The sequence below is a fragment of the Staurois parvus genome, unplaced genomic scaffold (genome assembly GCF_062004578.1).
Source record: "Staurois parvus isolate SC_StPar_1 unplaced genomic scaffold, SC_StPar_1.0 ptg000058l, whole genome shotgun sequence".
Lineage (NCBI taxonomy): Eukaryota > Metazoa > Chordata > Amphibia > Anura > Ranidae > Staurois > Staurois parvus.
In genome coordinates this window covers 5,307,014-5,379,102 of record NW_028317854.1, presented here as the reverse complement: position 1 = coordinate 5,379,102, position 72,089 = coordinate 5,307,014, and the positions used below count along the sequence as shown (strand labels likewise).

The following is a 72,089-nucleotide window of genomic DNA, read 5'->3' as shown; positions in this document are numbered from 1 at the left end:
AGTTGGCGACTTCATGCGCTGACCCTGCTCTTTCATTTTACGTGGCCTACGCAAGTTGCTGTTGTTCCCAGTTGTTTACACTTTGGTATAACACCACTAACAGTTGACTGTGGAATATTTAGTAGCAAGAAAACTTCATGGATGGACTTATTGCACAGGTGGTACCACGCTTGAATTCACTGAGCTCCTGAGAATGACTCATTCGTTCACAATTGTTTGTAGAAGCAGTCTGCATACCTAGGAGCTTGATTTTATACACCTGTGGCCATGGAAGTGATTGGAACACCTGAATCCAATGATTTGAAAGGGCGTCCCAATACTTTTAGCAATATAGTGTGTATAAAATCTTGGTTTGCCTGTCACTTCAAAACATGATGACAATGGTCACCAGGACAAATAGAGAGGGTGAATCTCACTAGCAGAGACACAGGCAGCTTTATATATCAGAAATGGTCTTATTCACTCTATCCACAACTTAAATCCTTCCAGCTCAACCCTGGCATCCTGGTTCATTACACCTGGGGGGCAGGAAGGACTGCCTAATCACATGATTGTCTGTCACATAATAAAAAGCCAGTCCTGCTGGCTCCTGATCATTACTAGAGACTAGAGTCTGTGACAGCTCAGTACCTGTGCAGGGAGCGCTCAGTGAATGCCCGCTCAGCACAGAAACCCTCAACCGTCTATTGTCGCATATGTGTAGCTCGTGGGCATTAAAGCCCATTTTCTTTGCTACTGCACATATGCGTTACATGGGTGGAAATAGATTAAAGAAGTACTTCACCCTTATATTAAAAATGACAACAAAGGTACTTTTAGAAATGTTCAGTAATGGCAATCTACAAACAGATCCTTATAGATAATTGCAGGCTTTTTATTCTTTGCATACCCTATTTTTCTTATTCTTTCCATTCTTCTCATGGTGACCTTTTTTAACTAAGGGCAAATTAATCCATCTCCCTTTACTTCCTGCAACTCCAGGCCAGTTTCCTGAACATGATAAAGGAACTTCCTCAATTGCATCTCTGAAGCCAGGGTTACATGACCATTGCCTCACATAACCAGGAGGAAGAAAAATTGTAATTGTAAGTAAAATAAATAAATGTTTGTTTAACCACTTCAAGACTTTCACCCCTTCCTGTCCAGGCCATTTTTCATATTTCAGCGCTGTCACACTGAATGACAATTGTTCAGTCATGCAACACTCTACCCAAATGAAATGTTATTTTTTGAGACAGATTGAGCTTTTTATGGTGATATTTAATCACCACTTGGTTTTTTAATGTTTGCTATATAAACAAAAAAAGGCTAAAAATTTGGAAAAAAAATGTTTCTCTTGGTTTCTGTTATAAGATTGTGCAAATAAAAGTCTACAAGCTATGGTATATACTGTATATTTGAAAATAGATCAGTCCTAATGTACTGACTGCCTATCTCATTTCTTGAGGCCCTAAAATGACCCATTTTTGGAAATTAAAGAGTCCAAGGTATTTAATAAGAAGCATGGTGAGTTTTTGAATTGTAATTTTTGTCACAATGTTTTAGAAAATGAAGAAATTAGATAGAATGTGTTTTTTTTCTTCACAAAGTTGTCATTTTAACAAGTTATTTCTCACACACAGCATAGCCATGTTTATACTTACACCCCAAAACACATTCTGCTATGCCTCCTGAGTATGAAGATACCACATGTGACATGAGACTTTTTCACAGGTTAGATAAGGTTAGATTGAGGGGTCCAAAATCCAAGGAGTACCTTCGGGCTTTTCAGGGGCATAAATTACACATCTTTGTTGGTACTGGAGCACAAGGACAGTGAAAACACCCACAGAATTACAACATTTTGGAAAGTAAATGCTCCAAGGTATTTTCTGAACAGCATAGTGAGTCTTTTTTTGCCACAAGTTTTTGGAAAATGCAGGAAGGAAAATGAAAATTTATTTTTTTACACAAATTTCTCGATTGATAAGGTATTTCTGACGCACATCATAGTCATACTTAGAATTGCACCACAAAACACATTTTGCTATTCCATTCTGCTGTAGCAAGGCCATGCATGAGATGTTTTCACAGCTTAGCCACATAGAGGGGTCAAAATCTAAAGAGCATCTTTGAGATCTCTAGGAACATAAATTTCATATCTAATTTTTGAATACCTATCAAATTTTGGAGGCCCTGGAGAACCAGGACAGTGAAAACACCCACAAAATGACCCCAAAGTATTTTCTAAGAGGCATAGTGAGTCTTTTGAAGTCTTCATTTTTTGTTATAAATGCTTGGGAAATGCAGAATGAAAATTTATTTTTTAACATAAAGCTGTCAATTAATAAGATATTTCTAACACGGCATATAAATAATTAGAATTAAATCCCAAAACACATTCTGCAACTCCTTCCTTCTGGACTGATTATATACTAGAGATTGCATTTTGTGTATCGCACAAATCAATCAGTTGTCTCAAAACTTGTACTTTAATGGTTGCATCTGTATGAGTAGTCAGGGAATATAGCTTAGAGTAGCATCACCTATAGCAGTCCCAGTTCCATTAAGCCAAGCAAGTGTGTAGTCTTAGGGCGCATCCATGTGAGAGGAGCTCCTGGTATACAGTAGTAAATGGTGACCACTGTAATGAGCTGAAGATAGCACTGAAGCACTTCTAAGTGCAGTAATAACAGTGATTTTGTGAACACTGCAGTAAAAAACACTCACAAGCTTGTGGAATACAATAGGCTCATCAGTAGTTGTTCCATCCACGACATCTGTCACTGTGTCTCCTCTCTATTGCCGACCAGCAGCTGTAGCGGGAGGTGGTTTTTCCATACACAGCTTCAGTCCTGTGTCTCCTCTGTATTACCTACCAGCTGCTGCAAGGGGAGATGGAAGTACAGGCCAAGATGGCCTCCGCAGTGTCAGCACCACTGCAGAACGCACGCCGTGCTCGATGTAATGTCAGAAAAGGGCAGTGACGTGTTTTGGAGTATGCGCAAAACGGCTCCTTCATCAAGACCAATGCTCACACTGATGAACAGGCATTTAAAAAAATAGGGGGCAGCATAGGGGCGGGACAAGGGGTGGAGATATACTGTGGTTGTAACGCAGAAATGACTAGCAGCAGTGCACATTAATATACCATAATATAGATGTGACAGTTTGACTACCATAGAATCTAAAATCCATGCTCAATAAAATAATATGCCCACGCCCCTGATGATGTCATTGATAACAAAACATATAGAGAGGAGTTACGGTGTGTGATGTCATCGCGCACGCGGCAGCCATCTTGTTGGTTTGAAACAACATTGGTTGGATACCGCATTGTGGTATTATGTTGTGCCTTTGTGCTGGTTTTTAAACGTGAGTTTATTTCTTGGATTAAATTCAAGCCTACATGGCTGCCCCCAAGATTCTATTTTTACTGGCCAGAAAGTACAGGATGCTGAAGAAATGAAAATGAAATGTGGTTCTAGGAGTGCAGCTGTCAGCAAGGGATGGCTGGGATTGTATCTTACAGGAATATAGTTAGTCGCAAAATGCAGACGGGTCAGGTCAGGCAACAGGTAGGAACATGGTCAATAAATAGCGTAGGCCAGGGTTAGTACAGGCGGCAGGCAGAGGCAACACTGCACTGGTGTGGCGATGATCAGGAACACTGTTGCTGGCTACGCTGATCTGGTGACACTGGGGACACTGAGGTACATTGCTGCTGACTTACACCAGTCTGCTGACACTGGGACTGCTGTGGCAATAATCAGGGACACTGTTGTTGGCTTACACTGTTGTGGTGACGTTGCAACTAGTGTGGCGGTGATAAGGAACACTGTTATTGGCATACACTGGTCAGTGACACTGGGACTGGTGTGGCGGTGATAAGGAACACTGTTATTGGCATACACTGGTCAGTGACACTGGGACTGGTGTGGCAGTGATAAGGAACACTGTTACTGGCATACACTGGTCAGGGACACTGGGACTGGTGTGGCGGTGATAAGGAACACTGTTACTGGCATACACTGGTCAGGGACACTGGGGCTGGTGTGGCGGTGATAAGGAACACTGTTACTGGCATAAACTGGTCAGTGACACTGGGGCTGGTGTGGCGGTGATAAGGAACACTGTTGCTGCCATACACTGGTCAGTGACACTGGGGATGGTGTGGCGGTGATAAGGAACACTGTTGCTGGCATACACTGGTCAGTGACACTGGGACTGGTGTGGCGGTGATAAGGAACACTGTTGCTGGCATACACTGGTCAGTGACACTGGGACTGGTGTGGCGGTGATAAGGAACACTGTTGCTGGCATACACTGGTCAGTGACACTCGGACTGGTGTGGCGGTGATAAGGAACACTGTTGCTAGCATACACTGGTCAGTGACACTGGGGCTGGTGTGGCGGTGATAAGGAACACTGTTACTGGCATACACTGGTCAGTGACACTGGGGCTGGTGTGGCGGTGATAAGGAACACTGTTACTGGCATACACTGGTCAGTGACACTGGGGCTGGTGTGGCGGTGATAAGGAACACTGTTACTGGCATACACTGGTCAGTGACACTGGGACTGGTGTGGCGGTGATAAGGAACACTGTTACTGGCATACACTGGTCAGTGTCCCTGGGACTGATCAGGAAAACTGTTGCTTGCTGCACTGGTTTGGTGTAGTGGCAATCAGGAACACTGATTCTAGCTACAGTGGTCTGGTGACACTGTGGCTGGTGTGGTGGTCATCAGAAAACTGTGACTGGCTGCACTATTAGAACATAAGTTTGGAAGGCAGTAAAACTCCTCGGTTGAACCACAGTTTTACTGCCCCTCAACCACTACTTCCTTTAGCTGCAGATGCAGCAGCAGGGGGAGTACACGTGCTACGACTGCAAAGTTTTGCTTTGCAGCTGTGGCTGGAATTATTCACCCTGTATGCACACTGATCATGACTCATTCAAATGAATGGGGGTGCTTGTGTGGGGTCCAAGGGGTTAAAGCAGGTGGAATGGAGGTGATACAGTGCACTCCCACTGCCTGTTAAATGCTCTCTGAAGAGCGACCTGAACAGCCTTTAAAGCATAACTGGTCATAAAACAGCAGTGAGTGCACAAACCAGAGGCACTGAGTGTACAGTGCCTCCCTGCTCTAGTCATTGCTTTCATAAAGCTGTATTTGGGAAAGGACCACTCAACAGTAAGTGTCCTTTAGGCTCTATTTAATTTGAAAACACACATTGAAATGTATGTTTTACATCTTTTTCAAAATGAATGGGCTGCCTGCCTTACTGCAACTCACATAATCATGAGAAATAGCACATATAATAGTCACTAAAATCCAGTTGTGAAAGAAAGGTTCCCTGTAATGCAGTGGTGTATTTTGGTTTTGTGCTGCCCTAGGCAAGACTAAAACTGGACCCCCCACATCTAAATGTGTCCCAACCCTTCCTGTTTAAGATCCACCCATTCATCTGTAAACTTCACCCCTTCCTCTTTAGGGTCCACCTCTTCCTATTAGAGCTCCACCTCTTATTTTATTCCATTATCTGTGTCACTTGAAGGAATAGTGCCCCATCATTGGTCTCAGTGTATGAATAGTGCCCCATCACTGGTGTCAGTGGGAGGAATAGTGCCCCATCATTGGTGTCAGTGGGATTAATAGTGCCCCATCACTGGTGTCAGTGGGAGGAATAGTGTCCCATTAATGGTATCAGTGGGCGGAATAGTGCCCCATCATTGCTGTCAGTGGGAGGAATAGTGCCCCATCATTGCTGTCAGTGGGCGGAATAGTGCCCCATCATTGGTGTCAGTGGGAGGAATAGTGCCCCATCATTGGTGTCAGTGGGAGGAATAGTGCCCCATCATTAGTGTCAGTAGGAGGAATAGTGCCCCATCATGGGTGTCAGTGGGAGGAATAGTGTCCCATCATTGGTGTCAGTGGGTGGAATAGTGCCCCGTCATTGGTGTCAGTAGGAGGTATAGTGCCCCATCATTAGCGTCAGTGGGAGGAATAGTGCCCCATTATGGGTCTCAGTGGGAGGAATAGTGTCCCATCATTGGTGTCAGTGGGTGGAATAGTGCCCTGTCATTGGTGTCAGTAGGAAGAATAGTGCCCCATCATTAGCGTCAGTGGGAGTAATAGTGCCCCTTCATTGGTGTCAGTGGAAGTAATAGTGCCCCATCATTGGTCTCAGTGACACTATTACTCCCACTGACACCAGTGATTACATTGTTGATTTCTTCAGCCCAGGCTCCCTCTCTCTCCCATCCACAGCCAGCATACCTGGCTGCAGCAGCACCATCTGCTCTCCCCAGATCCCAGCCGCATGGTACAGACACTTACCAATCAGCTGTCTTCCTTGTTCGGCCACTCTCCTCCTCTTCACCAGCTCTGGCCGCTCCCTCACTTCAATCAGCTTCCTAGTGCTGCTGCTCGGCTCCTCCTCTCTGCCTGTGTGCTTTCCCTGGGCTACAGATCTGGCGGCCAATCATCGGTGAGGAGGTGGGGCTTACAGAGGGAGGGACAGGCTGCCATAGGCCACCCAGTGATCCCAGGGTGTGGCCAGATAAGAGAGGGGTGGGTTGGCACCCAGAAGGAAAATTGCCGCCCACATCGTGCTTGCATGTGATCCATGATCATCCACCCGGGACACGTCGCCCCCCTGAAAAGTGCCACCCTAGGCAAACGCCTTGTTTGCCTCGCGGCATACACGCCCCTGCTGTAATGAACATAGTAAATACATACTGGTGTGAACAGGCAGGCTTTTTATTGCAGAACAGACATACATTTGCCTGTTTGCAATCTTCCTCACAATGTAAACTCAGCTGAACATACAGTGGGGCAAAAAAGTATTTAGTCAGCCACCAATTGTGCAAGTTCTCCCACTTAAAAAGATGAGAGAGGCCTGTAATTGGCATCATAGGTAGACCTCAACTATGAGAGACAAAATGAGAAAAAAAAACAGACAATCACATTGGCTGATTTGGAAAGAATTTATTTGCAAATTATGGTTGAAAATAAGTATTTGGTCAATATCAAAAGTTCATGTCAATACTTTGTTATATATCCTTTGTTGGCAATGACAGAGGTCAAACGTTTCCTGTAAGTCTTCACAAGGTTGGCACACACTGTTGCTGGTATGTTGGCCCATTCCTCCATGCAGATCTCCTCTAGAGCAGTGATGTTTTGGGGCTGTCGCTGGGCAACACGGACTTTCAACTCCCTCCAAAGGTTTTCTATGGGGTTGAGATCTGGAGACTGGCTAGGCCACTCCAGGACCTTGAAATGCTTCTTACGAAGCCACTCCTTTGTTGCCCGGGCGGTATGTTTGGGATCATTGTCATGTTGGAAGACCCAGCCACGTTTCATCTTCAATGCCCTTGCTGATGGAAGGAGGTTTGCACTCAAAATCTCACGATACATGGCCCCATTCATTCTGTCCTGTACATGGATCAGTGGTCCTGGTCCCTTTGCGGAGAAACAGCCCCAAAGCATGATGTTGCCACCCCCATGCTTCACAGTAGGTATGGTGTTCTTTGGATGCAACTCAGCATTCTCTCTCCTCCAAACACGACGAGTTGTGTTTCTACCAAACAGTTCTATTTTGGTTTCATCTGACCATATGACATTCTCCCAATCCTCTTCTGGATCATCCAAATGCTCTCTAGCAAACTTCAGACGGGCCTGGACATGTACTGGCTTAAGCAGGGGGACATGTCTGGCACTGCAGGATCTGAGTCCCTGGCAGTGTAGAGTGTTACTGATGGTAGCCTTTGTTACGTTGGTCCCAGCTCTCTGCAGGTCATTCACTAGGTCCCCCCGTGTGGTCCTGGGATTTTTGCTCACCGTTCTTGTGATCATTTTGACCCCACGGGGTGAGATCTTGCGTGGAGCCCCAGATCGAGGGAGATTATCAGTGGTCTTGTATGTCTTCCATTTTCTAATTATTGCTCCCACAGTTGATTTGTTCACACCAAGCTGCTTGCCCTTTGCAGATTCAGTCTTCCCAGCCTGGTGCAGGTCTACAATTTTGTTTCTGGTGTCCTTCGGCAGCTGTTTGGTCTTCACCATAGTGGAGTTTGGAGTGTGACTGTTTGAGGTTGTGGACAGGTGTCTTTTATACTGATAACAAGTTCAAACAGGTGCCATTGATACAGGTAATGAGTGCAGGACAGAGGAGCCTCTTAAAGAAGAAGGTACAGGTCTGTGAGAGCCAGAAATCTTGTTTGTAGATGACCAAATACTTATTTTCCACCATAATTTGCAAATAAATTCTTTCCAAATCAGCCAATGTGATTGTCTGGATTTTTTTTTCTCATTTTGTCTCTCATAGTTGAGGTCTACCTATGATGCCAAATACAGGCCTCTCTCATCTTTTTAAGTGGGAGAACTTGCACAATTGGTGGCTGACTAAATACTTTTTTGCCCCACTGTATGCAGCTCAGTGTATGCTTTTGGCATCTGCTGTGCTGCTTTAACTAGCAATTTCTCGGTCATGGAACACTGTACCCCAATTTACGTTTTAGCATTTTTTTCACACGCATAGAGCTTTCTTTTTGTGGTATTTAACCACTAGCCTACAGGGCACTTATACCCCTTCCTGCCCAGGCCAATTTCCAGCTTTCAGCGCTGTTGCACTTTGAATGACAATTGCGCGGTCATGCAACACTGTACCCATATGAAATTTTTATCATTTTTTTGTGACAGACAGAGCTTTATTTTGGTGGTATTTAATCACCTCTTGGTTTTTTTTTCTTAAACAAACCAAAAACCACTGAAAATCTTTTTTTCTTAGTTTTTGTTATAAAATGTTGTAAATAAGTGATTTTTCTCCTTCACTAATGTGCACTAATGAGGCTGCAGTGATGGGCACTGATAGGCGGCACTGATGCACACTGATAGGCGGCACTGACTGGGACTGATTGGCAGCACTGACTGGCATTGATAGGTGGCACTGACGGGTGACACTGAAAGGCAGCACAGATGGGCACTGATATGTGGCATTGATGTGGCACTGACAGGTGGCATGGATGAGCACTGATGGACACTGACAGGTGGCACTGCTGGGGCTACATAGATCATTAGGGCACACTGATCATCAGTGCTCTGATGATCTGTGTACATGTCTCCTCCGAGGAATGCTGATTACCGGCTCTCCTCTCCTCACGAGCTGTTGGCATGACAGCTCGAGAGGAGAGAAATGCCGATAACCTGCATTTCCCTGTTTACATGTGATCAGCTGTAATTGTACACAGCTGATCACATGACCAAGCCGACAGCTTCGGCTCTTTCCATTGATCGGTGATCAGCTGTGTCCGAGGGACACAGCGCACCGCAGATCGCCACACGCTCCCGGAGCCGCGCATGTGTGGTTAGAATGGGAGGACATCATATGACGTCCTCCCAGAACGAGAACCGCCTTGTCAGTCATTTTACTATATGGCGGGCGGGAGGCGGTTAATCTGGGCAGCACAGTGGCTATGGGGCAGCACAGTGGATAAATGGTTAACACTTCCGCCTGGCAGTACTAGGGTCGTTGGTTCAAATCCCAACCATGGCACCACCTGCCTGGAGTTTGCATGTTCTCCCTGTGCCTGCGTGGGTTTCCTCCCGGTACTCCAGTTTCCTCCCACACTCCAAAGACATGCTTGTAGGTTAATTGGCTCCTGTCTAAATTGGCCCTAGAATGTGTATGTGAGTTAGGGACCTTAGATTGTACACCCCTTGAGGGTTAGGGACTGATGTGAATGTACAATATGTATGTAAAGCGCTGTGTAAATTGACAGCGCTATATAAATACCTGAAATAAAAATAAAATTTAATCACCATTGTTTTATTTTTTGCGTTAAAAACAAAAAAAAATACAGAAAATTAAAAAAAAAAAGTTTTTCTTTCTTCATAAATTTAGGCCAAAATGTATTCTGCTACATTTATTTGTTAAAATAACTAAAATCTGCATATTATTTAGTCTGTGTGAAATTGCATACACACTATAGTATATATACTGTATTTGTAGATTGATCAGTCCTGATTACTGACGGCCTATGTCATTTCTTGAGGCCCTAAAATGCCAGGACAGTAGAACTACCACCACAATAAACCCTTCTTGGAAAGTAGACAGACCAAGGTCTTTAGTAAGAGGCCTGGCAAGTCTTTTTGCCAGTAATTTTTTTGTCACAATTATTTGGAAAATGAAAACAAAAAAACTGTTTCACACTGTCACCAGTGCAGTAAAGCGTCATCATACAACTGCTGTGGCGGTGATCAGGCATATTGACTGGTGACAGCATGGAAAATAAAATAAAAAATTATTTGTATTCAATTTGTTAACTTTTTTTTTTGTACTATTTTTTTTTCTTTCATACTTTGACCATAGTGACACTGTGCTACTGTAACAGCAAACTGTAATGAATGGATTTAATTCATAAGAGCTGTGCTTCTTGTTGACATTTTGCTATGATTGGCTATAAAATAAAAAATTCATTCCTAACAGCTTTGCTGACATTGTGATCATGTAATCCCCATGTGATCGATGTGGCCGGGTACTGGGAATTGCAATTTGCTGTGTCCTGTGGACATAGCGGTTATAAGAGCGGCATGTGGCGCACCTCAGTGGGCACACCAGTGCTCAGGTGCCAGGCAATGTATATTTATATTTCTGAGCCAGGCCATGTAGCCTGTCCAAAGTAAAAGTACTGTGAGCGGGTGGTGAGTGGTTAAAAAAAGCACAGAGCCCTATCTAAAAGACCCTTTTACTTACCTACAGCTGCTGTCATGTAATCCATGTGTTATACAAGTGTTTTATTGCATGTTTTCCAGCAAAACAGCAGCTCTCCACTCTTACTCTCATCCCCCTAATGCTTTCTATTGGCTAAAATAAAAACACCTGAAGCTTGAATATGCATGTAAAATTCTTGTAATACGCTTCTAAATGCTTGCAAAACTCAAATAAAAATGCCTGAAAAGCACTCTGCTCAGGAGTGAATGGGGCCTATGCTGTGTATAGTGCACACCTCCTGGTGTGCATTGTGTAGGGGCATTGTTACAACACATTGCACTATTTACCTTTATTGAAATGTCACAAATTGAGATTCCATGCATTTATGCACCACAGTGCTTTGTGATATTATGTGTTATTAACCACTTGCCTACTGGGCCCTTTCACCCCCTTCCTGCCCAGGCCAATTTTCAGCTTTCTGTGCATGACTATTGTGCTGCCATGCAACACTATACACATATGACATTTTTATCATTTTTTAGACATGTAGAGCTTTCTTTTGGTGGTATTTAATCACCACTGGGTTGTTGTTTTTTATTGAAAAAAGACCAAAAATTTTGAAAAAAAAACTTTTTAGTTTCTGTTATAAAATTTTGCAAACAGGTAATTTTTCTCCTTCACTGATGTGCGCTGATGAGGCTGCACTGATATGTAGCACTGATGAGGCTGCACTGATGGGTACTAAGGCAGCACTGATAGGCTGCACTGATATACGGCACTGATGTTTGATTGGGTTTAGATCAGGAGACTTACTTGACCACTGATTCACTTTCACCCTGTTCTTCTTCAGAAATGCAACAGTGGCCTTAGATGTGTGTTTTGGATCATTGTCATGTTGGAAAAGCGCACAACGACCAAGGGCACGGAGTGATGGTAGCATCTTCTCTTTCAATATAGAGCAGTACATCTGTGGATTCATGATACCATCAATGAACTGTAGCTTCCTGACTCCAGCAGCACTTATGCAGTCCCACAGAAGGACACTGCCACCATCATGTTTCACTGTAGGCACTATGCATTTTTCTTTGTACTCCTCACCTTTGCGACACCATACATTTTTGAAGCTATCAGTTCCAAACACAATAATCTTGGTCTCATCACTCCAGAGTACAGAGTCCTAGTAGTCGTGTTCTTTTTCAGCATGGGCTCTGGCAAATTCTAGGTGGGCTTTTTTGTGCATGGGCTTTAGGAAAGGCTTCCTTCATGGACAACACCCATGCATGACATTCCTCTGCAGTGTACGCCATATTGTTTTACTCAATTGTAATCAATACATTGATCCATACAAACCGTATACTAGTAATGGGGGTGACCATTGAAAATCGGCTGATTTTTCGTCCCAAAACAAAATCGGCCGATTTTCGCACTGTTAGTGAGTTAATTGGTCAGCCGTTTTTCAGGTTTTTTGCAGTTTTTCATCGGTCATGTTGGAAAATTCACGATCGATTTGGACGATCGGCCGATTTTCCCGGCAATGATGGGCAAATCGGCTGTTTTACTGATAAAAAATCTGCAAATGAGCCGTGACCTGCAAGAAAAGAATAAAAAGAAAAAGAATGTACAAGTGTCACTGAACGGTGGCTCAGTTCTTCCGCTATTATATTTTATATGAAAAGGTCTTGCGGTTGCAACAAATGTATCCATTTGTATCCAAATAAAAACATAATGTATTTGTATTGCTGTCACATTTTATGGTGTGCTCCCGTCTTTGTCAAACTGGTTTCTTTTCCCATTCTGTCATGAGCATTGGTGGCAGCATCGGCACTGACCGATTTTTCGTTTATCGGCCGACAAACGGCCTGTCTATGGCCTGCATTACTTGTGCCTCAGCAATGTTAGCATATTGTATGGGTACAAAATGGGATTACCACCCAACTCGAGGTTCCCAGATACATGCTAGGTCTTCTACAATCCTAGCAACACAATGAAACCCATGCCCACTCTATGCCATACTGCACGGAGAATGCAGCAAGCAATGGGGTCCAGATGATGATCTTGCACACAGGCCCAGTGATTTCATAAAATGCCCCTGTAACATTCATGTTAGGGTGGAGGTGGATAGTCTGCGTAGGTGTAGCGCACCATGACATGCTGTGCTTCAGGGGTCCAGATGATGATCTTGCACACAGGCCCAGTGATTTCATAAAACGCCCCCGTAACATTCATGTTAGGGTGGAGGTGGATAGTCTGCGTAGGTGTAGCGCACTGCGACATGCTGTGCTGCATAAAAACATGCTGTTCCACTCTTTCAGTGTAATAGGACATATGGTAAGCCCATGCTATCAAAACCCCCTGATGAAGCCACGTGACCAGTGGCGTAACGCGTAGGGGTGGGGCTGCAACGTCACTCGGAGAAAGCCGGATTGTTTGACAGACGGCGGGTGCATGACTCAACGGTCGGCGGAGGACTCGTTACATACAAATTGCCTTATATTGAAAACAGCAAATGTGAGTGAACCATTTGGAAGCAATAAAGCAGAAATTTTTAAAAAGGATAAAACACTATGTTTGGTAATTTGTCCCCACATATGGAGAAACGCATGGAGAGGAGAGCATAAGGGGATTGGAATTTTCGTAAGGAGTGATTAATCCCGGAAGGGTTAATCAATGGTAAAGGATATCTACATTCCATAATCTATAAAGGAGAAATCTCATCTAAGCAGGTTCCATAGGAGGTGAACCACAAGCGCATATAGCCTAATTGCAGGCAGATAAGGAGGTGAGCGTACATCTGCACTAATTAGAGGATTCACAAAGAGTCACGGATTCAAGATTAAATCAAGCACAGAGTCACTGTATTATAAGGACATTATTATATATATTTTTTACACATTTATTAATTTGTAGTACACATATATATATATTTTTGATATTATATATATATATTTTTTATAATTTTTTCTTCTTTTTTTCACTAATCATGGTGTATTATTGATTTGTTATCACGTTTATGCTATAACATCATGTACTTTTGAAGAGTGTATTAGTATTCACATTTAGTTATTTTCCATATAAGTGATTATTATATTAAGATTTTTTAAGTAATTGTATACACATGTGCTTTTTCATATTTTTTATATATATTTTTTTTGAATTAGACTATTTGATCATACATTATTAATTTTGGGTGTTATTAAGGGATAAGTGGTACAGAAGAGATATTTATTAATAGGAGCGCAACACAATATGGAAAATTAATGGTAAGCCCCTTGGTTTGAGTTGGCCAATACTGACCAATGCAGCCCCTATGGTATGACTAGGCCCTCTCACTTTACCCATTCTAGTTACATTCTGTGGAGCTCTCCTTTCATTACCTCAGATAAACAGTGAGCTCTGTGCATTTTGTGAACCATCCACAAAGGCCAGAGCTGTACCCCAGTAATAAGCAGTCACCCCTCCATTGCCTACCATCAGGTAGCTGACAGAAGCAGCTCTGGTGACCATGGCAGATGAACAGAAAGCTGGGCCACGTGATCCCAGGGAACACATCCCACCCGGTGATGTCACAGACTTTGGAACAGTGAGGAGAACCTCTGGGGTGATGTGACTGATATAAACAGATGCTCTCCACACACACACACACACGTATGGGCTCTGTAGCAGGCGGCCAGTCGTCCTCTTCCTGGAGCCCAGCATGAGTCTGTGACCTGGCAGTGTCCGGATCACTACTCTGCCCACCCCCGTTAGGCCCTCGCCAGAGGACACGCTCAGAGGGATGGTGGTAGTCTCGGGGCAGTTGGAAGACAGAGGGACCCCGGATGATGCCATGTCGAGCTCAGATGCTGACGATGAGCTGATCGAGCCGTCCACGCCCACCCCCAGCAGCGCCACCTTCTCCTTGAACAGCAAACTGCACCCGCTGCAGGTAGGTACACTGGCCGCCCTACGACGGACTTCACCAACCTCTGCCACCCTGGCCCCACACTACACCAGCTGGCCGAGGGGACAGCGCTATTCTCCATTAGCTGCCTCTGAAACCACGCCCCGTGCGTGTAGCCATTGGCTGGGTTAGAGGTATGTGTGCAGGGATTGGTGGGGATGGTTGTCCGTCAACGCGGCTGGTAGCGCTGAGTGCTGGAGGGCGATGTGTACAACAGCATGGAGAACCTGTAGCTGCACTGTGTAACGGGAGGGAGGCAAAAGTCACTTGTCAGCCATTAACACGATCGGAGGACATAGCTGAGTGCTGCAACTCAGGGTTTCATTGCTTTTACTGGAAGGGTAACTCTTTGTTATTGTATATACATTTTTTTATTTTATTTGTTCTTGTTTATTGCTTTTTATTGATGAATTACAGTTTGTAAAAAAAATATATGTACATAAGTTGGTGATATATAAATCTTGTATAGTAATAATTATATATTTATATATAATTATTATAGTATAGAATCTTGTATATATACATATTATACAAGATTGATATAGCACCAACAGTATATATATCTATATATATACACAAACTGTTGGTGCTATATCAATCTCGTATAGATAAATATATTTATATAAATAGATAGATAGATATATGCGTGTGTAAAATTATTATTTTTTTATATACAATTTGATATAGCACCAACAGTTTATATATATATATATATATATATATATATACGAGATTGATATAGTACCAACAACAGTTTGTGTGTGTGTATATATATATATATATTGTTAGTGCTATATCAATCTTGTATAATAATTATATATATATATATATATATAATTTTTGTTTGCATCTAAGATATACTACTGATCAGATCTATAATAATATATATTGTAATGTCTTTTTAACTCTTAAGGGCTCGTTCACACTGGGTATCACACATGAACACTCTATGCATTCTTGTATGATTCATATGTAGTTCTGTGTGTTGCGATTTCAGCCCATTCATTTTGAATGTAGTGTATGCACTACTTTTGGAAACGCACTGCATCCAGATCACTTGGTACTTTTGTACTGTGCAGTCTGGTGTGGGCAAATGCACTGCATTTGTGATCTGCGTTTGGGGTGTCATTAACATTGCACTGACACCCACTGCAGATCGCACGGGCAATGTTATCGGCATGCAGTGCGGGAAACCGGCACGGAATGCAGGTCTCCAGCACCTCTTTTTAGTGTGAACGGGCCCTTAAAGCTGATTTCTAGGTATGGATTTTATAGCATAACTTCATTGATCCAGCTTGGGCCAATATAAATATGCATAAGCCATACCTGTGGTCCACTGTGGAAGCAGAGAATCACTGTAGTCAGTGATTGTTGCTGGCGGCTGGGTCCCATGCTGTGTGGCTGCCATTAAGCTACTCACAGAACACCTTGCATTTCCCTTAAGGAATACAAGGTTTTCTCTGATTGGACAGGGTGGACTTTATAACGTCACTACCCCTTCTCTCCAGCTCATCCAATCAGAGAATGCCTTGTATTAATTGAGACAAATGCAAGGCATTCTGTGAATAGCACCCATACTGAGTAAGCAACACTCTGTGTTCACTATGCAGCAGAACAGCTGCTTGGCAGTGGACCCTGATGCCATGGTGCAAAGTAAGTGTTAGGGCTCATACTCACCAGTCTGCATGCTAAAATGTGTGTTTTGTGTAGAGGTGATTAGGGGTTGTACATTCATAGTTTTTTCACTTTTTTTAAACCTTACTGAAGTGTCACAAAATGACACTTCATTCAGCTTTATGCATCCTAACTTGTTGAGGAGTGTTGGGTGTGTAAAAGTGCAGCATGTCTGCGTTTTACACAACACACCCCAACCCTCCTCAATGCAGCATTGTGGTGTAACGGGGCGTGTAAAAAACAATTTTTTTCTACATGTCCTTCTGTTGATCCTGCATTGATCTGCTCAGATCAATGTCCACTCAACAGACGTGTAAAGAAGCCTATTTGCTGGCCATACATTTGATAGCTGTTTGCAGGTAACTCAAACCCATTTTAGGTCACAAGAAAACATGTCAAAATGTAAGCATGTAGTATGGCATGTGTTTTTCATTTCAATGGTGTGAACTGAACACAGAGCAGAGGGCAATTTGCTTTGTCTATGCATTGGTCTGTACTGCCCAGTGGTGTCAAGGGATCTAAATACAGTAATGCAACATATCACCTACACTTTCTATTAAATTCTTGAAATAGTTGGTGGTAGGTTGTCTTGATCTGTTCACTTGTTTGTGATTGAAAGTGCCTTAAAATTGATATGCATGGCCAACATTCCAGTTTTCAGTATAGCTTTTAGTGTAAAAAAATGGTTAACATAATAAATGGCACTATTCATTAAAGTGTAAATAAATGGTTAACATCATGAATGGCATTATTAATTCACATTATATATATTTTACAATATTGCACATCAACATGAATGTATGCAGCTTTTAGTGTAAAAAAATGGTTAACATAATAAATGACACTATTCATTAAAGTGTAAATAAATGGTTAACATGAATAGCATTATACATTCACATTATATATATTTTACAATATTACACATCAACATGAATGTATGCTATAAGTGTATAGTGTTATCTACCAATCTAAATTTTTAAACATAAATAATATGACTAGGTCAGAACACCCCATTTAAAAGTGCTTGGATGATTTAGGATGCCATCAACGTACGTTGACGGTGCCCTCCCAAGAAGCAGTTTTAATTACCCTTGCAGTTACCCTTGCAGTGTGATCTTTCGATATTTCAAGCATATGGCATATTAAATATTTAAAATGATGAAATCTACTCCAAAACAGTCCAATGTGAAATTCTCCATCTCATAGATTTGGTAATATCTTACTTTATTTTTTTTTTGATAATATGAATGCTCATACTTTTTTCTCTGGAAATCATTAGAGCAAGACAGCAACACTGCCTTTTGCATTTTACTGAGAGCTTTGCCTTTTCTTTATTTTGCAATCTGTATATACAGCATCAGGTGATAGAGGTGCCCTTGCAAGACAGCAGAGGCTTGAAGGTGAAAACTGTAATATTTCTGATATTGATATAGTCAGGGATGTGGTTAAAAGGAGATAGGTTTCCAATACTCTCCAACAGCACTTCTATCGATACAGCAATTTTATATTCCAAATAATTATTTTTTTTTCTTTTGCTCGATACATTTTTAGTGCACTTTTCAAGATCAAGACATGTAGCCATGGTATAGCCAAAAACTATGGACAGATAGCAAAATAAGCACTATATGAGTTAGGCTAGCTATAGCTTTGTATATTTCTCTTATTTAGCCTTTTTGGGTAAACAACAGAAATCAGTTATTTCAGCATCACTGGCCATTGTATTCATACTGCCGCAGTGCCCACGGATGTCTGAATACCCACTTACATGGGCATACACCTATGCGAAGGGCTGTCTTCACCCTAATTGGATGCACAGGTGTTCAGTGAAGCCACATGCAGGCAGTCTGTTTAAATCAACGACAAATGGGCAGCTGCATAGTCCTGCATGGATCTCGAATAGCTTCATATGTACAGTCTGTCTTGGCCACTTACAGCTGAAAGTGGTTCCTTGCATTAGGGTTAAAAAAAGTCCCAATAATTGTATCGCCCCTTGCCTTCCTAAATACTCACCGGTCCTGTAAGTCCTGTATCAGTCCTGCGCTGACGGTCTTTTCTTCCCCTGTCTCTGCTGTCTGTACACTGTCATGAGAGCAGCAGGACCCATTAGCTGTTGCTACTGTCAGTGAAATCCTGTGAGGGGGGCGGGGCAGAGCTGTCTTGTGTGTCTATGGATGCACATAGTCTGGCTCAGGAGCAAGCCTGCACATCTGCCCCCACAACAAGCAGCTTGCTATGGAGACAAACAGAGAAGACAAGGAGCCAAGTTTGCTGGCAGAGGATTCCAGAACAAGAGATTTTGGGTGCTCTATGCTTTACCATTACACAGAACAGGTAGGTATAACATGCTTGTTGTTGTTAAAAAAAGAAATAGCTTTAAAGCTGCTTTGAATGTCCAGCGGACATTAGCTGAAATCTGAGCCATTTATAGGCTAGCTTTACTGTTCTTGCATCATAACTTTTTTTTACTTTAAAGTCTAAAGTTGGTTCACTTGTAGCAGTCAATAAGTCAGTGATTGGGGTCAGAAAGTTTTGATTGGTTCATATAGGTTACTGTATTTGGCACTTTCCTTTGCAGAGGCTTATTCAGTCTGTCAATAGAAATAAACCCTGGTTAGGTCAAGCTAAAGTGAACCTGAACTCAAAAATTTGCTTTGTTAGGAAATATCTAGAAACGTTCATTGTGCCTTAGTAGTTCCCTAAAAAAACCTAATTTTTTTCTAGAATATAGTCCATAATCTTTCCCTTAAAATTAGAATGACTTTGCTCCTAAGAAGGAGTCTAACATGTCTTGATTATCAGTATTAAAGCTGATAAAGGTAACACCCCCCTACTGATTGCTAAAATAAAACAAAACTTCTAAATGCCTTTTTTACTTAACTAAAATCATGGACACATGGTGCTCCAGTTCTGGGCCTTCGCTCTTCATTTATTTACTTCCTGCAGAGTCCTCCTTTGGATGTCCACGCCACTGCCTGCATAATGTGGACATTTCCATTTTTGATGTCCAGCAGCAAGGGTCTCTCAGGATCTAGAAGAGAGTGATGTAATCTCAAAAGGATTGTCAGGGAGCGGTCAGCAAAGAACCATCTGCATGATTGGCCCCTGGTGAGAGACCCAGATGGCGGACTTAGGTGAGCATAATTTACTTCACCAGGTAAGGGGAGCTGTTGACCATCCCCTCCTTCTCAAAAACCTCCACTCTCTTGGCCTCCGAGACTCTGCTCTCTCCTGGTTCTCCTCCTACCTATCGCAGCACTCCTTCAGCGTTACCTATAACTCTGTATCCTCCTCTCCACTTCCACTTTCTGTAGGGGTCCCTAAAGGTTCTGTCCTTGGACCCGTTCTCTTCTCCATCTACACCTCCTCCCTTGGTCACTTGATAAACTCCCATGGCTTTAAGTACCATCTCTATGCTGATGACACACAAATCTATCTTTTTACTCCTCACCCTTTTAGTCTCCTTGCGCATTACTAAACTACTAAGTGACATATCAGCATGGATGTCACTCCACTTCAATAATACATTCATCAGTCCCTCCCGTCATGTCAGGGTACTAGGTGTAATCCTGTACTCCTATCTGTCCTTTCAGGCCCAAATCCAATCACTGTCCAAATCTTGTAGACTTCACCTCCGCAACATCTCCAAGATACATCCATTTTTAACCTCTGAAAGTACTAAGCAACTTATTCACTCCCTGGTTATCTTTAGCCTTGACTATTGTAACTCCCTCCTCATTGGCCTACCTAATTGCAGACTATCCCCTCTTCAGTCTATCATGAATGCTGCTGCCAGACTCATCCACCTTACTAACCGTTCCATATCTGCCATCCCTCTCTGCCAAACCCTCCACTGGCTTCCCATTGCCCAACGGATAAAATTCAAAATATTATCAATAACATATAAAGCCATTTATAACTCTGCCCAAAACTATATCACCAATCTTGTCTCCAAATATAACCCAAACCGTACTCTCCGCCCCTCCCACAACCTCCTGCTTTCAAGCTTCCTTGTCTCCTCCTCCAATGCTCATCTCCAATACTTCTCCAAAGCTTCCCCCATTCTCTGGAACTCTCTACCCCAATCTATCCGACTATCACCTACTCTGCCCACTTTTAGGTGATCTCTGAAAACCTACCTCACCAGGGAAGCCTATCCTGCCTTCAGCTAACAGCTGAATGTTATATTTCTCCTATCAGTTCATCCCCCACAGTTATTACCTTTTGTACCACCAGCCCCTCTTAGATTGTAAGCACCAATGATTAGGGCCCTCCTAACCCTCTTGTATTGATCTGTATCATTGCTGTATTGTCTCCCTTTATATTATAAAGTGTTGAGTAAACTGTTGGCGCTATATAAATCCTGTATAATAATAATAAAAAGTGGGAAAAAATACTAAAAAACAAGGAACAGAGGACACACCAGCCTTGCACATTACCTTTGTGATGACTTTATTGTATTGATAAAATAGGTGTATTCACAAACAACTTCAGCAATTAAGGCATATCAGAGTCCACATTGTACTAAAGTGACCTAGTCACCAAAGCAAGTCCAAAACATGAGAAGACCCTCCAAAAGGCTGACATGTTTCGATGGGGAAGTCCCCTTTTCCTCAGAGCCAATCTTAGATGTTGCATAGAAAGTCCTTATATAACAAATGGGTCAAATCACATTACCACAGAAGCTCCTGCCATCCATGGGTATGTGATTACACGAATGTGACCCCAAACGTACAAAAAAACAGCACTGTTATTGTATGCCACATCTTATTACATGGTCAATACGTATTTTAAATAACACTCTGAAAATTACAATGAACAAATGAATAGTAAAATAATAGACACATAGTGCATACTGAATTAAATCCAGACATATGAAGCATTGAAAGAGGGCATGCCGCATGTGTGTACTTATGGTAAAATAATGGATGCTTGAACAAGCTAAAAAAAAGTAGAAGAAATGCACAGGACAAAAATTACCCATAGGATGAGTCCAAAATGGTGTAAGATGTCCTCTTGGAATTCGCGCCAAGTGATGGAACCAGAAGTGCGGCATGGTCATGCATTCCAGCCGCCAATTCTGGTTGCAGAACACACCGCTTCCAGTTTATGAGCATAGTATGAAGACCCGGAAATGGCTGCTAGTATGGGACACAAACCCTGGATGATGACTACTGGCAAAAACCATATGTAATAATACAAACAAATAAAAAAATATATATTTTAATAAAATAATAAATGATTAATGTGGCATACAATTAAAGTGATGTTTATTGTACATATTTGGGGTCACATTGATGACATCATACCCACCCATGGCACAGTGGCTTAGTGGTTAGCACTTCTGCTTTGCAGTAATTGGGTCATGGGTTCAATTCCCAACCATGGCGCCTCCTGCATGGAGTTTGCATGTTCTCCCTGTGTTTGCGTGGGTTTCCTCTGTGTACTCCGGTTTCCATCCACACTCCAAAGACATGGTAGGTTAATTGGCTCCTGTCTAAATTGTCCTAGTTTCATCCCTGGCCATGTGGGATCTCATGCATGGTAGGGGTTGGGGAAAGACCTGGCAACCTACCCTGTAAAATAATTGCTAAGAGAATTCATGGAAATAGTCGCTTAGGAGTGACGGTCCATGCAATCGCCAAGGGTCAGATATGACTGAATGGATAGATAGATTTGTTATATAAGAAATTCTATGCAACATCCAAGATTGGCTCTGAGGAAGAGGGGATCTCCCCTCGAAACACGTTAGACTTTTGGAGGGTCTTCTTGTATTTGGGATTTGTTTCGGTGAGTAGGTTTAGTAGATTGTAGACTCTGATGTGCCTTAATTGCTGATGTTTTTTGTGAGTATACATCTATTTTATCGATACATTAAAGTCATCGCAAAGGTAATGTGCAAGGCTGGTGCGCCCTCTGTTCCTTGTTTTCCAGTATTTCCTCTCGGTCTCCCCAGCCATTAGGGGGGAGCAAAGCCTGTACCAGTATTAGAGTAGCCGAAGATCTGTGATCTACTCTTGCCAATGCACTTGTCATGGATGCAGGAAATTGTTCTTTTTTGTCTGTAAGAGGAAAAAACCCTGCAGGATGCATTAAAAGGGGGTGACAGACAGGGTTCGTGGATGGGGGGGATAGAATATTTTTCCCGGACTTGGACTTTAGTGCTTATACAGGAAGAAGGTCTTCTATGTCTAAATGCAGTCTGTAACCAGAATCCCAAGACCACTACACACCAATGCCTCATTATTTATTTATTTCAGGTACTTATGGTGTAAATATGAAACACTTCTAGCTAATAAACATCATAATTCCTCTGTTTGTGCACTGTAGGGGAGAGGGATGAGCATGCTTGGGACATCCTTTGATCTGTGGCTCTCTAGCAATTTCTACATTTTCTTGTATTTATACAATTGTATACTGTATACTTACCACTATCTCCTTCTGTGGATATTTTAGATACATGGCACATAGCATGTTGCCCACATATTTCCATATATATTTTCCCCAACACAGAATGTAGCATGTTAACCCAATATTTCCATATATTGCCTCCAAAGCAGCACATAGCATATTACTGCTGTGTCCCTTTGTTCTTTATGAAGGATATTATGCTTGACTTGCTACTGTGATTGTGGTCACTCAACGGTCACCGGTTCCCGCCAATGCTACCAGATGCATATGGTCAGGATGTCCTGGAAGCTCTGCCTGTGGAATTCATTCCAGTGAAAACATTCAGAAACAATATTTCTGACTTCACAGGAGGCAATGGTTACAGGGCTTCTAGTCTGGATGAGATTGAGTTTTACTAGGCATTTTCTTTGTACTTGATCAGGATACTGTGTCTAATATAAAAACAATTAAAGGTTTGACCTGCCTGTAATTAAAGCTACTATATATGTAATTAGCAGTGTAGTGCAGTGGATCATATGCTATGATCCAGGTTTTTAGAATCCTTTCCATACATAGCCCATAGTCATTTCTCACTTGTAACTTTTCAGTTTTTTATATTGCAGAGTGCAGTTGGTTGCAATGCATGCACAGTTATAATTCAAATAAACACTTTATTCAATTTTTCTAGCTTGCACTAAAGGTGAACTCCAGGGAAAAAGTGTAGCGGTCTGTTATTCTTCTTTTTCTTTTTTGTCATTGGATTGTCATCACTCTTCTGGTGCTATTCCGGTTCTTCTAGAAATAGAAGTTATGATAAGACACTAGTGGAGCAGAAAAGCTGGGCAAGGACTGTAAAATAAATACAGGCACTGGAGAATGCCTGCTATCTAGTGAATCAGGGCCTTTGATCTGAACAGGCAAAGGTCCCCACAATAGAAGAAGAGTTATACTCACGGCTGGTTCTAGCCTATCTGATCTGGGGGTGCAGTATAAAAGTCAGGGGGCACAAGGTCAACAGTATAACGAAATACAGGGAACCAGTATTCCCCATTCACTTAGTACTCTTCTGTACCACAAGTCACAACCCAGAAACATCTGACAGGTAGTGTAGAGGCGGTGCAGGAGTGAGTGGGGAATGCTAGTATGTATTACCCTCCGTTCACATCAAGGCCGACTTTGAAATCGAGCAACTTACAGTGAAGTTGCACGATTTCAAAGACGGTTGAACCGCCGATTTCAGGCGCGATTTGCAAGACATCTGACACAGGGCACAATTCACTAAGTGGTATCTTACCACATTTGAGCAGGATACCGCATAGCATTTAAAAAAAACAAACATTTGAATTCACTAAAAAATGCTACTAAAATACCGCATGAGTTATTTTATGAAGTCAACCGGTATTTTAGTAGAAAAAAAAATGCGTTAATGTTTCAGCTGTCAGCAGGGTTCTTCACTGACAGCTGAATGTAAAAGAAAGAATTGCCGGCAATTAAAAAAATAATAAAAAAACGTCATGGGGTTCCCCCCCCCCCATCCATACCAAGCCCTTCGGGTCTGGTTTGGATTTTGAGGAAATGGCGTGGGTCCCCCCCAAAATCCATACCAGATGTTTATCCGAGCATGCAGCCTGGCAGGCAGGAAAGGGGGGGGACGAGCGAGCACCTCCCCTTCTGAACCATACCAGGCCACATGCTTTCAACATGGGGGGTGCTTTGGGGCACAAAGAAAAAAACTAGTGTGAAAAATGACAGGAGACAGTCTTTGACAAGTCCTTTATTAAAAAAAGAAAAATAAAAGAATTTCCCCTGAAGTAGATCCAACATCAATCAGGATGCCCGCCGCCACCCAAAAAAAGAAAAAAGAAGGGCTCTGCTCCCGACCTTGGCTCCTGGCCATCTGACTGCTCTGCTAGCTTGACAGTTCTTAAATATGTAAAGGGCGGGGCCATCATGTATGTGACCCCACCCCTGTGTGACATCCTTGACCCAGCATGCCCCGGTCAATGATGTCACACGGGGGCAGGGTCACATGGGTGATGTCACCGGGTGGCCCTGCCCCTTACATATTTAAGAATTGTCAAGCCAGTGGAGCAGTCAGACAGCCGGGAGCCAGCGTTGGGAGCAGAGCCTTTTTTTAATTTCTTTTTTCGGGGCGGTGGGAATTGTGCTTGATGTTGGATCTACTTCGAGGGACATTCTTATATTTTCCTTCTTTTAATAAAGGACTTGTCAAAGACTGTCTCCTATCTTTTTTCACACTACACTTTTTTTGTGAATGGGTAGCGGTACCATGTACCCCATACTCATTCACAAAGGGGGCTTCCAGATTCCTATAAGCCCCCCACCCGCAGACCCCCACAACCACAGCACAGGATTGTGGGAAGAGGTCTTTGTCCACAAGGTGCATGGGGGGGGGGGGGAGAGCGCTCGCTCGTCTGTCCCCCCTTTCCTGACCTGCCAGGCTGCATGCTCGGATAACGGTCTGGTATGGATTTTTGGGGGACCCCCATGCCATTTTTTTTTTAAATTTTGCCGTGGGGGTTCCCCCTCAAAATCTATACCAGACCCGAAGGGCTTGGTATTTATGGAGGGGGGGACCCCACGCCATTTTTGTATTTTTTTTTAATTTCCAGCAATTCTTTCTTTTACATTCAGCTGTCAATGGGGAACATTACCGCATGGTTTCCACTGCTAAAATACCACGAGTTGATAAAATAACTCATGCGGTATTTTAGTACTGTTTTTTAGTGAGTTCAAACTTTTTTTTCTTTAAATGCTATGCGGTATCCTACTGCACACTCGGATGCTGTAAGATACCGCTTACAGATGTCTATGTAAATCGCACCAAAAGTAGTGCATGTACTACTTTTGAAATCAGTGCGGCTTCGACCAAGTCGGAACCCCACCGATATGACCACTCCAATTGCGGACAATAGGGTGCAACTTGGCATGCAATTTGCAAGTCGCAGGGCATGCAAATCGCATGCCAAGTCGCATCCAGTGTGAACCAGGGCTTAGGCTGTCAATAGATTAGGATGATTAAATGGAACATGTGCCTTCTTATATCAAATAACAAGACATACCTGTGCTCAAATCCCAATATCTTGTACATGCATTTATCTATCAGGTGCTAAGGAGGTATAACCACATATTAACACTAGACATTCTGAAGGAACCCTCTGCACACTGCTATATACCCTTTCCAGCAAACTTTGCAATAAAAGAAATAGCCATTTTTAATTCACACATATTGCAATACATGCTTAAGCTGGCCAACTGTGTCAGAGTAATCCCTCTATGGCCAGTCCTACTCTGCTCTGCCAATGCAAATGCTACTGTGGACACAATGCCAATATGGGGCAAACAGTCGCAACGTGGGGGAGTGCTACTAGGTTTAGGCCTGGCTACTGACCCACAATGCAACAAACAAGATAAACCTTTGCTCAAATCCCAATAGCTAGTACATGCATTTATCCATCAGGTGCTAAAGGGGTGTTTATACAGGTTATACTGGTTATACTTTTTCTTTCCAGTGGCCTGTTCCAGTGCTGCAACCTCCAAAAGTGGCATTTGACATTTCCAGGATTGTTGGATGCTTGTGTTCATCGTTTTATCCTCTGACCACTACATCACTGCTGTATCTTGTAATGACATAGAGGTTGCAGGGAAGAACCACAGAACGTGGGGGGACACACACATGTTGAAGAGTCTTTCAGAGACTCAATGGCTCCCGCTGCTGCTTCTGTGCCTGTGAGCAATGCTGCTCTTGGATACAGCGCTGGATCAAAAGAGGATCCATGTAAGTATTTAGGGGGCTGGGGGGAGCTGATACTGAAAGGTTTTTTACCTCAATGCAGAGAATACGTTAAGGTAAAAAAAACGTTAGCCTTTAGAATCCCTTTAAAACTGCTTTAATCAGTATTATCTTGAAACAGCAAACAATATATTCTCAGTGCATTTGTTATTTGATATTCTGTTAAGTCATACGTTTTCTTCCATGGTAGTGTTTTGTACAATGCACTATATTGTTGTGTTTGCATACTGAATACTTCCTTTGTGCTTGAATTACTACACTCAGCATGTTGCTGAAAATCCCTCTGTTTTTATTAAATTTGTGTCAAACTTTTGTGCAATAATCTGTTACAAAACTGCTTCTTGTTAGAGCCTAAAGAAAAATTCCAGTATGTCTTCCAAACATAATTTCACTTTACGGTAGGCATGGAGTTAAATTTTGACTCAACAGGCCATATTACTTTTTCCATTGTTCAAACGTTCACATTTTCTACTTCTGTCTTTTAGTGCCAACCACTGCTCCTCATTGCCAGTGCAGTTTGTCATAATTATTTTAAGAGCATTCTTCCTTGTGCATTTTTAACCATTTGAATACCGGGCAATTTTACACCTTCCTGCCCAGGCCATTTTTCACGTTTCAGCACTCTCACACTTTGAATAACAATTGCGCGGTCATACAACATTGTACCCAAACTAAAATTTTATCATTTTCTTTACACAACTAGAGCTTTCTTTTGGTGGTATTTAATCACTGCTGGGGTTTTTATTTTTTGCTAAATGAACAAAAAAAGACCAAAAAGTTTGAAAAAAAAACACGTTTTTCTTTGTTTCTGTTATAAAAGTTTACAAATAAATAATTGTTCTTCATAAATTTAGGCCGAGATGTATTCTACTACATCTCTTTGGTGAAAATAACCCAAATTAGGATGTATTATTTAGTTTGTAGGAAAGTTCTAAAGTTCACAAACTATGGTATAGATCTGAAAATTGATCAATCCTGAAGTACTGACAGCCAATCTAATTTCTTGAGGTCCAAGAATGTCAGAATAGTACAGATATCCCCCAAATGACCCCTTTTTGCAAAGTAGACAGTCCGACGTACTTCATAAGAGGAATGGGGAGTTTTTTGAAGTTGTATTTTTTTGTCATTTTTTGTAAAATGAAAAAATAAAAAAAATACTTTTCACTATTTTTATGGTTACATACTGTCACCAGTGCAGTACAGCGTCATCATATAACTGGCATGGCGGTGAACAGGGACACTGACTGGTGACAGTATGAAAAAAAAATATATATTTTTTTATTATTTTTAATTTTTTATTACTTTTTTTATTTTTTTAAGATTTCTTTCCATATTTTACTATGACCAAAGTAGTACAATATTACCATAGTAACATTGTACTCCTTTGGGGAAGTGATCAGTATTTTTTGTTTTACACAATTTGCTTATAGCAAAGAATTACTTTGCTATAAGCAAGCATTTACCTGAATGACATCGATTCATTCAGGTTTTTTTTTTTTTTGTGCTTAGCTGTGATTTGACCACAGCTAATCACATGACATGTGCATGTGACCTGCTGTGACCATTCACAGCTAGACACTAGTATACAATGGATGGCATGAATGAAGCCATCCATTCTATACAACTGTCATGTGACCTGCTGTGATTGGTCACAGCAGGTCACATGGTACCGGCAACGGGGGCCGGTACTCAGATCTGTCATCGGCCGTGTCCGAGGTACACGGCCGGTGACAGATTGCGCCGCTGCGCGGCTCTTCAACCGCGCAAACTGCGCATGGGCGGGAGGACACCAAATGGCGTACACCCCAGAAAGCTAATACATTTTTGCGGCTGCCAAACGGCTATAGGCCAGGTGGCTAATGGTTAAACTGTGAAAATGGAGCAGAATCAGCACCTAATTAACTACTTCCCGACGCGCTATAGCAGAACTACTGCTACAGGGCGGCAGAACTGCGCAAAATCATGTATATATACTTGATTTTGCATTTTCCGGGAAGGGGGGACGCCGCGCTATCATTTGCAACTACAGATGATGATCACTGGCTCCTGGCTGGAGATTCCCCGCTGGCACCCGGCGATTGCCAAGAATCACTGACAGGGGAGAGACCTGTGTGTACACAAGACAGGTCTCTCTCTTGCCAGCAATAACATGCTGCTGTGTATTTCTCTACACAGCAGAGAAATACACAGCAGTGTGTTTCCCTAGTAAAAAACACACAGTAAAACAGCGCACAGTTAACCCTTTGATTGCTCCAGATGTTAACGACTTCCTGGCCAGTGTCATTAGTACAGTGTCATTGCTTTTTGTTAGCGCTTTACACTGTATTAGTGTCATTGGGATGTCAGTGGCAGTTAGTCAATCCCCCCCAGTGTCAGAATGCTCACCGCAGTCCCGCTATAAGTTGCTGATCGCCGCCATTATTAGTATAAAAAAAAATTCCAGTGTATAAATACTGCCATTTGTAGATGCTGTAACTTTCACATAAACCAATTAAATTAAAATGTATTGGGATTTTCTTTTAGCAAAGATATGTAGCAGAGTACATTTTGGCCTAAATTTATGATGAAATGTGATTTTTTTAAAAAAACATTTTTACTGGATATGTTTTATAGCAAAAAGTTAAAAATATTTTTTTTTTTCTTCAAAATTGTCGATATTTTTTGTTTATAGGGCAAAAAATAAAAAACGCACAGGTAATCAAATACCATCAAAAGAAAGCTCTATTTGTGGGAAACAAAGAACATAAATTTCATTTATGTACAGCATTACATGACCGTGCAATTGTCAATTAAAGTAACGCAGTGCTGTATCTCAAAAAAATGTCCTGGTCAGGAAGGGGGGTAAATCCTCTGGAGGGCAAGTGGTTAATAAAGGAGCACAAATCTATTAGGAACATTGTGCTGCATTTGCTATACTGTTAGAGCCAGACACAGCATGGAGAGCTGCTTGCTATGGCTCCCTCTGTCAGTTCCCCCATCCACCCCACTGCTCAGGTGAGAAGGAGGAGGTAGGCTGTTAATCCTGCATTTTCTGTGGTTAACAGCTGGGCGTATAAGGAGGGAAAGGAGCTTTGTCTTATGTTCATTGACAGACACAGCCTCTCTTCATTCTTGACCATTGGGTTTATGGTGCCAGGAGTAGGCCTATGGGCAGTCCTAGCTGGTATTAACCCTAGTTCTCCACTGGCACCTGTGGTTCCATAGCGTTTTTCCTTTTTTATTCTTTTTCTGCAGAGATCTTCAATCAACAATTGGGCTGGGCAATGAGCTGGATTGTCTATATTTAGTGGTCACTTCAGTCTGGGAAAATAGGGCACGCAGACCCTTAGCTATGCACTGGGTCAGCTGTGACAGCCTCATCCTGGACTGGGGTGGCCAGTAAGTTAAACGTCTCGCATGGACACACATTACTGTGTACCTACATTCTGTGTCAGTGTTACCCAGCTCCCCCCCCCCACACAAACACACACTTTGGTGGCTAGGGGGATCTGTCTAGCGAGCCTTACCTGCACACTCCGCTGGATCAAAAAGTAGAAATGCCCCCAACTTCCCTCTCCGGACGTGGGTTAGGACGTGGGTACTCCCTGGGGTAATTGATCCTGTGTGGTCCCCTGCTCCCCCATAGGCCTGGATCCCTTTAACATTCCCCCCCTCTTCCCTCACTGTGTGAGGGATCACTAGGCGGATGCGACATACGTTCTGGTTACTCCATGGATCCATTGTTGTGTCATATGTGGGTCCCCTCTTCCTAAGCTTCTCCTTCATCTGTTGTGCAGGATACAGGCTGAAGAGATTCCAGTCCTTCTTATGGTCCCAGCTTGGCTTCATCAAGTCTGGTACACCAATGCAGTGTGGCTGGTAACGGAAGCTCCCTAGCCGTTGCTTCCAAGGGGAGATCTTCTGTCTCCCAGGACCGATCATCCACAACGCTTTACTGTTACTGGCTTGATTTCTTGACAATTGAAAGCCAGGTTCTGAGAGTCAGGGGTTGTTGAGGTCGGTGATTCTTACCATGATGAAGGTCTGTAAATGTACCTCCTGGAAGATTTATCATCACACTTGGCAGACTTATGTCTTGTGGTATTAGGCTACGGGTGTCCTTCCACATACCTTGTCGGTGGTTCAGATCTTGGCCTTCACCAGCACGGTGTCGAGCACAGGCTTGCCGTGAGTACCGTTAGGGGTCAGATCTCTGCCCTTGTGGTCCTATTTCAATATCCCTTGGCCACGCACTCCTTGGTTCATACTTTTCTTTGGGGGGTTCATCATGTGGTGCCCCGGTGCATTCTTGGTTGCCACTGTGGGACCTGAAATTGGTTCTTTTGGTCCTTCTGAAGCCTCATTTTAGGATTAGGGTTGGGCTCCTACCTTCCTGGTTATGGCACACTCTACCAGGTGATTACTGTCTTGAGCATTTTGACATCAAGCGTCTGTGTGTCCAGTTTGCAAGGCTGCTACCTGGTCATCTGTGCATACCTTTTTACCAATTTTTACATGTTGGTGTTTTGCATCTTCGGATGCTTATTTTGACTGCAAGGTTTTATAGATGGTTGTTTGAGGTTCCTTGTTTCCCCTGTGCGGGTATTCTTTGGGTGGTTGCCTGTTTTGCCTGTTGGCTCCTGTTTTGTTTCCCACCCCTCCACCAATGAACAGAAGAGAGAATAGTCTCAGAGAAGGATTTTACGGTGAGTAACAAAAAATCCTGCAATATGTTCACTGTACAGCAAGTGAGCTGTCCACCAGGTTACCAGTAGACAGTGCACAGTCCATACACCTGGTCCAATCTGGATTGGATCTGCTGCAGTTTTCTATAATACATAATGTTAATATAATTGTATGTAAGTGCTTCATTTGTGAACAACCAGGAGTAAGAACCAGCCGACAAAGAACTCAGAAACATCTTATATTATAGCAAGCATTCTGCATGTGCCCATCTACACAAATCCTGATTGTTATTTAGTTACTTCAAAGTTAAACTTTTTTTTAGCATGCTTCTTTGGTAATATATACAGTATACCCTGGATACTATTCACTGATACTATAGTATGCTATTGAATAGACAGTTCATCTTCATGGACATGCTTTATTATGCTTTTCAGTTCAGTTCCAATTGATGGTGGAAGACGTACGTTATTGTTTATGCTTCCGCAGCTTCCTGAAGTGATTCCTCTTAACGTAGGAGGCATGTGCTTCACCACCAGATTGTCAACACTTCACAGATATGAGGACACCATGCTGGCAGCCATGTTCAGTGGACGACATCACATTCCGACAGATTCTGAAGGTCGATACTTCATTGATAGGGATGGAACATATTTTGGGTAAGTTGACAGCTGTATCAAATAACATGTGCGTCTTCAGGTTTTGCCCATTATTATTGGAACAGCTGTCATACATAATTAAGACCCCTTTCACACTGTCCCACTACGCTTTTTCTAATGCGCAGCTAACCTGCAGTTTTTGTGCGGGTTAGCAGCGTTTTCCCCTAGACTTCTATGCGGTCTTGCGGTTTTGGTGTGGTTTCAGAAAGTGCACCAAAACTCCTGCAAGCTGCATCTTTGGTGTGCTTTATAAAACCGCACCAAAACCAAAGAACCTCATCGAAGTCAATGGGAAAGCGCTGCCAATCTGCACAAAACCCACAGATTAGCTGCACTTTGCCCAAAGCACAGCTGGGCCGCTTCGGGGGAATGTGAAGCGGCTCTAAAATAGTGTATTGCATTCAAAATGATTTAGATCAAAGGGGCATTGCAGAAATCATTACAACAGATATAATAAATACATATATGGAATTATATGATTAATATACAGGATGCAGCCAGCTGTTTTACATTATTTCCTTTATCAGAAGACACTTTGGGGGGAATTTACTAAAATGTGCACACAGAATCTGGTGCAGCAGTGCATAATAACCAATCAGCTTCTAGATTTTATTGCCAAAGCTTAATTGAAGAAGTTAGAAGCTAATTGATTACTTGCACAGCTGCACCAGATTCATTGTGCACCAGTTATAGTAAATTTCCTTCTTTGCATGTTGATTCGTTCTATTAAAACAACTCAAAACATTAATTTCACAATATTAAGTAACTTTCATAGTTGGTCATTTTGAAACTGGAGATCAATTGATTCACACATCCACACTTAACAGAGTGGACGGATGAATATGTCGATTCCCCATAAACGTGTATGGCTAGCTAGGGCTGGTAAAAGTGTAGCATCAGGCAGAACTGTTTTGCCAAGCAAAATATTTCAGGGATGGTCCTTGTCTTATCTGTTTGCCTAATATTTGGTACTCAGCAGCTTCAGTCAGATGCATTGGTAAAGACTCATAAACCCTGATAACATGTGTAGCATTGCCATCAAATAAACATTCCTTGTTTTCCAAAGGCAGAGCAGAGTAGCACCCTTGAGACCCCTGTCATTAAAGGTAAAAATAACTGGAGGGTGGGATCTCAGCAGTGCCAAACATGATTATATTATAAGTATAAGAAGAGGCCTCTATACTGAGTGCACTGTGGAAATCAATGATCTGCAGCATATGTAAACCAGAGTCATAAGAGACAGAATTATTGTATGTGCATGAATAAGACCCATTTTGGATAATAGAAAAAAAAAAGCAGCTAGCTCAGTAAACAGGTAATGGAGACACCTTGTAGTGTCATGGGTTTTCGTCCTGTTCCCATGATACCTTATATCAGTCTGTGTTGTTCTGGTGAAGCCACTGTAATTATGGTACTAAAAACCGTAGAAACTCTAAAATCAGGGCTACCAACAGGTAAAGTAGCACCATATTGGGTTTATTGTATTCTAAGCACTGATAAGGGAATAGTTAAAGTGTATGTAAACCCTAGCAATGAACTTCTCGTATTTTCTCACTTTTGGCCTGCTAAATATATCATTGTTTTGTTATATCTATTCGATAACTGCAGAAATATACAGTACAGTACATCCTTCACATTTTTGTAAATATTTTATTCTATCTTTTCATGTGACAACACTAAAGAAATTATACTTTGCTACAATGTAAAGTAGTGAGTGTACAGCTTGTATAATAGTATAATTTTGCTGTTCCCTCAAAATAACTCAACACACAGCCATTAATGTCTAAACCGCTGGCAACAAAAGTGAGTACACCCCTAAGTGAAAATGTCCAAATTGGGTCCAATTAGCCATTTTCCCTCCCCGGTGTCATGTGACTCTTTAGTGTTACAAGGTCTCAGGTGTGAATGGGGATGAGGTGTGTTAAATTTGGTGTTATCGCTCTCACTCTCCCATACGTGCCACTGGAAGCTCAACGTGAAACCTCATGGTAAAGAACTCTCTGAGGATCTGAAAAAAAGAATTGTTGCTCTACATAAAGATGGCCTAGGCTATAAGAAGATTGCCAAGACCCTGAAACTGAGCTGCAGCACGGTGGTCAAGACCATAGAGTGGTTTAACAGGACAGGTTCCACTCAGAACAGGCCTCGCCATAGGTGACCAAAGAAGTTGAGTTCACGTGATCAGCGTCATATCCAGAGGTTGTCTTTGGGAAATAGACGTATGAGTCCTGCCAGCATTGCTGCATAGGTTGAAGGGGTGGGGGTCAGCCTGTCAGTGCTCAGACCATACGCCAGACACTGCATCAAATTGGTCTGCATGGCTGTCGTTCCAGAAGGAAGCCTCTTCTAAAGATGATTCACAAGAAAGCCTGTAAACAGTTTGCTGAAGACAAGCAGACTAAGGACATGGATTATTGGAACCATGCCCTGTGGTCTGATGAGACCAAGACAAACTTATTTGGTTCAGATGGTGTCAAGCGTGTGTGGCGGCAACCAGGTGAGGAGTACAAAGACAAGTGTGTCTTGCCTACAGTCAAGCATGGTGGTGGGAGTGTCATGGTCTGGGGCTGCATGAATGCTGCTGCCACTGGGCAGCTACAGTTCATTGAGAGAACCATGAATGCCAACATGTACTGTGACATACTGAAGCAGAGCATGATCCCCCTCCCTTCGGAGACTGGGCCGCAGGGCAGTACTCCAACATGATAACAACCTCAAACACACCTCCAATATGACCACTGCCTTGCTAAAGAAGCTGAGGGTAAAGGTGATGGACTGGCCAAGCATGTCTCCAGACCTAAACCCTATTGAACATCTGTCGGGAATCCTCAAACGGAAGGCGGAGGAGCGCAAGGACTCTAACATCCACCAGCTCCATGATGTCGTCATGGAGGAGTGGAAGAGGACTCCAGTGGCAACCTGTGAAGCTCTGGAGAACTCCATGCCCAAGAGGGATAAGGCAGTGCTGGAAAGTAATGGTGGCCACACAAAATATTGACACTTTGGGCCCAATTTGGACATTTTCTCTTAAGGTTTGTTCTCACTTTTGTTGCCAGGGGTTTAGGCATTAATGGCTGTGTGTTGAGTTATTTTGAGGGGAGAGCAAATTTACATTGTTATACAAGCTGTACACTCACTACTTTACATTGTAGCAAAGTGTCATTTCTTCAGTGTTGTCACATGAAAAGATAGAATAAAATATTTACAAAAATGTGAGGGGTGTATTTACTTCTGTGAGATACTGTACCTGTTGATTTTGCCAGAGATCATGTGAGCTGATAAATTACTGTGCTCTTTGCCTTTGTACAAGGAGGAATTATAGAGAATAGGAAGGTGGGAGAGATGAGACGTCCATGTTCCCTGTAATGCATCAGAAATATTAAGGGGGAACAGTCTATTTGGGTGCACTTCCATGGGATTGTAGTAGCCACCCTTCTCCTTCCTACCTGGTTATTTTCAGAACACTCTGCGTGGCCAGTTTAGGAATTCCTTTCAGCTTCCTCATGACACTTTTGTGAGTGTTTTGTGGTTCGTGCCTCTCCCTTCAAACCAGCTCAGCATCAGTTGACTGGGCTCACAGCCCTTCCCTTCACTTCCTTCCCATTGCCAAAACGGAAAGTGAGAGGAAATCCCTTCAGAATTGAGGTAATCCATGGTTGTCACCAGGGTCACTGAAATAATTGTCTCAATTGGAAGATTTGCCCTCTTTTTCTGTTCTGGGAGCAATCCAAAATGTGGGGTTTTCTTTTACTTTCCCTTTTGGTGATAATGGTAAACAGAGCAAATAGAGAGGTTGAATCTTCCAAATAGAACAGTAAACAGAGCAAATAGAGAGGGTGAATCTTCCAAATAGAACAGTATACAAAGCAAATAGAGAGGGTGAATCTTCCAAATAGAACAGTATACAAAGCAAATAGAGAGGGTGAATCTTCCAAATAGAACAGTATACAAAGCAAATAGAGAGGGTGAATCTTCCAAATAGAACAGTATACAAAGCAAATAGAGAGGGTGAATCTTCCAAATAGAATAGAAAACAGAGCAAATAGAGAGGGTGAATCTTCCAAATAGAACAGTAAACTAAAAAACAACAACATACTTTTAAAGTGTTATTAAACCCCAAACCAAAAATGTACTATAGTACAGCTTTCCAGTCTTTAGATGTGTTGGCTCCATTCGTTTTCTTTTCCCTCGGTTTTCAGCTGGTGATCTGGTCAGTAACACACTTCCTGTATTATAGTGCCCCACTGTGAATGAAGGAGCACAGTGGGCACCTTTGGACAGCGGCATTGTCAGTCTGGGGTGGAGGGCAGTGTTATCTGTACTAGCAGATTTAAATACACTAATCTTTTGAAGCCAAACTCCAGCTCACACTTTGTAATCAGTTAAAGCAACTTTTTTTTCCTTTTAGGATTAAAAGGTTTTATATGAATAATTAAGAGCTCATCATTGGTAAATGGTTTGTCTCATCTCTGCAAACCAATACATCTGGAAGAGAGGTTGTTCTTTTGAAAAACAACAGACTTACTGGCCAAATCACCAGGTGGAAATAAAGGAAAGAAAACCTAAAAAAATAAAAATCATGCAGCCCTCACATCTAAAAATTGGTAAGCTGCAATATTATAAATGTTCGCTTTTGGGTTTAATACTACTTTAACCCCTTGGCAGCACCTCTTGCTGGCCCTTTAAGGGGTTCTAAACGATGGGAGGCAAGAGTTCTTGATCATCTGACTGTTGTAATTGGCTGTCACAACAGTCACATGATTGACAACCCCTCCCACCAACTGGGTCAGCTCAGTGACCGCACTCTCAGCATACAACAGCAGTGCATGATGGGTTAACGTCCACGATGAGTGGCATGTGGACGTTAACCCATCCCACTGCTACAATCTACGCTGGGTGGTTAGCAGGAGGTTAAACCAATAAAAGTGCAGTGGCCATTTTAATATCAAGTGGCATTTGGCTTTGGAATCCACAAATACTGTACATGTCAGAAAAGTAGATGGGAGCTCATTATATTCCTGGCACATCAACAGTTTTTTTTTTTCTATGCTTGCAGTGTGTTTGAGCAGATAAAACATAGGGAAATGTGCATGTATTGCAGGGATTTCTGAAATTTTATTTATTTTGCTTTGACATACAGTACGTTAATTCATTTAAAACACCTTGTTTCTTGTAGTCCTTCCAGCTTGCTATTGTCTCCTGATAATTGTAATTGTTACATGGGTACAGGAGTTCGAAGACTTGCCAGGGCTTGTAGACATTTCTTTAGCAGTTATTAATCACTTCGGCCTATAGAGCAGGCTTATTATGAGCAGCTGATACTGATGGCTTGCTGGTGTAGGTCAGGGGTGGACTGACAGTTCATGGGGCCCCCGGGGCAATAGGGGATCGTGGGGCCCCTGTGTCCTTGCCCAAACTCAAAAAAGCCTATGAAAAAGGTACCAGGGGCATCTCATGGGGCCCCCTACTGACCCCGTTCCCTCGGGCAGTGTCCAAGTTTCCAAATGGTCAGTCCGCCCCTGGTGTAGGTACATACACAAGAGTCATGACAGCTTCTGTCTATTTCTTGTGATATGATTATGGTTTTCCTTTCTAACACATAAATGTGCATTAGGTTTTACCTTCTGAATCATTGTAGAGTTGTCCAGGGGTAGAAAGATGGAGCTGAAAACAATTTGGTCTTTTGTTATTTAAAACAATGTGGTCATTTATTGCTTATGTGTTGCTAGCTATGATGCAGTTTGTAAACAGCAGTGCATCTGTTAACAGAAACATGCAAGGTGACTTTTCATAGCCAACGTTTTCACATTCTATACAATTAAAGAGACCCTGTCCCCAGACCATTCATTTTAACAAAAACATTTTGTCAGGGACCCTGGGCTTCGCGGCGATACGCCGGGCGGCGCATGCGCAGAAGGCCGACACGCACTAGCCAGCAGGCGGCAGGACCTGGGCAACCACAGCAACAGCGACGGCTGCACATGCGCACTCGCGATTGCGGACACGCGCCTGGCACCAATGACAGCGCAGGGCACGCTATTTAAACAAGCTAGGGGGTATGTACATTGCCGTTTGGTCTTGATAATCTGTTCCTGTGTTCTGCCTGTGAAGCTTCCCTGTTGATGACCTCTGCTTGATCCTGACCCTGCTGACTGTCTCCTGCTTGATCCCTGGCTCGTCCTGACCACTCTCCTGCCTGCCCCTTACAATTGATCTCCCGTTGCTGAACTTGACTTGACCTGACCATTCTCTGACTGCTCCTTTGGTACCTCGCTGCCCACACGTTACCGACCTGGTCCGCCTGAATACGCCATACCTCACGGTATCCATTCATCCATCCCGCACGGATCAGTCCCTGCTGCCAGGCCTGCCAGCCTCTTCTCATCAGGCCCCATTCCTTGCACACCTCTGACGTACCCTCTACCATAGCCGGACGTACTCAGGGGTCGCGACCTGGTCTCAGTCTGCTCCAAGTCCATCCCCACCATCAGGGGCCCTGGTGAACAAGCAGATTGGGACTTAGACTCCGCGCCCTGAGGAACCCCACGCTGTGGGCAGCTAGAGATACCGCCAGGCGGTGGCTGACACCTTTGCATAAGATTATATGTGCATTTAATTTATTTCAGGCGTATTATTTACCTGAAAAACCTCCCTTGTGTAGACATCCAAAATCCCTGTCTCTAGGCTCCACCATCTTGAATGTGATGTCAGCAGCCCCAAAAGACCCAGAGCTGTCTCTTAGCTGACACTCTATAGTATTCCCCTTCACCTTCCCCTGACAGCTACATAAAAGATAATGTAGGGAGGTGTGGGGAGGAGGAGCTGGGTCAGAAAAAAGCAGTTTAGACATTCCTAGAAGAGGAGAGGGCTATGATGTGCGAAAAGGGAGGGAGCTGTGCCAGGGAATTGACACTCCTAGAGTAGTCACATTTTCTAGCAAGTTCAAAGGCACATTGCAAGTGAATACAAAAATCTTTTATGGAAAGGAAAAACGCTGCAACTGGACATTTAAATTACTTGATTTTTCTGTGCTTTTGCTTACAGTTTTGATGACAGCCCTTCACGCCTAAGGGTAAAACAAATCTTAATGCCTAAGCACAATTTTGCAACATTGACATGTGTTAGTAAAACCGTACATATCATCACAAATACTTTGTACGTCCAGGTGAATTATACCTTGTTTTTTTAGGAAAAATTGGGCTTTCATTTGGTGGTAAATGGTAATGGATATCTCCTAATTTTTGTTTATTATCAAATAAAAATTGGCCCAAAATAGTAAAAATAAAAATCTTTTTTTTTTTTTATCTGTTCCTTGTTCCTTGTTACTACCATAACCTACCACCAAAGAACAGCCCAAAATACATTTTCCAGCTCTTGACGATCGCAGCGATACCATATATGTGAATGTTATTTGTTGTTTGTACCCGTAGTACAGCCCAGAAACAATAGTGCGCATTTTGTCTTTTGTTTACCTAAAACACACTGACACTAATACTAATTTTTTTTAAAAAGCTTGACCTTGACCCAAACACCCTGACACTGAACTAGATCAAACCTTGATCTAGGTATTTTTTAATATTTATTTATTTATCTTGTTTTTTTTTTAACAATTTTTTCCCCTCTATGCCATGAGTTATAGAGATACAATGTATCTCTCTCCTCCATTCATAGAGAGAGAAAAAAAAACAAGTGGGACCATGCTGTACAGTGACTGATCACTGTGATAGCCAATCAGAGGCTATCACAGCAATCATGTGACCCGGAATCGGGGGTCCCAATCATTAGAACGGGACCCGGGGGTCTCAGTGACATCCCGGTGTTTGTGCTTGGAGCGCGCTCTGCGGCGTGCTCCCAGCACAAAGACAGGTACGCAAATATGCGGCCCCATGGAAAAAAGCCCAGTTCTGTGAGGCCTCATATTTGTGTGATGTCAGCATCAAGGGTTTAAACAAACGACTACACTTATGCAAGTAATAACACATTTCCTGTTTCCAGCTCACATAAAAATTGTATTTCTGATCCTTAACATCATTATGCCCTTCAAGAGAACTGAGCTAAATTGAAAGAAAAAAAAAAAGTCTTGCAAATGTGTACTTACTATGCCTCCTTTGCACAGAGGATCATAATGTGCAGCACTTATATAAACATTCTGGCATTAGCCATTTGACATGGACAAGAATGCATCAGAAACACTTCACAGAGCGGGTTATAAATGTATAAAAAAAAAGTTGTTGCACACAAATAGCAGCACAGATTATTCTCTCAAAATTGTTTATTTTAATGAACTTATATTTTGTACCTGAATTTGTGCAGTGTTTTGATTAAATGTTTGTTATTAGTGACATCCTAAATTTCTTACGGTGCGGAGAACTTCCTCCTCGAGAACGTGTGAAAATGGTGTACAAGGAGGCCCAGTACTACTCAGTTGGACCCTTGCTTGATCTCTTAGACAAAATGCAACCACTTACTGGAGAGAAAGTCAGACAAGCATTTCTTGACTTGATGCCTTACTACAAAGGTGAGTACATGTATTTAACACAACTTAGCAAATAGAGCTTTCAAAGAGAAATGATAAATGCTCATAATCGAATTTGGTTTAAAGACGAATTACAGCCTCCCCCACCCCATTTATTTTTTTTAATCCCTGCTTACCTAATGCTGGGTTGTGCACGATTCCTACTCAACCAACCAGTGGGTCCAGTGTTGTCCTGCTGAGATTCACTTTCTTTCTGCAACCGCTTGGGTCCTGCACTGCCATTTTCTTTTGTGATGTCATCTTCTTGGTTCAGGCAGATGCCTTCCAATGATGCACTGCTAGGCCCACCCCCTCCTCCTCTTATGAATGGAAGACTATGCCTTGTGGGATAGGTGACATGCATATCCCAGGAGGCATCGGGAGAAATGCACGTCATTCAAGATGGGGGTGGGACTGAAGCCTGTACATTGAAAAAAAAGGGGAGGGTTGGAGAGAAGGAAAGTTTATTTTCAAGGTGAAGATCTGCTTTAAGAAACTTTAAAAGATGTACTTACCTTAAAGACAGACTGTCACCAGCCATTTGACTACTAATTAATCTGGTCCTCTCTATGTGGGAGTTTCAGGTATTCTCGCTGGCTGTAAGAGACAGCAGGCAAGATGTGTATATTGGGGGACAGGGGGCCATTTCAGATATACTGTCACTTTTCCTTTCATGGGCATGGCAACAGTGCATCTTCAGCTTATGAACTTTGTTCTTTTCTGGTTGTCCAGCCAGTCTGCAGTTCCTTACAGGTGGTTAGTTAGCTGTACCAAACAAACTGGAGAATGCTTTACTGTGTCTATGGATAATCAATAGGTTTGCCTATTCTATAATTAGGTGTCCAGAAACTGCTTCTTCTGCTGTCCTAGTGTTTATACCTTTTTTTTTAAATCCCTTTGTCAACATCTGACTAAACAAAAGGTTAGATGGTTGGATCATTGTGAATATGTGATCTAACAAAAAATGGTCTAGCCTGAACTGGGAACTCCCAGACCCCTCTCTTGTTCCTTACACAAACTAGTTTACATTGCCTATAAAAATAATTCACGCCCCTGGAAGATTTCATGCTTTATTGTCATAGAATACTGAATTTGAATTTAAATTGTATTTAAATTTGTATGTTGTGAAAACAAATCTCTACAATGTGATTTAAATTAATGACAATGAAAAAACATAAAATAACTGCCTGGATAAGTGCACTCACTGTTTAATACAGCATACTTAAATCATCGCTAGTGCATTTCCAAAGTCACATCATTAGATAGAGATTAGCTTTGTAAAGTCAAGGGATTTGAAGAGATTGTAGTAAATGTACATGTGTTTCTGGTGAGTATTGTGGCATAACCTATACCATGAAGACAAAGAACACTCCAGTGGCTGAGACTGGAAATGCTATGCCTGTAACAGCAAAACAAGCCAGAAATAAGTATGTCTCACATGTATCTGGCCTACAATTTGGCAGAAGTCACATGAGAGATTCTGAAGTCAGCAGAAATGAGATTCTATTTTCTAATGAACCAGAATTGAGCTTTTTGGCCATCAGTCTTTTGACTCTTTGTTTGACATTAGCCAAACACTGTACATCATGATCAACACACCATTCCCACTGTGAAGCATGATGGTGTCAGCATGGTGCTATAGGCATGCTTTTCTGCAGGATGTCCTGAAATGCTTGTAATGGTAGGGAGTAGGTAAATGTAGCAAAATATAGGAGATTTCTGGAAGAAACATTATACAGTACAGCCTGCAGGAACCATGAGCCTTTATGGGAAATTCAGGTTCCAGCAAAACAGTTACCTTAAAGGAGGCATACAGGCAAAGCTCTTTTGCCTGTGTTTCTCCTGCAGATCACAGGAGTGCAGTTCATGCTGCACTCCTGTGACCCATTTTCAGCTGGCAGCAGGCTGAAGCCTGCTGCCAGCTGACATCACTGAGCTGGTCCAGGGTGGGAAAAGATCCTGACTTAAAAGTCGGGATCACCCCAGAGTCTGCAGCAGCACCTGGCTCAGCCTTTCAGTGATCCGCTGAGAGCCTGAGCAAGCCGCTTCCTCCCCCTCTATGGCCCTGCTCTCCAGTGAGCGTGGGGGGGGGGGGGGCAGAGCAGAGAGTGGTGACTGACAGTCACCACTCTCTGCTCACAGTGACGGTGAGATCAGCTGTCATGTGATTGCTGAGTTCTCACACTTGGAGCCAGCAGGGGACAGATGCAGCATTGGATCAATGCTGCATCCACCTACGTAAGTATAATTTGGGAACAGAAAAACCAAAACTTCTCTTTTAAGCATAAAGCCAACATTACACAAGAATGACTTCAAACAACAACATTCATGTTCAGAAATAGATAAACGGAGTCCACATCTCTATCCAGTACAGAGTTTGAAGTTGAAAAAAGACTTAGTTACGATTTCCATGCAGCCTAACAGAGCTAGAGCAGTTTTCCAAAGAGGAATGGGGCAAAACTGTAGTGTCCAACTGTGCAAAGCTGATATGGACCAATTAACATAGACGCAAGGTCTTCATAAACATTAACATGAAGGGGAATTAGGTTATATTTTGTGTTTTTCCTCATAAGTAATGCCATTCCCTTGAAAAAAGATTTGTTTTCACTTCTACAATACAGATCTGTTGATCAGTGTGAAAATGTATTGCTGTAGGGGCACACTAGCTTCATGCACACTAGCATTTTTTTCTTGTCCTAGAAGCTAAGTGTTATCCTATGTCCATGCACACTATATTAGACTAGTAGCATTTTTCAAGCTTCAGCGTTAAGGAGCAGAAAAAAAATGTTTTTGTAGAGATTTTGGGAACATTTTTCCGACAGAAAAAAAACACTGAACGCTCCTAAACACCCCTAAATGCTCCTAAATGCCACTAAACAGCTTTTTTTCTAGCTTTTTTTTCTTCTACATGTACTGTAAAAATGCTAATAAAACACTAACGATTCTAAACTCTACTACAGCACTACTAAAAAAACCTTCTTTCCAGCGTTTTTTATCCAGATATTTTTTGAGCTTTAACAAAAACTGCTAGTGTGCATGGAGCCTTAAGGAGTATATTGAAGATTGAGTATCTCAAAGCCATGTTTTTAAAATTTACATTATTTACAGTATTTACAGTATTTTGACAGGATTTAAGTTTTTTCAAAACTTTTTTTTTCAAAGATCACTTGGAGCGCATCATTGAAATTGGAAAGCTGCGAGCTATCCAGAGAAAGGCAAGATTTGCTAAGCTGAAGGTCTGTGTCTTCAAGGAAGAGATGCCTATTACCCCTTATGAGTGTCCTCAATTTAATGCACTACGATTTGAGAGGAGTGAGACTGAGTCAAAGCACTTTGAGCACCACTGCGAGGTAGATGTGTCTTTCGGTCCCTGGGAAGCAGTGGCAGATGTATATGATCTTTTGCACTGTATAGTTAGTGATCTGTCTGAGAGGGGCATCGCTGTCGAACACCAGTGCATTGGTGTGTGTGATAAGCACCTTGTTAATCACTATTACTGCAAACGTCCAATCTATGAATTCAAGATCACTTGGTGGTGAAATGCTGCAATTAGGGCATGAAGACCAAACTGCACCTAGGACCAAATACCTTCTAAAATGCACTGCAAGTGTGACTCACAGACTGTTAAACATGTCTATCAATATTTAAGATGTAAAAAGTGTACTAAATACTCCATACAGTACAAAAGCTGTAGTGATGCCTTCTCCAGAGTTACTGGGCTAGTTATAAGGTTGTTTGCACTAATATCACAAATACTAATAGTTTAGTATGAAAGAAAAATAATCTTTAATTTTGTATATATTAGAGATAAATCTGTAAGAATCATTTAGTGGTGTAATTTATTGTCCAGCTGTTCTAGGCTGGTTCATTATTTTTATTATGTACCATATAATGTATTTATTAATGTTAATGCATATAATGCCATGAAGTATATAGGAGGCACTTAGGATCTATAGAGACATTTGCAAACCAGAGAAAATGGGTTTGCACTCTATATATTTAGTAATTTGGTGCAGTTATTAAAGTCAAACATACACACGACTACAAATTCTAACTATATTTGTAATACAAGCCACAAATGAATATGCGCAAAGCTAACTGCTGTTATCAAAATGTTGTGTGTTTTTATCTGACATCCACTATCTCCTGCGCTCAAGGACCAAAAGAAGATTATTAATGAACAGTGTGTTCATCCACTGCTGATCAAAGGTTGTATCATGAAGCTGGGGAAGCTCGATAAAACTGTAGAAGGGGATAAAAGAAAGAGCGCACCAACCTTGCGCATTACTTCAGTAAACAATGAATTTTTTTTTATTTAGGGAATATACTCACAAGAGTAGCGATAAAACAGGCATAAAATAACCATAGTCCACACAAGGTTACAGGTCAATCCAAAGCAGAGATAAAAGCTAACACGTTTCGAAGGGTGATCCCTTCTTCATCAGAGCTGATAAAAAAACACACAAATTCCCCTCAAAGTATTACATAAATCACGGATATTAAACATGGCATAACAGGAGGTAATACTGTAAATGAGCATAAAAATACGCATAAAAATACTGTAAATACTGTAAAACGAACTAGTTTTACAATTAAGCGCTCAACCTTTCCACCGTATATATTTTCCTACCCATTTTTTCTATGTGTTTTTTTATTTTATCATTAGAAGTATTAGTATTTTTATGCTCATTTACAGTATTTTTATGCTCATTTACAGTATTACCACCTGTTATGCCATGTTTAATATTCGTGATTTATGTAATACTTTGAGGGGAATCTGTGTTTTTTTTTTTATCAGCTCTAATGAAGAAGGGATCACCCTTTGAAACGCGTTAGCTTTTATCTCCCCTTTGGATTGACCTGTAACCCTCTGTGTGGACTATGGTTATTGTATGCCTGTTTTATCGCTACTCTTTTGAGTATATTTCCTAAATAAAAAATGTTTTCAATGTTTAAGGTAATGCGCAAGGTTGGTGCGCTCTTTCTTTTATCCCCTTCTACAGTGTGTTTTTATCTGTTCAAGTTGGATATGTTCATATTTAACCTCAATATGTCAAATGAATATTGGCAATTTTGTCATACAAGGCAACCTGCTCACTTAGCACATTTTTGCATCAATGCATGAAAACATGTTAATGGAGTGGTCTCTGATTGGCTAGGTCACTGTAAATAACTATAATTTTTACAGTTTCATCATCTGTGTTTATGACATTTTCTTTATAATGACATCATTGGAAACTTTGCTTACTTGCCACATATTGCTTTCTGTATGAGGGTCAGCCAGGTGCTACATAAGCTTCCCAGTAGGTTTCCAATGAACTGCTTTTAATGCACCAGTCTCATTAAAGAGTGACTAGGCAATTGCCTGGGATTTATCCACAAAATGAGGTTCCAGTAACAAAGTGAATCTAAATTGAAGAGGGACACATAAGGCAGACTTCTTGGTTAAAATCTATGCATGCGTAGGCGCGCGTATAGGGCAGCCTATTCATTTCAATGGACTGCCCTACCTACAAGAAACGTGAGGAAAGAAGTTCTTGACTCTTTTGTAAAATTGTTTCGCACAGAACCACAGTTGCCGATGTGTGGGGGTGCCATTAAGAATTAATGAGATCCCTGCACTTCTGCTAAAGGGCAGCTCATTTCTGTGCATGTCGAAAAAGCACATCATTTTGCGCACATAAACCTACCTGCCTGCCCTAAGTCTTCTGCAGAATGTATACTGAACTGCGCAAGAAAATTTTATATTATATTATAACAGTTTATATTCTGGCACAGATTCTGCATGTCAGGATGACTGAACTTCTTCGCATTCACACACTATGGATCTCAATGCCCCTTTGAATGTGCTCTAAAGGTTATATACTAATATCATGTGCTGATATGAATGTTCACTAAGCAGCAATTAGTAAAGGTACCCTTAAGGTAGAAGGTCTGTCTGTTTGACCTGATAGATTAATTGATTGTAAGTTACATAGAGTATTTGCTATTACAGTAATTGCACGACAGTATCAACAAACCTGTTTTTTTAATATGATCTTTGTTGAGCATATATATCAGTCAACAACGGGAGTTATTTTTGGTATGCATATGCCTCTTTTTCACTTACACAGAAAGTGCAAAACACAAAGCTAGTATAATGCAATAACAAATAGTAACCACATTACCTCTTTCTATTGGTCTGAATACAGTAACTGAGATCTGGAAAATAAATACAGGTTACTATTGTTTCTTTTTTTTTCGTTGAAGCTTATAGGTACCATGAGCAGGTGCCATATTTTTTGCTGTGGTCTAATAAAAACATTCATCCAACTGCAATGACAATAAATAAGTACTGAGCTACTCTCAATAATAAAATGGTTTCCTTATTACTAAAAACTGTGAAAATATACAGTATACTGTATTCTATGTAATGCAAGGTAATGCAGCATGTGGATACGTGCAGACAGACTTGTGTATATACACTCATATATTTACATATTGTGTTTATATCATGTAATTTGGGTAAGGAAATTGAATGACAAATGTTTGATTTACTCTGGAATTGACATGTAAATTCTTTGGCCACATTTAATCTTTATTTTTACTGTCATTTTTGTGTATAAATAATAGCTGTATAGGAATCCAATCCTAGGTGACAGCAGGCTATTATATTTAATAGAATAATTGCAATGTGAAAAGATTGCCCTCTTGACATTCTGGATGCACTGAGATTACTGTGCATGTGAAGTGTCAGCTCAGCACAAAGTGTGCCTTAGAAAAAACAGCCATTCCTTTAAGGGCACTCTGCTATTCTGACTAAGTAAGAATAGGCTAGACATTCCTTCCTTTTACAGTATATACAATGCTCAGGTTCATATCCATTATATATCTGTTGTAGCTGTGAAATTTCTTTCATGTCCATTACGTGTCTAATCAGACAATGGAAAACAAATAGCCCCAGGATCCTCTACCCAAAATGCCAAGTTTTTTGCCAGTATCCTAGGTTAGACAGATGTCAGCTCTGCTGAGAAATGTTTAACTAGTCTTTCCTAGCATTTTTTCTTCAGTTTTTGGCCTCCTGCACACAGGACAGTTTGCAAACTCCCCTAGAAGTCTTTCCTCCTGGCAGTAACGTTTTGGCAGAAAAAAAGCCTGATGCTTGTAAAAGTGTCTAAAATGTTTACCAGCTAGTAGGCTCATTTACAGGTGTCAGGAGCTCAGATGTTACTTCATTTTATTGGCCAGAATAATAATTTATTTTGGCTATTAAAATGAATAAACCCTCAAGTACTGAATGCGCCTAGCGTTTAGACACATTTAGCAGCGTTTAGCAGTGTCAAGTGCTTCTCCTGGATGCACTGGCAGTGGGTTTTTTTACTGCCTCTAAAAGCTTCTGCCACTAAATGCTGTTAAAAGCCTCTGTTTGCATGGACACACAGGCTATCATGCAGGGGAGTTTAGAAGCAGGAAAATAAACACCTAGCACCCCTAGAAGCAGCTGCAAAAACGTCCAGTGTGCATGAGGCTTTGTTCTTCTTCTGTCTTCTTTAATCAATATTCCTCACTACATCTCTGCTTATGCTTGTCTCTTTATAGCAGTCTTTCCCCAGCATTTTGTCCCTTCCTCAGATTGACTTTGGAGTGGAGTACCTGAACCCTGTTAGACTGGATGTTGTGGGGCCAGCCTGAACTGTTACCTTTGAGCACTGAGTTCAGTATTATGGCACTTTGCAGACCTTTGTGAACTGGTAAAAGTTTGCTGTGGAGTGCTTTCCAGGCTTAAAGCAGTAGCTTTTCCTCAGCCTCTGAAGACTCACATAGATCGAAATTCGGCCAGTTCAGGAGGGATGCCTGAATTTCGATCTATGCATGTGCAAGCTTATACACAAGTCTGTATATTGATCTACTTTTATACATCCAGCCTGTCAGGTTTTTTCCGAATGATCAGTACCACAGGCTATAGCCAACAGCACTGATCATTGTATTCCGACGGTGAGGAAGTCTCTCCTAAGGCCAGTCAGGCTGAAGTATTGGGAGTTACCTCACTATTTCCTCAGCTGGGTGCCTTTAAAATTTCCTGCAACCACCTGTTAAAGGGTTACCACTCAGCATTGCCATTCACTGGGTGGAGTTCTGTGCACGCTTTCTAGCTATTCAGCATAGAGGAATTACCATTCACTGCTGCTTTTGCTGAGCTAGACCCCACACTCCTACTGCCCATTCAAAGTGACCTGGTCACTTCTGGTCTTCAGCATCAGCTGCCTGTTTTATTGAGTACCTGTGGCCTTGCCTCACACTTTTGGTCCAGTTGCATCACCGCCATGCAGTTGCAACATATCTAGAGAGGGGACAGACTTTATGGTTTCTGAATCTATGGCAGAAACAATGCCTGCAATCTAGTTTCAAGTGAGCATGTAGTATAAATGTCGACATTATCTGAATTTCCATCAGGTACAATGGTGTAGACTGGGGCGCCTACCTTGCCACTGGGGCCTCTACTGCATCTTAAGATCTTGTGGCCAAATTCATTTGAGCCCTCATGGATACTAGCTGCAGAGACTCTAAGCGTGCCCTCGGTCCACCCTGTACAGAGACTGTCCCTGACCTTCCAAAGGCATTAGAACAAGCAGGCTGGGCCACCGATCACTGTGACCATCTCTAACTCAGATCAGAGTGCCAACAGTCTGTCTTTGAAGAGATTGTTCTTAGGACACTGCTGTCGCCTTCTGTCACCTCACAATTACAGGGTGTTATTTCGGACTATATTGATGCAGTGCTTACTACATTGTATTTCAAGGATTTGAGGGACCCTCCTTCAATGGTTGTCTACCTTTCCTAATTTTCATCTGTCTTTTTTATCCCCCTTCTCGGTTTTTATGGGGTGTAGTTTTTGCGCAGGTTAACGTGTCTGTCTCTGTGTCACCAAGTAGTCCCTGGTGTGATCCTTCAGCCTATCCAGGAGTCGAAGAAGAATTATTTTTCCTGGTTTCAGGGTGCTTTGCTCTTTGGGGAACCATCATCCTTTGGGCTACTCATTGGCTCTTTAGAACAGGTGTTTTTTTCCACATCAGGGATCCCAACCTGGGCAGATCTAATGGCTCAGACTCTGGTGGACATGTCCACGGTGTCTTTGATCTGAGGGACCAGGGGCTTTCTTAGAGCTATTGCTTGAGTTCAGTCATAGATAGGGCAGTTTCTTAGTAGGATCCACTTGGAGTGTGCCTACGGCACCTTTATGTTTCAGGGAGGATGTATGGCTTCATTTTAAGTTTCACCTGATGATTCCTCATCTCATCGTTCTGGGGCTAGGGCCTCACATCTGTTTCCTGACTACCCTTTTGGGGCTGCCTCCCATGCACCCTACTTCTTCAGTCACAGTGACTTAGATGGATTAAACCCCTGAGTTTTCTGACGGACCCAGGAGTCACTTCATATCTTTTGTGGGCTGCCGTGGGTTTTTTTTGCTTTTCAAGGGTTTCCTGGAAAGTTTCATCTAGTGAGAATGGTTGTCTGACAGACAATCTCTTTAGGCAAAAAGTTCCCCTGCATGTAGACTGGCTTGCTTTGTCACCTAGACATGTTTTGACCCTAGGTTATTTTCTGGGACCTGTTTCTTCTACGGCTTTTCCCCAATATTTTGTTATTAACAAAATATGCTATGCTACCCCTTTAAACCTGTTTATAAAATACACTCAGCACAATATACTGTGATCATTACATTCAAAACATCCCCTTAATAATTGACATTAATCCTGTGAAATACAACTAGTCAATTGGGTGGATTACAGTTTATTGTGTTGAGCATTTTTTATACATAAAGGGGTAGTGCAGCTTTTTTTGTTAATAACACTAGATATTTTGTGTTCTGATATCTTGCGAGCTGCTCCTTCATTTTAGTTTTTAGTTATTGTTTTAATTTTATGATGTTTTTATATAAACACTGAGTTAACAGGTTATATAGAACTATTCCAGTATTTGGTTGTCCACATCAGGTCGTGGGTCTTCTCTTCCCTAATGGGAATTTGTTGTGATTTCACCTTTTATTGGTGTGTTTGGTTGATCACCTTCTTGATAGTTCTTGTTCTGTGCCCCTTCAGTGTGTAGTCATTCCTTCTGGTGATGATCAAAATCTTGAGCATTAGGTTAATTCTCTGTGTCCAACCTCTAGTCATTTTGGCAGGTTACCCTATCTGGTAGGTTAGTCTAATCAGATTGGTCATCAGCTTAAACCAGTCCTCAGGCACCATCTAAGCAGGAGGCAGTCCACAGTTATTGCATTGGGCTTGTTAGTGATTTTTATTACGTTGCCCACCCCTCAGTTGGACTACTTTTGGATGTCCAACAGAATCGAAAATTCCTGTTTCCTTATTGGACTTAAAGAAAAAGATTTCATGGTGTGTAAAAAAAAGTTCCTATTTTATATGTCTTAGGTAGGACTTTCCTCCATTGTTATTTTTATTATTATTTATTGTACTTCTGTAATGCCGACATATGATGCAGCACTGTTGTTTGCTTTCTACATGGACTCTGAGAGGCATATTTTACTGGCTGAATGCAAAACTTAATGAAAATGGTTAAAGCAGACCAAAAGCCTTGGATGTCTTTAAAGCTTACACCCTAAAGAAAACCAGTTCCTGTAATAAACATTTTAAACTATAACACAGATTGTAAAACAGTGTCCTGGGAACCATGCAAACAGGGATTCTATGATATGCAGCCCAGTGTCCAGCTCTGCAACCCCTCCAGTACCTTACTACTGCAGTTGACCATAACAGTAACGAACCAGTAGTAATGTGCAGAAGGTAGGAGAGGAAAGTAAGAGAGGTTCACTGTATAAGCTATTGGCATACAAGAGCACACAAGTTCCCAGGGTATCCTGGAGCCTTCTGTGGAGAATTGGGTCTGATATGCAGGCACCTGGAGTATGAGTGGCAGTTTATATTGTGTGATACAAGTGTACATTATTTGTTGTGTTTTGCAGATGTTGGTACTGTTTCCACTCCAGTAGGTACTGTGTACCAGGGGCGGACTGACAACTCATGGGGCCCCTGGGCAATAGGGGATCATGGAGCCCCTGTGTCCTTGCCCAAACTCAAAAAAGCCTATGAAAAAGGTACCAGGGGCATCTGATGGGGCCCCCTATTGACCCCGGGCCCTCGGGCAGTGCCCGAGTTTCCTAATGGTCAGTCCGCCCCTGCTGTGTACTTTTAAACCTAGTACACTGCATACTAGTTATCTTTACTAAACACTGGTAAGTGTAAATCTGTAAAATATATATACAAATACTGCAAAAAAAAAAACCACAGAACTGCTACAACAGTAAATATAGTCCTTGCTTCATTCTACATTATTTGAGTTGTGTTCCTCCAGTACTCTTTCACAGTGAATTGAAAGTAGTGTCCACAAAGATGTAATGTATTTTGTTTGCATGTCAGTTTTATTTAAATATATGGATTTTAATACCCAGTACTGGACATATGCCAGTTTTCAGGGAATTTCAACCAAGTTCATCAGCTGTCAACTGCAAAAAATTACAACAGTGATGATGCAACCTACCACCAACAGTTTCTCTCCAAACAATGAAATGATATAAGTGGTGAGGATAGTTGCTTACTTCTATCTGTTTTATTTTTTTGTGAGGGTAATTAAGTGTCTCAAAATTGCCTTGTGTCTGGCCAGCCTGAGACTATGATGGTAAAAAGTGAAAACGTATTTTGTTATAGTGTGTATTTTTTTATTTTCTTAAACCTTTAATAAATGCACAAGGTAACGTACTGTTAGAAATACAGTATGATGCAAAATGTCAGCAATGCTTTTTCTAGAGACTTCTGTGTTCACACAATATTACATATATTTGTCACATGTAATGTTTAGTAATCATGACAAGTACTAAATAAATACATTCTGCTACAAATGAGTCAATGGTAATATTTCAATATATGTGTGCAGAAATGGCAATATTGAATTTCAGAAACTGTGTACTATTCGCTCTGTGTCAATATTTTTGCATTACCTTACAGCACAGGTGTCAAACTGCCGGCCCTCCAGCTGTTGCCAAACTACAAGTCCCATGAGGCATTGAAAGATTGACAGTTACAAGCATGACTCCCAAAGGCAGAGGCATGATGGGACTTGTAGTTTTGCAATAACTGGAGGGCCGCCAGTTTGACACCACTGCCTTACAGTATATATTTTTATAATAATAGGAGTATAAGTTATTTTGGATGCTTTTTCATTTACTTGTACAGTAGAAGCCATTTGGTGAAGCATTAAAATAACAGGAGTGGTATCACCCATTGCAGTAAGTAAGATCTGTTCAATTATTTATTATAGGTACTTATATAGTGCCGTCAATTTACGTAGCGCTTTACATATATATTTTACATTCACATCAGTCCCTAACCTTCATAGGGTGTACAATCTAAAGTCCATAACTTACATTCATACACATATTAGGGACAATTTAGACAGGATCCAATTAACCTACCAGCATGTCTTTGGATTGTGGGAGGAAACCGGAGTACCTGGAGGAAACCCACGCAGGTACAGGGAGAACATGCAAACTCCAAGCAGGTGGTGCCGTGGCTGGGATTTGAACCAATGACCCTAGTACTGCCAGGCGGAAGTGCTAACCATTTAGCCACTGTGGTGCCCGTTATAACTTCTATTTTATGTATGTTGATAAAAGTAGAGAGAAAGTATTGCCCAGTCAGTACATTGCATTGTTTGTATGTGGTCACAATTTACTGACAAATAAATCAGGTCTAAAGCTGGCAATAGATGGATTGAAATTTGGCTGGTTCAGCAGGGACCAGCCAAATTTGGTTCCATCTATAGTCATTCCCGTTTGAGATGATTTGACCCATTGATCAATTCTTCTTGACCAGGACTATTGGAAATTTTGTTCTTGATCAGCAAATGCAGCTCAGTGTACAGTATACTGGCAGCAGAAGAGTCCCGCTGTCAGAATATAATATACAGCGGGGGGGATTTTTTCATCCACCTCAAATGTGTGGATAGGGGAATTTATATTTTTTTTTCGCATTGGGTTGTAGGATCTGTAAGAACTGTGTAGATTAAGGAAACCTACCACCATCAGTTTCTGACAAAGCTGTGATCAAAATTGTTAGGGCCAATTCAGAATATACATTGTTATTCTTATTAGGGCTCTTGTACATGGTTGTATAAAAGTACAGTAACTAGTATGTACAGCTTTATAGCTTAAATGGCCCCATAGCTAGGACACATGTGCCTTCTTAAAGAAGCCACCTAGTGACCTTCTGTTGCTAGGACGTGGGCGGCTGCTCAAGGAAGATGCCTACCATTCTGCATTGCTAGGAAGCAGCGGTTCAAGAAAACAGCCTATTGTTCAGATCGATAAAAAAAACACTGCGTTTTCTTGCAGCTGTGTGCATACGTCCTCAGGGTGTGCTGCAACAAGGCAGTCCACTAGTTTTGAATAAGCTGCAGCACACATTATTGTGTGGGAATAGAACCCTTTTTTGGCACCACAGTTGTGGTTTGCTGCATTGCTCACTACTGAAGCAGTGAATTGGAAATGAGTGGCAGTGCAACACACTGTAATTCTCATGTTATTTTGTGTTGCAGTAAAATGTGTATTAAACTGTGTTTCTGCGACACATACGTGTAAATAGGCGCTTAGTTATAGATCACCCTAATACAATGTTTAAAGTAGAACTATAGATACAAGATAACATGCACATTATGGAGTTAAATTTACTAAAGACCCACAAAACTTTCTATCGTGATAGCAAAGGACATACATAAGATGCAGACACAGAGGGTGGAATTTATTAAAACTGGGACAGCTGTGCATGGCAAGCAATCAGCTTCTATCTTCAGTTAAGCTTTTTTTAAAATTTATTACGGGTACTCAATTTACACAGTGCTTTACATATATATTGCACATTCACATCAGTCCCTAACCCTCAAGGGGTGTACAATCTAAGGTGCCTAACTCACATTCATACATACACATACTGGGGCCAATTTTAGATAGTAGCCAATTAACCTACCAGCATGTCTTTGTGTGAGTGTGGGAGGAAACTGGAGTACCTGGAGAAAACCCTCAAAGGCACAGGGAGAACATGCAAACTCCAGGCAGGTGGTGCTGTGGTTGTGATTCGAACTGACGACCTTAGTGTTGCTTTCACACTGGCACAGTGGCGGATCACTTTTTAGAGGGGGGGCAGAGCAACATTCAGGAGACAATCCTCCTGATTGCATGTCCCCCCCAGCAGAACTGGGGTTTTGTATAGAAACATTGTTCCTTATCTACAAGCCAAATGTTTGTCTCATGGTTATGACACGGGCCCGTTGGCTTTAATGGGCAAGTTTGACAGGTAACAAGTGAGTTAATTTTGCTGCAGGCACAAAGCAAAGCTTCACGACCATGGCATGTGTACAGTCTCCTCCAACAGGCAAAAGGTTCAGCCGCACACCAGAGGATAGATGAATACAGTGTGTCTATTGATCCATAGGACACACAAAACACCAGGACATGAATACAGGAACTGTTAACGCGTTTCACACGATCTTGTGCTTAATCATGGTTAATCATAATTTGAAATTTTTAAAGGGTAAGTTCACCTTCTAGAACACGGGTGTCAAACTGGCGGCCCTCCAGCTACAAGTCCCAGGAGGCATTGCAAGATTGAGAGTTACAAGCATGACTCCCAAAGGCAGAGGTAAGATGGGACTTGTAGATTCGCAACAGCTGGAGGGCCGCCAGTTTGACACCCCTGTTCTAGAACATGTTACATGTTCCATCCATATTTAGGGTGGAACGTTTCAGCTCCAGCAGCCAGTTCTCTGATCATCCCCTCATTGTGACAGCGGACCGGGAATCCTTTCCAAGGGTTACAATTCAAAAGCAGTTCGGCCATGCAGGGCTCCGCCCACATGGCCATGTGATTCATTCACAGTTTCCTGTGAATGTGTGAACTGTCAGCCATTGCTGAATCTGAATGAAGTCTGAGGTCGCTAATGAGCGCTTTCAAACTTCATTCACAAGCCCTGCAGCTTGTAAACAGTCAGTTTGAATGAAGGTAAAGGCTGAAACCTGCAGGGCTTGTCTGCAGGAGTCTGACATTGCACCGCTAATCCACTGATCACATGAGCAATGCTTTCCAGGCTCCTTAATGAAAAAAGTAATACATGCTATTTTTTTCCTGCAAAAACATGTGCGTTTATTATTTTTTCCCAAAAGGTGAACTTATCCTTTAGCAAATGTGCAATTTTGTTTGCTTTTCCTTTAGTGCCATCCAGTGGCATAAGTGGTGAATAACCCAATGAAATGTAAGACCTTTTTAACCACTTGCCCTTCAGAGGATTTACCCCCCCCCCCCCTTCCTGACCAGGCCACTTTATGCGTTATGGCGCTGCGTCACTTTAACTGGCAATTGTGTAGTCATGCAACGCTGCACCCAAATGAAATTTACGGCCTTTTTTTCCCACGAATAGAGCTTTCTTTTGGTGGTATTTGATCACCTGTACGTTTTTAATTTTTTGCGCTACAAAAAAAAAAAAAGGCAATTTTGAGAAAAAAAACTATATTTTTTTACTTTTTGCTATTAAACATATCCAGTAAAAAAATTTTAAAAAATCAAATTTTGTGTAAATTTAGGCCAACATGTATTTTGCTACATGTCTTTGCTAAAAAAAAATCCCAATACATGTAAATCAATTGGTTTAGGTGAAAGTTATAGCATTTACAAATGGCGGTATATAATCACTGGGATTTTATTTTTGCTAGTAATGGCGGCGATCAGTATAGTGGGACTGTGGTGGGCATTCTGACACTGGAGGCAACTGACTTGGTGTCACTGACATCCCCAGTGACACCAATACAGTGATCAGTGCTAATAAAAAGCATTGACACTGTACTAATGGCACTGAGCAGGAAGGGGTTAATATGTGGGGCACTCAAAGGGTTAACTGTGTACTGTTTTATTTTGTGCAGTATCTGTGTTTTCAACTGTAAGCACACTGCTTTGCATGGCTCTGCATACAAACAGTGCACACTGTGCAGGAGCTGATGTGAGAGAACTGTATTGTTTACATATAGCTCTTTCCCTCTGTTAGTAATGCTCCTCGATCAACAGCCAGGACCCGGTGATTGACAGCCGAGGCTGCGAATAGCGGCTCAGGTAGGACACGCGTCCCCTACCCGGAAATGCAAAATCACATATATATATGCGTCATTTTGTGCACCCATGCCGTACTGTAGCAGTATCGCTGCTAAAGGGCGGACTAGAAGCGGTTAATAAGAAAAAAAAGTTTTAGCAGCATTTAAAGCCAAGGTCCAGGTTTCCTGGTGCTTTAACCACTTCAAGCCCGGACACTTTTACCCCCTTCCTGTCCAGGCCAATTTTCAGCTTTCAGTTCTATCACGCTTTGAATGACAATTGCGCGGTCATGCAACACTATACCCATATGAATTTTTTAGCATTTTTTTTTAGACAGATAAAACTTTATTTTGATGGTATTTATTCACCACTGGGATTTTTATTTTTTTTTTTGCTATATATAAAAAATTCAAAAATTTTGAAAAAAGTGTTTTTCCTATACAATTTTGCAAATAAATAATATTTCCTCATAAATCTTGGCCAAAATGTATTCAGTTATCTTTTTAGTAGTAGTTTATGACCAAAAATAATAATTTTTCAATTTTTTTTTTACATTTTTATTTTATTTTTTTTATATTATTATTTGTTTTTTGTTTGTTTTTTTACATACTGTCACCCTAGCAGTACAGTGTCACCATAGTGACACTGTACTACTTCTGGGGGGTTATGAAGATTTTTCTTTTTTTTTTTACACTGATTGTTTTTACACCCATAAAGCAGGCTGTAAAAGCAATCATTTCTCCTTCTCTCTAGCTGCATTCTTGCAGCCATTGAGAAATACTGTGTGAGCTGTGATTGGTCGCAGCTTGTCACATGGTACAAGGCTGTTGTGAATAGCCTTGTAACATGTGACCTCTGTGATCATTCAAGTGAAGTGACATCTTGCTTACTACTCTGCATGTGATCATTGATTGGCAATCAGTGATCACATGATCGGGACCTCGCACAGAGGTCCTGTACAACGATCGGTGTTCCACTGTGTCTGGAGGACACAGCGGGCACCGGATCGCGGTGCTGCGCGCTCCCAGGGAGCGTTTATAAACGCCCACCTGCCCCTGCACTGCTGTCGTTTATATACATGGGCCAGGCGGGAAGTGGTTAAATAGTTTGTGCCAAGCTGGCCCAAGCTAATTCCATTACTAAGTGATTGAACCATGCTGTATCGTACTGTAGTATCATCAGCTACATACACTATGGTGAAGCTGTGTTCCTCAGCAGTATGGGTGACTGGATGCTTTAGTCATTCAGGAGAAACCTTGTATTTTTATCAATAGATACAAGTCTTCCTCTGACTAAGTCACACATACAAAGAATAGGTGCTGCAACCCTCACAGCATGTTTTCCATAACGAGTATATATCTTACCGTGCGACTCCTGCGGTTTCCATCCACTGAACCAGTAAAACAAATCATATAGAATTGGCAACAAGGTGAAGATGAATTGTAGAAATTTTTTTCAGATGCGGAGTAAAAATTGTTCCAAAATGCAAGCAACACTAATGCGTTTCATTCAAACAAGACCTTACTCATAGTTTCTTCCTCTGATTGGCTGAGGTGGAGAGGTGGGTGGATGCTGTCACAATGTCCACCTCAGTCAATCACGAGGAAGCCTTGTTTTCATTGATAAAGGCTTCTCCAGAATTCTGTGAAGCATTCAGGCCAACTTGATTTTGTTATGGCAGCAGGAAGGAAGGCACTCATACTGCTGCGGAACACAGCACAGCAATACTGTGTTGATTTACTAAAACTGTTGAAAGCAAAATCTGATGCAGCTCTACATAGAAACCAATCAGCTTCCAGCTTTTATTATCAAAGCTTAATTGAACAAGATGAAGTTAGAAGCTGATTGGCTACCATGCACAATTGCACCAGATTTTGCACTCTCCAGTTTTAATAAATCAACCCCAGTACTGCATGTAGCTGAGCACACGGGGTTATTTACTAAATCTGCATTGTGCAAAAGCTGGTGCAGCCCTGCATAGAAACCAATCAGCTTCCAGCTTTTATTGTCAAAGCTTAATTGAACAAGATAAAGTTAGAAGCTGATTGGCTACCATGCACAACTGCACCAGATTTTGCACTCTCCAGTTTTAGTAAATCAACCCCAGTACTGCATGTAGCTGAGCACACAGGGGGTTATTTACTAAAGCTGCATTGTGCAAAAGCTGGTGCAGCTCTGCATAGAAACCAATCAGCTTCCATTTTTTTTTGTCAATGCTTAACCCCTTCACGCCTAAGGGTAAAACAAATCTTAAAGCCTAAGCACAATTTTGCAACTTTGATATGTGTTAGCAAAACTACTTTGTGCATCCAGGTGGATTATACCTTGTTTTGTTCAGGACAAATTGGGTTTTCATTTGGTGGTAAATGGTAATGGATATCTCCTGATTTTTTTTTTATTATCAAAGGAAAACTGTCCCAAAATAGTAAAAAAAAAACAAACTTTTTTTTAATTAGTTGAATATTTCTTACTGCTACCATAACCAACCACCAAAGAACAACCCAAAATAATTTCTCCTTTTGATGATCTCAACAATACCACACGTGTGTATGTTAGTTGTTTGTACCCGTAGTACGGCCCAGAAACAATAGTGCGCATTTTGCTTCTTTTTTTTTGATCCTGCAACTAACTGCCACTGATGCTAATTTAAAAAAAAAAAAAAAAAAAATCCTGACCAATAATGCTGCCTTTGACCCAAACACTAACCCTGGCACTAATCTAGATCAAACCTTGATATAGGTATATTTATTTATGTATTTATTTATTTATTTTTATTTATTTATTTTTGTACAAAAAAAAAAATTCTCTCTGAAAGGACAGAGAGATACGATGTATCTCTCTCCTCCATTCAGAGATAGAAAACAAGGGGGTTTGGGCAGGCTTCCCAGTGACTGATCACTATGATATCCAATCAGAGGCTTTCACAGTGATCATGTGACCCGGAATCTGGAGTTCCAGGTTCCGATTGTTAGATACTGACACCCCGGTCTTTGTGCTGGGAGCGCATCCCAGCACAAAGACAGGTATGCAAATTAGTGGCCCCATCGAAAAAAGCCCAGTCCAGTGGGGCCGCTAATATGCACATGCTTGACTCCAAGGGGTTAATTGAATAAGCTAATATTAGAAGCTGATTGGCCACCATCCACAGCTGCACCAGATCCTGAGTGCACCAGCTTTAGTAAATTTCCGCCACAGTATCAAATCACTTATGCCGGCCATAGACGGGTCAAAAATCGGCTGATTTTTCATCCGTTTTTCGTTAGTGGGTTAATTGGGCGGCCGTTTTTCGGGGTGTTTGCACATTTTTTTTATCGGGCATGTTGGAAAATTTGCGGTCGATTTTGACGATCGGCTGATTTTCCCGGCAATGATAGGCAAATCGGCTGATCGTTTTCCCGAAAAAAAATCTGCACATCAGCCGTGACCTGCAAGAAGAAGAAGAAGTAGAAGAAAAAGAAGAAGAATAATAATTCCAGTCCACTATTATATTTTATATGAAAAAGTCTTGCGATTGCAACAAATGTATCCATTTGTATCCGAATAAAAACATCTGTATCCGAAATGGATACAAATGGATACATTTGTTGCAACCGCAAGACTTTTTCATATAAAATATAATAGCAGACCGGAATTCTTCTTCTTCTTATGTATTGCTCCCCTGTCTCTGCAAGGCACAGAAGTAATTATGGGGTTAAATGCCGACCACAGATGGGACAAAAATCGGCCAATTTTTTTACCGTTGGTGGTAACATTGGCCGATCAAAAGACAGATTTTGTTTGGCCCAAACAAACTATTTAAAATGACAGGACACCTGTACTTCAGATGTGCTGGGGTATAATTGTAAACCTTTCTGCAGGTGTATGTACCCAAAACATTGACAATACTTGTAGAACACGTGTAACATGTATAATAATTAAGTCAAGTTCAAAAAAGTGCTAATAAGTGTAGTTGTACTTTAATAAATAATTGACAAATAATAAAAAAAAAAAAATACATTTGGTCAAAATATTAAGACATGCTGGTGCTTGACAGCAGTTGCAAGAGTTTAAAGTATATCTAAAACCTAGACACAATAGGAAGTGGGGAAAAAACCTCTCCAAAGTGAGGTAAACCCCCATTTAGAGAGTTCTAATTAGGACAGGTACCCTCATTTGAAGATTTCCCACTATACCTGTTCTAGTGACACCTATATTCTGGATTTCTTATTTCTTTCCTGCTACCAAAGAGGGTGAATCTTGCACGTACAGCAATAAAAGCCCTGGCAGACGATCTTACCCTTTCTTACTACATCCAAAATTTAAAGAAAAAATAGTTTGCCATAGATTTTAACCTGTTGGTGCCAATAGTATGCAAATATGCGGCTTCTCGGCGGCTGGGCCTTGACACCGAACTGCTGCACATTTGTGTGCCAAAAGTCAACAAACATGTGCTGAGAGTGCACGCCCTGCATGCTCCCAACACGTTTACCGGTGCCTCACAGATAGGTCCTGATCACTACTTGTAAACGGGACCTTTCCAATCATCTGACCGTTGTGACAGCCAATTACGGCAGTCAGATGACCCTAAATCCCGCAATCACAAACCCCTTAAAGGGCTGGAGGCACCGGCACCGAGGGGTTAAGATTAGTATACTGTAGAAGCTTATTCAGTAACGTAATAAAACAATACACAAAGTAAAATTAGTGAATCACAGTTGTAAGAAAACTACCAGGTTTTTTTTTTCTTACTGATTTACAAAACTCTAATAAAATGATAATTGTACAAGGGCTGTTTGTCATTCTTGCTGCATTTTGAGTTCCTTGTGTTTGTTGTAGTTTTCAATAGCCTTGATAACAGGACCCTTTTTAGCATCTGCACAAAGTTTCCACTCCTTCTGTGTCTTATCTTTGATGCGTACACTAGAAGAGAAACATATAAATATTACATGAATACAGTCATTCTATCAGTGCAAGGCTGCCTAAGCAATTAAAAGACCATTAAATATGTACTAAGTCAAGTAAAAGAATTTGTACAGACAGTGATGCATTGGACATGATATGGCACATTTTGTATTTTCTCATCCTGTTGCTGTATGTTAGCTACAGTTTTGTCAAGCAGGTCACAAAAGTGGTCATTTCTTGTTTTATGCTGTGGAATTACTTGGTAGAAACTACTTTGTAATGGAAAATTTAAGTTTCCTCTACACTGGAAACACACACAGATCCATAGTTCCACTCAAGACTGGCCTCTCTTATGCATGGACATCCTGGGTGCTGGCCATTGAAGCTTGTCTCCACTCTTCAGTAAAGCATGAAAGAATGTCAGCTGTTCTCCACTTAGCTCCTCCTAAAGTATTTTTTAATAATCAATTAATTAACTGCATACTGAAAAGCCTCCACCCAAAAAAACAACCTTCCTTCACGCGTTTCACCACTCCTGGCTTGCTCATAAGGATATGGGAAGTCCCCTATTCATGTGAGCAAGCCAGCAGCAGTAAAGTCTAGCGCCCATACTAAAGCTCATTAACGCCTGTCTACCGCCCATACTAAAGCTCATTAACGCCTGTCTACCGCCCATACTAAAGCTCATTAACGCCTGTCTAATGCCCATACTAAAACTCATTAGCGTCTGTCTAACACCCATACTAAAGCTCATTAGCGTCTGTCTAACGCCCATACTAAAGCTCATTAGCGTCTGTCTAACGCCCATACTAAAGCTCATTAATGTCTGTCTAACGCCCATACTATAGCTCATTAACACCTGTCTAATGCCCATACTAAAGCTCATTAACGCCTGTCTACCGCCCATACTAAAGCTCATTAACGCCTGTCTACCGCCCATACTAAAGCTCATTAACGCCTGTCTAATGCCCATACTAAAACTCATTAGCGTCTGTCTAACACCCATACTAAAGCTCATTAGCGTCTGTCTAACGCCCATACTAAAGCTCATTAATGTCTGTCTAACGCCCATACTATAGCTCATTAACACCTGTCTAATGCCCATACTAAAGCTCATTAACGCCTGTCTAATGCCCATACTAAAGCTCATTAACGCCTGTCTAATGCCCATACATACTGAGCTGGGACAGATAAGAGCAATGCTCTGTGCTGGTACTGACCAATCAGAATCACTATGATCTGTCCTGGAAGCACTGCTGAAAGAAGAAGGAGAAGCATGGTGAATTTAAAACCCTGGGCCACTGCACTCGCTAAATGGGCACGTACAGCTCAATACCCACAGAGGTAAGTACTTTCTGAAAAGGTGAACTTACACTTTTACCCTTAGGTAAACCGTATAACATTTAGAGGACATCAGACAAGGCCTGTGTAAAATTGACATGTCAGCAGAACACTGTGCTAGATTGGCATTACAAAGAAATATTAAGAAATTTAGCAAAAGACCATACTCACATAAATGCCTTGCGTTTACAAATGTCATCTGTCTCAGTATAGCTGAGGATACTGTCCCACTTCAGCCGGTTAATGTTTGGCACACAACATTCTTTGTAAATGTAGTTTTTAACTAGAAATAAAAACATAAATCTATGATGGGCTTTTTTAGTGAATGCAGAATATCCATGCATTTACTATTCTTGATGCCTGTCAAAAAAAGTCAAGTCCTGCATTTAAACATTTTCTTCCATTCCACAGATAGTGCATATAAAATCAGAGATGTTTTAGTAAGGCTGAGTAAGGAAGAAGTATGGTATGCAAAGCGCAACCACTCAGCATTTAGCTTACTGTTGGCTGATCAGTTAATATACTGTAAGTTTTGATAGCTTGCTTTGGTTTACTGTTCTTTATCATCATTGCCAAAAGCTGGCCATACACTAGCAGAATTTTATTTGTGATTTTTTTTTTGTTTTCAGAATGCTCGATTTCCTTAAGCCTAGTATGCATTATCAGTTTTTTTTCCTTTTAGGGCCAGTCCACACCACAAAAGCGCTCTCCAGATGCATTCCAGATATGTTTTTGCTTACAGTTCATACCGCACTCCATTCCAGTGCAGTTTTGTTGCAGTTTGCTATGTTCCAGTACAGTTCTGTGCAGAAAAAATGCAGCATGTTCTACTTTTTTTTTTCTGCACTGGAAAATGACTTGAACTGACTGCACTGGTGTGAACTAGGACTGTGCATGTATTTTTGATGCAGAAAAACACTGGGCTGCATCTGGAGTGAACTAGGACCATTGTAATACATGAAAAACACTGTGCATGCATTTTTGATGCAGAAAAACAATGCACTGGACTGCATCTGGTGTGAAATAGGACCATTGCAATACATTGAAAACACTGCATGCATTTTTGATGCAGGAAAACACTGGACTGCATCTGGTGTGAACTAGGACCATTGGAGTACATGGAAAATACTGCATGCATTTTTGATGCAGGAAAACACTGGACTGCATCTGGTGTGAACTAGGGCAATTTGAATACATGGAAAATACTGCATGCATTTTTGATGCAGGAAAACACTGGACTGCATCTGGTGTGCACTAGCCCTTAAGCCAGTGGGCTGAACAAAAAGAAAACTGAAGAGCTAAGAAGGAGATCCTGTATTAACTATCCAATGTTAGTACAGCGATCTCCCTGCTGAGCTATTACGTTCTGACAGGGGGACGGCCCCCCTCCAGAACATGCCGACCAGCGGCTGAGAGCGCTGATCGAATGCCAATCAGCAGACCTATTTAGTTCATGCCCCTTCAACAGAAGCTGGACGTTCAGCCGACTTCTGTCAGACCGGCTGCCGTTCACATGAGCCGAATGTCAGCCATTTTCTCTTGAACCAGCTGATACCATCCAATATTTTGCCCGTGTGGATAGGGCTTAAACATTGGTAGGTGCAAATCAACATTCGTTTTTGACCGCAGTGGCAAGAAAATTCGAAAGAGCAGGATGATAAATTTTTCTCAAACAAAATAATTTCTGACAGTGTATGTGGTTTACATTTGGTAAAGTCCATTCACTCTAAAATCGAATGTTAGAAGCAAACAACATTTTAAAGTGCTTTCCAAATGACATTTGTCAAGCAGTCAAATGTACTGAAAATTGGAAACTTACTGATGAATTGTCAGTTTTAAAGAGCAGTCTGGTAAGAATAAAAACAACTGATAAAATTAATATGTAAAATTATTTCCCCAAGTAAATTGTTGACCATATTAAAAATAGAGCAGTCCTTCTATACAACACAAGGGATTATAATAATCAGCATAGATGACAGTATAATAAGACACTTACATATGCTAGTGCAGGAAACCTTTAATGCTAGTAGCACAAGTGCAGCAAAATAGACAGTTCTCATGGTGGATGGAGTGCTGACTCTTGAGAGTATTCTGAGTATCTAGTTGAGTTTTGTCTGACATTTTATACTTTTCCTAAAGATGGAGGAAGAGTGTAATGGGGATTTTGTAAAGGATGTTATATTAATAGTTGTCATTTACAGCCACGTGCGTGTGGGAGGAAAAAACAGTAGGTGTCTGTAACAGAACAAATGCTTACAAATACGTTTGTAAGTTAAGTAACTGAATGATGTATATAAGGAAGTGACCATTACGTATACAGAGGAAGTCTCTCCGGCATCGGAACTCCTTAGTTAGAAATGTCCATGCTTCCACGCCACATTGTGCAGTAATATATCAGTTTTTAACCACAAGATGTTCTGTTTTCACAAAATTTAATTTTCAGTTCTACAAATTTTGTTACATCACTGGATTATAGACAGATACACTATAGAAATAAAACACAGAATAATGCAGCTTTGTAATCAATAAAACATATTTAAAACCCAAATGAAAAAATATATATATTGCAGTTTACCAATTTGTAGATGTGGTGGCTGTATTAGACTTTTGTAATTTATTTTCATCTGGTGATCCAGCTAGTAAGTCTTTTTATTTTTTTAATCTCATTTAACAGACCAAGCTATCCTTCAACTATGACAGGGTTGAGGCAAACCATTTAACATGGACAGAGGTGCTTACGAGGATCAGATTTTATTTATGTTAAAATTTTAATCCAAAAAGGAATAAAACTGTTTGGTGTAAGTGTTTATTAGTTTGGCTTTAATTTGTTAGTCGAGTCCATCTAAGACTGGGTTCACACTAATGCGGTGCGGGACACTGCATGTATATGGAATTACATGCAATGTCTGTGCGGTGCGATTTGAGCCATACATTTTGTATGGCTCAATTCACATTGCATCCACATCAAAAAGGTGCAGGACCCTTTTTTTTTATCCGTGTCTGAATTGCATTGCGTGGGTGTTTTCACAGTGTTCTCACCTATGCAATGCGATTTTCGCAATCGCATCGTGTTTTGCGATCTCTTTCAGGGTGTCATTGATTTAACACTGACACCCACACCAGATCACATGAACACATCAGTGTGAACCTGGTCTTAATCTATCTAACACTTCCCTCTCCCCAGACTGACAATGCTGCTGTCCAAGGGTGTCACTGGGTCTCCTCCAGGGTTTTTTTTTTTCAGTGGGAACGCAGTTACAGTGCTGAATGTATGTAATGGCAAGGGTGCTGGGGTGTGCTAGACAGTCTATTGATGCTGGCTGCTGGGAGATCTATTGTTGCTGGGGGGTCTGATGTTGAGTGGCCAGTTGTTGGTGGGAAGGATCTCCTGTGGGTGAGGGGGGAGTCTATTGTTGCTGGCTGCTGGAGGGCCTATTGATGTTGGCTGCTGGGAGATCTGTTGTTGCCCCTGGGGAGTCTATGGTTGCTGGTATGGATCTATTGTTGCTGGGGTGGTATTTTGTTGTGGGGGGTTCATTGTTGCTGGGAGAGTCTATTGGTGTTTGTGGGATCTATTGTTACTGGCTGCAGGGGTTCTACTGTATTTTACTGTTTTCTTGTTCTCATCAAATTCCATACAAATTACTTAGCACCACAAAATGATACTTGGTTCTGTATTCTTTAAAAGGGACAGTACTGGGAGGTGGATAGGGGGTGGAACCAAGGGACGGTGCTTGGAGGTTGGTAGGGGGCGGATACAAGGGGTGACTCAAAAGGTGGGGAGTTCCTGCACCCATTCCCTGGTCTCCTCCATCCAGAGTAGATACATCCTAAAGCTGGCCATAGATGGATCAAAATGTGTCCGGTTCAGCAAACACCAGCTTAAATTTGATCCATGTATGGCCAATCTTTCAAACAGGAAAGTTGGAAAACTTTTATACATCAATGTCCCGCTGTAAGAATATAAAGGTACAGTGAGGAAGATTCTTCCATCCACCTCGCTTGTGTGGATAGGGGAATCAATTATTTTTTTTTAGCAGCATGCTGGATCAAAAAAAAGGAGGATCCATCTATGGCCAGTGCAAGAGGAGAGAAAGTGTGTTACTGTCTACATAACCAGGTGAAAATAAAGGAAGAAAAGGCCTAAAATTAAGGCAGCCATCACATCTAAAGACTGGTATACTGCATTTAATCACAATTTTGTTTTTGGGTTTAGGTATGCCTTAAATTTATTTTTTAAATGCAAGCAGAGTAATTATTAATACCTGGATGGGACCTATTATCAGCCTCTTGGAGCCTGTGTACAGAACGGTTGGGGTGTGAGAGGAAGAATCAGTACAAGGAGCCAATCAGTTCATTTACTGACAAGAAGCATGCTGATAGAAAGAGAGAGCAGAGTGACAGAAAGATAAGCTCATCAGATCCAATGATTTTCCTTTCATTCTCCAGTGGCAGACTGGGGCAGGTCCTGGGTGACCCGGGCTCAGAGGAAGTGGGTTGGTTGATATCGAATTATCTTGTTATTGGTGGTTGGGGTTCTACTTGTTTTTTTAAGTGACCGATAAACACAATTAATATAGTTAGCTGTTTAAAGAGATATTAAAGACCCCGCTTAGCCAGAGCAACAGCAAACATCTACAATAAAATTGCATCATATTCCTCACAACCAAAAAACTGTGGATTTATTTACCAGAAGAGTATAGGGTGTTCATTCACTTAGCAAGTAGAATGCTCAGTTTGAAAGATGTTCACAGGTTTATTGCAGATTCATCAGATTTATTAAGCTCAGGAAACTTTGCAAAGTGAACAGTTTCTTTAGTAAATCAACCCCAATGTGTTTTTGAGTAGTACTGCCAGTAAATGTTGATGTGGTGGAGTATGTGAGCAATATCTGAAATGTGTGGTGTGCATTTGTATTCAGCCCCTTTACTCTGATACCCCTAACTAAAATATCACCTAATTCACCTAATTAGTAAATAGAGTCCACCTGTGTGTAATTTAATCTTGGTATAAATACAGCTGTTCTGTGAAGCTCTCAGATGTTTGTTAGAGTACATTAGTGAACAAACAGCATCATGAAGGCCAAGGAACACACCTGACAGGTCAGGGATAACATTGTGGAGAAGTTTAAAGCAGGGTTAGGTTATAAAAAAATATCTCAAGCTTTCAACATCTCATGGAGCACTGTTCAATCCATCATCCAAAAATGGAAAGAGTATGGCACAACTGCACACCTACCAAGACGTGGCCGTCCACCTAAACTGACAGGCCAGGCAAGGAGAGAAGAGAAGCAGCAAAGAGGCCCATGGTAACTCTGGAGGAGCTGCAGATATCCACAGCTCAGGTGGGAGAATCTGTCTACAGAACAACAATTAGTTGTGCACTCCACAAATCTGGCCTTTATGGAAGAGTAGCAAGAAGAAAGCCATTGTTGAAAGAAAGCCATAAGAAGTCCAGTTTGCAGTTTGTGAGAAGCCATGTGGTGGACACAGCAAACATGTGGAAGAAGGTGTTCTGGTCAGATGAGACCAAAAATGAACTTTTTGGCCTAAAAGCAAAATGCTATGTGTGGCGGAAAACTAACACTGCACATCACCCTGAACACATCATCCCCACCGTGAAACATGGTGGTGGCAGCATCATGTTGTGAGGATGCTTTTCTTGAGCATGGACAGGGAAGCTGGTCAGAGTTGATGCGAAGATGGATGGGGCCAAATACAGGGACATCTTAGAAGAAAACCTGTTAGAGTCTGCAAAAGACTTGAGACTGGGGTGGAGGTTTACCTTCCAGCAGGACAACGACCCTAAACATACAGGCAGAGCTACAATGGAATGGTTTAGATCCAAGTATATTCATGTGTTAGAATGGCCCAGTCAAAGTCCAGACCTACATCCAATTGAGAATCTGTGGCAAGACTTGCAAATTGATGTTCACAGACGCTCTCCATCTAATCTGACAGAGCTTGAGCTATTTTGCAAAGAAGAATGGGCAAAAATTTCACTCTCCAGATCTGCAAAGCTGGTAGAGACATCCCCAAAAAGACTTGCAGCTGTACATTGAGCAAAAGGTAGTTCTACAAAGTATTGACTCCGGGGGGCTGAATATAAATGCACACCACACTTTTCACATAACCATTTCTCATTTTCCTTCCACTTCACAATTATGTGCTAATTTGTGTTGGTCTATCACATAAAATCCCAATAAAATACATTTACATTTTTGGTTGTAACATGACAAAAGGTAGAAAATTTCAAGGGGTATGAATACTTTTTCAAGGCATTGTAAACTTAAGTCAGAGCTGCACTGTTTTTTTTATCGCTCCTGTGATGGAGAAGGTGATCGCTGATGACTAGACCTCACTTAGCAACATCCTAGCAATATCCTGGGAGTATTCCAGGCAGGCTTTGGGAGGTATGTGAACAGTCTACATCTATAGCAAGGACTTTATTCAGCTTTACGGTTTGCACAGTATGTTCTTATCTACAAACACCCCTTACATGGATAGGCAATTTTGTTTGTAAAGGTGAACTAATCTTTTAAACATTTCATTGTAGGGGTTTCCCAGGTGCTGAATATATTTTGTATCATTCATGATCCTTGTATAACTGTTTCCCATCCAGGATTTATATATATATATATATATATATATATATATATTTATATATGTATATATATATATACAGTTGTTTTCAAAATAATAGCAGTGTGTTGAAAGAAGTGAATAAAGCTCAAAATCCTTCTAACAGCTTTTATTTCCATACACACAAATGCATTGGGAACATTACACATTCTATTCCAAATCAAAACATGAAGAAAAATATATCAAATTTGTGTTGTTCCTCTAAAACAATTGATGAAAAGTGAATATTAGACTGTTCAAAAAAATAGCAGTGTTTGTATTCTTCTTTACAAACTCAAACATTCACTATATCAACTGAAAAATGTTTGAAGATTTTGCTTTCCTTTGAATCACTTAATTAATATTTCGTTGTATAAGCACTGTTTCTGAGAACTGCTGTACATCTGTGTTGCATGGAGTCAACCAACTTCTGGCACCTGTGAACAGGTATTCCAGCCCAGGATGATTGGACTACATTCCACAGTTCTTCTCTATTTCTTGGTTTTGCCTCAGAAACTGCATTTTTGATGTCACCCCACAAGTTTTCTATTGGATTAAGATCCGGGGATTGGGCTGGCCACTCCATAACGTCAATCTTGTTGGTCTGGAACCAAGATGTTGCACGTTTACTGGTGTGTTTGGGGCCGTTGTCTTGTTGGAACACCCATTTCAAGGGCATTTCCTCTTCAGCATAAGGCAGCATGACCTCTTCAAGTATTCTGATGTATTCAAACTGATCCATGATCCCTGGTATGTGATAAATAGGCCCAACACCGTAGTATGAGAAACATCCCCATATCATGATGCTTGCGCAACCATGCTTCACTGTCTTCACAGTGTACTGTGGCTTGAATTCAGTGTTTGGGGGTCGTCTGAAAAACTGTCTCCGGTCACTAGATCCAAAAAGAACAATCTTACTTTCATCAGTCCACAAAATGTTGCACCATTTCTCTTTAGGCCAGTCAATGTGCTCTTTGGCAAATTGTAACCTCTTCGGCACATGTCTTTTTTTCAACAGTGGGACTTTGCGGGGGCTTCTTGCAGATAGCTTGGCTTCACATAGGCGTCTTCTAATTGTAACAGTACTCACAGGTAACTTTACACCTTCTTTGATCTTCCTGGAGCTGATTGTCGGCTGAGTCCTTGCCATTTTGGCTATTCTTCTATCCATTTGAATGGTAGTTTTTCGCTTTCTTCCACGTCTTTCAGGTTTTGGTTGCCATTTTAAAGCATTTGAGATCATTTTAGCTGAGCAGCCTATCATTTTCTGCACTTTTTTATATGTTTTCCCCTCTCCAATCAACTTTTTAATCACGGTACGCTGTTCTTCTGAACAATGTCTGGAACAACCTATTTTCCTCAGAATTTCAGAGAGAAATGCACTGTAACCAGCATGTACAACATTTGCTGCCTTCCTTCCTTAAATAAGGGCAATAATTGCCACCTGTTTTTCAAAGAATGAATGACCTCACTAATAGAACTCCACACTGCTATTATTTTGAACATGCCCCTTTCAATTAGTGATTCAATTACACAGAATCAGCAGCATGCATGTCATGACTGTTGGGTCTGTTGGATTTCTATTACTCTACTATACCTGCTAGTAAATTATTTGCCATGTAGAAACATAATTTCTACCAAAAACAGTGATTGATCAGGTTAGTGATGTCTGACTGCTATTATTTTGAACACAACTGTATATATATATATATATATATATATATATATGACAGGAAGTGGTTAAAAAACACATTAGAACTACTGGCGGATCCTGAAATAGGTAGTTGAAGTTATATATGTAGCACCCTGTAGTGTAATATTAGAGTTACTGTGGGTAACTTTATTGTGTATGACTCAGGGTACCTGTGTGAGTCTGTAATTAGGTTGAGAAGACCTACATCTGCATGTTTATGGGAATCTAACCAATCCCAGGTTTGGAAGCCCTGGCAGAATGTCCCATAAATGTGGGACAATCAGGCTGGCAGAGGAGTCAGGTGGAAGATGGAGTGCAGAGGAGGCTGTAGGTGGCCTGGGAGGGGTCCCCTAGGTCTAGGGGGCTGGCTGCCAGTCTAGGCTTGTGCTGGCTCAGGAGGATGCATTCAGCATCACAAAATGTCTGGGAGCAGTGGGAGCAAGGACAGAGGGAATACATCAGCACACCCAGGGATTCACAGGGGAGAGACTACCACGTGTAGCAAGTTTTCAAAGGACAGCACTGTGTCTAACCTTTTATCCTTGTCCTGGGAGATCTTCAGAGCAGCCAGGAGGGCTGATAGTGTCTGCAACCTGTGGAGCTGGGAGCAGTTCTACAGGGGAGTGGAGATATCTCTAAATACGGGTATAACATATTACATGGTGGAAAAAGTGAACTGACTGTAATGAGCTCCAGAATAAGGTTACAATATTTTCACAATGAAGTCCAGGGACACCCTACTGACTCTGCAACTTTTAACCACACAGATTTGGTCACAGATTTTTGGAACAAGAGGAAGTCATTGAAGATATAAATACAAAATGCCTTGGGTAATAGCATAAAAAGTATGCGGGACATGCAGCATGACACAATACCTTTTTTTTGAGCAGCCACATTATGGTAACACCGCGCCACCCAGCCCTCTAAGAAGTTTCTGATGCTGGGAGGTGGGGTTTACAATCATGTTTGTCACAGCGGTCACATGATTGGAAAGCCCCCAATTTCAAGTAGCGTGCTGTCAGTACAGGTTTATTTACATTTGGGTATGCAAATATGTGGTCTCTCGGCATCAAGG

General features: G+C 41.4%; 1 protein-coding gene and 1 long non-coding RNA gene across 3 annotated transcripts; one reads left to right on the top strand and one right to left on the bottom strand.

The window, feature by feature from the left end:
- The first annotated feature begins 14,265 nt into the window (after positions 1–14,265).
- Positions 14,266–44,655, top strand: KCTD7 (potassium channel tetramerization domain containing 7). 2 transcript variants are annotated; one of them, XM_089668520.1, is made up of 4 exons: positions 14,266–14,623; positions 31,665–31,834; positions 40,174–40,352; positions 43,512–44,655. In XM_089668520.1, exons 1-4 carry the CDS (start codon positions 14,474–14,476, stop codon positions 43,886–43,888), a joined length of 876 nt encoding a protein of 291 aa, XP_089524646.1. In that variant the 5' UTR covers positions 14,266–14,473; the 3' UTR covers positions 43,889–44,655. The 2 variants fall into 2 exon arrangements, with proteins under 2 accessions (XP_089524646.1, XP_089524647.1); XM_089668521.1 differs by having other exon boundaries at positions 14,485–14,623; positions 31,613–31,834.
- Positions 44,656–60,413: 15,758 nt separating this feature from the next.
- On the bottom strand, positions 60,414–64,834 carry LOC149469857 (uncharacterized). The gene is made up of 3 exons (XR_016311485.1): positions 64,698–64,834; positions 62,873–62,984; positions 60,414–61,378 (listed from the first exon to the last, which is right to left on the bottom strand). It is a non-coding gene; the product is annotated as an uncharacterized LOC149469857 (long non-coding RNA).
- Positions 64,835–72,089: the final 7,255 nt, after the last annotated feature.

Coding starts and splice junctions, on each gene's coding strand:
- KCTD7 (XM_089668520.1), top strand. CDS start 14,474: ATGGTGGTAGTCTCGGGGCAGTTGGAAGACAGAGGGACCCCGGATGAT. Junction 14,624..31,664: donor GCAAACTGCACCCGCTGCAG/GTAGGTACACTG, acceptor ATGCTTCCGCAG/CTTCCTGAAGTGATTCCTCT. Junction 31,835..40,173: donor AGGGATGGAACATATTTTGG/GTAAGTTGACAG, acceptor GTTTGTTATTAG/TGACATCCTAAATTTCTTAC.